The sequence below is a fragment of the Carica papaya genome, chromosome 8 (genome assembly GCF_054855325.1).
Source record: "Carica papaya isolate Zhongbai chromosome 8, ASM5485532v1, whole genome shotgun sequence".
Taxonomy (NCBI): domain Eukaryota; kingdom Viridiplantae; phylum Streptophyta; class Magnoliopsida; order Brassicales; family Caricaceae; genus Carica; species Carica papaya.
The window spans coordinates 1,316,384-1,373,352 of record NC_142316.1 but is presented as its reverse complement, the minus strand read 5'-3'; the positions used below and the strand labels follow the sequence as shown (position 1 = coordinate 1,373,352).

The following is a 56,969-nucleotide window of genomic DNA, read 5'->3' as shown; positions in this document are numbered from 1 at the left end:
AATATTAACTCGATTTCAGATTTTGAAACAAGTAAAGATCCTTCAGCCTATTTTCTATTACGACATTAAAGCTTAATAAATGATAAAACGGTATTTTATGAATTAATAGATATGTATAATTAAATAAGACTGCTAATGGAGCCCGAATATGATGTATTTTTCGGTCAAGTGTTGTTTGATTTATTTTATAGTTTTGAATGCAGTATGGTGTCTGATGTGTTCATTCTATGGTTTCGTATGCATGAATCACGGTTTCATTTATTATGGTTTGAATTATTGTGAACCCGATGTTGTGTTGTCTTATTTGGTGTCCATTACTGGTTTACGTGTTTATATTTGATTGGATAATTGAGATAAGAAAAAAATTAAAAAATGTATATGAATTGATAAGTGGATAATGTTGACAGCCTGACTAGATATCCTGGGAGATGGTGGACGGACCGGGTCCATAGGGAACCCTACCAGGAATGTGGTCTCTCATATCAGATGGGGTATGAAGACTTTATGTGTTTTGGCACCCATACCGGACGGAGTATGGGGACGGCCCGTTTCACTCTCATACCAGATAGGGTATTGAGGTTTATGGTTTTAGCGTCCATACCGGATGGAGTATGGGGACGGCCCTGGAATTAAGTTTCACGTGTAGCGGGGACCCCCTATGGATCCCCATGGATACTAGTAGGCTGATAAAAGAGGAAATTTGTTGCCTGATGATTGAAATACAAAAGCATGATATATGTTATGTTACAGAGTGTGCGTGATCTTATGATATTTATGATGTAATTATTTTCATAAATTGTTTTCATGAATCTCACCGAGGTAGGTGGACAGTAAATGATTTTATTATTGATAAATGAGTTTGTTATAAATTATGCTCCATTGGTCGTTTTTGTTTTCTACTAATCTTTACTTCTGTGACAGTGAGATAGTGTGATGTCTTTACTAGGCTAGTGTAGCTCATTCTTTACTTAACCATTTCAGATCAGGAGGACTTGGTTCCCGAGCTCATTCTGCAGGAAGACGGCAAGTAGAAGCAAAAGAATTTATTAGTTTTTCTTATAGCATTCATTCATAGTTTTCCTTATACGTTTAATTCGTTTTGGTTATTGTGTAAGGGATGTTAATCATAATCTATTTTATTTCGCTTCCGCACTTAGAATAAATATATACATTTCTTTTTAATTTCCGGGGCCGTTACAATAATACACTAGAATTGGTATAATAACTCGATTGTGCTTCCTTAATACATGTATTGCTTGTTTTATGCGATTTACATGTATTACATGTATTCCTTAATACATGTATTCCTTGCAAAAGTAACCCCGGCACCCCAAGGGGAAACGCTGTGTCTAATGAAACCACTGTCTTGTAACTCAGTGATCTGTTTCCTTAGTTCTTCCATCTCAATGCGGCTCATTCGGTAAGGAGCAACCGAGATGGGCTGGGTACCTGGCTGTAAGTCTATGGTGAACTCGACCTCTCTGTCCACTGGTAGAACGGGCAGTTCATCCGAATATACGTCTGGAAAGTCTCGGACTACTGGAATCTCTTGGATACAAACTTCTTTCTTGGGCTTACCTAGTTAGAGAAAATATAAGATTAAGGCACTAGGAATTAAGAAAACTTGCCATCAGGAAAAAATCAGTACTGAATGATTTTATTAACTTGTAAATGGCTCCTCGTTGGGAGGATTAAATACAACTTTTTTGTTAAAGCAGTCTATGGTGGCGTGATACGCCGTTAGCCAATCCATTCCTAGGATTACATCAAAATCCCCCGTGTCTAACCCTATCAGGTCTACCATCAGTTTTCTATCTGCTATCTCCACGGCACATGCCTTGTAGATAACCTCTCCTAGCAATGTCTCCCCCCCAGCGGTAGATAAAAGCAACAATAAATCAAGTCTATCAGGTGATACACAAATTTTGGAAGTAAGAACATGTGAAACAAAAGAATGTGATGCACCAGTGTCAAACAAAACATGAGTAATGTGGCCAGAGATAGTATACATACCATGTACCACGTCCGGGTCTGCGTCGGCATCCTTCTGAGTAAGGTTGTAAACTCTGCCCTAGATTGGAGGCCTTCTTTGATTCTGGTTTCTCGGGCATTCCCTTGCATAGTGCTGGGCACTGCCGCATATGCGACAGGTGTTGCTGAGGCGGTAGCAGGGTCGGTCCCCGTGATCCCTGCCACAGTACTGGCAGATCTTCCCACGTGCTGCCCCCATAGCCTGAGGAGGGGCCTGGATGGCGGGTCTGGGCCTCTTACTGGGTTGGACAGGCGCGGTAGGTGCTGGCCTGCGGAGCGGGGCTGAGGGTCGGGAACTCCCCGCTAGCTGAGGGTGGGTGTCGAAGCTCCTTTCTATGATCTGCGCCTTTGCTAGGACTGCTGAATATGTCTCGAGCTCCATTACCAGTAAGTGCTGTCTGATCTCCGGGCGGAGACCCCACTAAAATTTCCTGGCCTTTCGGCCCTCATCCATCAATGTCTCTGGGGCATATCGGCCCAGCTCCAAGAACTTACGGGCATACTCCGACACTGTCATGTTTCCCTAGACCAATTGAGTAAACTCCATTTCCTTCAGGTGTTGGATGTGTTTAGGGAGATACTCTGCGTAGAAGGCCGCTAAGAACTGCTCCCAAGTAGCTGGTGTAGGCAGGGTGGTCCGCTTGAGCTCCCACCAGCGTACTGCTTCCCCTACCAGCATGTAGGAGGCAATGGCAGCCCTCTGCTCAGGAACTACTCCCAAGGTCTCGAAAGCTCTCTCGGTCTCTGCCAGCCAGTATTGGGCCTCTTCAAAAGAGGATCCCCCTGCAAAAGTAGAAGGGTTCAGTCTTCTGTACCTCTCTATGAAGCCGGGGTCGATCAAGGAAGGAGCGGGATCCCGGGGTAGAGGGACTGGGGCCGGCTGAGGGTGAACTGGGGGGCCTTGTGGTGGCACCTGCTGATGTGGTGCGGGTACTGGAATGTGCTGTGGCGGTGCCTTGTGGTACCGTGGCTGTGGTACCGGGTCGTACTGCGGCTGTAGTGCCGGGTGGTACTGTGGAGGAGCAGGCTCTTGCCGGGGTGGCTCAGGATCAGCCTACTGTAGCGGGGGCTCAACCTGCGATAGCGGAGGAGGTCCGGGTAACTCCCTTCTCTCCTCTCGCCTTTGCTGGGCAGCTACAAGAGCTTCCACCATCTCAAATAGTCTGTCTAAATCCTCCCGAAGCGAATTATCTTGGGCCGCTCGGTTTAGTGGGGGCCTTCCTCTCCTCATTTCCGTGTACCTGCATTCACAAGGAATGGTTGAATAACGATCTATCGATGAGTATTTCTCTAAGGCACTATTGTGTAAGGGATGGGTCCGAGGAAATGCGGCTCTGATATCAACTGTAACGGCCCCGGAATTTTAAAATGAAATGTGTGTATTAAAAAGGTCAAATGCGGAAGCGTAATAAAAATTTTGATTAAACATCCCTTACACTAAAACCAAAAACGTGCTCAAAGTATAAAAGAACAAACTAACTAAAAGAGAAATTTGAAAATAAAAGCTATAAATATGACTACGGAGTCTTCAGGCATCCCCTTCGCCGTCTTCCTGCGGAACGGGCTCAGGAACAATGTCTTTCTGATATGAAATGATTAAATAAGGAATGAGCTACACCAGCCCAGTAAGGACATCACATTATCTCACCGTCACGGAGGTAAAGGTGGGTAGAAAATACAAAAAGACCAACGGAGCATAGTTTACAACAAATTCTTTTATCAATAATAAAATCCTTTACTATCCACTTACCTCGGTGAAATTCATAAAATAATATACGAAATCAATAACATTGTCATCATCACGAAATCAAAGGAACTGTATAACATAATACTTATCACGTCTTTTGCATCTCAATCATTACACAACATGTTTTTCCTTATTTACCAGCCTACTAGTATCCATGGGGATCCATAGGGGTCCTGCTACCCGTGAACCTTTAACATTTGTAATCAGATTCTAGGGTCGTCCCCATACCCCGTCCGGTATGGGCGCCAAAACTATAAACCTCAATACCCCGTCCGGTATGAGGGTGAAACGGGCTGTTCCCATACCCCGTCCGGTATGGACGCCAAAACACATAAGGTCTCCATACCCCGTCCGGTATGAGAGACCACAATCCCGGTAGGGTTCCCTACGGACCCGGTCCGTCCACCATCTCCCAGGATATCTAGTCAGGCTGACCACATTATACAATTATCAATTTACATAACCTTTCATTCCCCTTTTCCTCAGTCAGCATCATCAAATCACACACAAACAAGCAACCAGTAATTCATGCCAAACAAGACAACATACAACATCGGGTTCTCAGTCATTCAACCCATAATCAATAAAACAGTGATATATGCACACGAAACTATGAAATGAAAACATCAGACCTCATACTGCATTTAAAACTGTAAAATAGGCCAAACAACAGCTAACCGACAAACACACCAGACTCGGGCTCCATTAGCGACCTTAAACAATTTCACACATCTGTTGATTCATGAAATACCGTTTTTATTATTTATTGAACTTTAATACCGTGATAGGAAATAGGGTGAGGGGTCCTTACTTGTTTCGGGGTCCGAATATGGCTCTACAGTGCGCCTACAGGCTGTCCCTAATTTTCTCTGAAATTTTTCTGGGGAACTGAAACGCACTACTGGTACTTGCACGTGTCCCAAAAAATCCCAGATTAGACCCAGAGCCCCTTTCGGCCAATATCGCAATTCCGGCACGGCGGCTCCGCCGTGCTCCGGCGACGGCGCCGCCGCAAGCGGCGGCGATTCACCTCGGGTTGGCCGTTTTCGGACGAATTCGGCCACACTTGCATCGGTCCCTACGATAAAACAACCCTAGGGCCCTCGGGGGGCCAAAAAATTACGAAAAACCGAAGCTTATCGGCGGCGGTGCTCTCGGGTGCGGCGGCTCTCCGGCGAAGTTCGTGTTTTGGTGATTCGGCTTTGATCAACCTATAGAGAAAAGAATGGTGATCACGGTGATATAAAAATTGTATCAAACGGAGGCCGGGAAGGGCCTCATCGGAGGCAAAAACCGAGGAGGGACGCGGCGGCGCCGCTGGGTTTCGACCGTGTTTTCTGGCCGTTTGGCCGGGATTTTGGCTCCGATTTGGCCACAGGGGAACTCAGCATGGAAAAACGAGCCGGGGTATGAAATTTACCTCGATCAGCGGTCAGAAAACTCCCCGGTGCGGCAGCGGGTGGCGGCGGCCGGCTCCTCCGGCATCTGGTTCGTCTTCTCCGGCGAGGGCAGGCAGCTAGGGTTTTGTGGTCAGGTGTGGGGGTTTTATTTATACCCTTTTGCCTTTTGATCACAGCCGTCTATTTTGATTAAATCTGGGCCGTTCGTTCTTGATTGAATCTGGGCCGTCCGTGCGCGTGCATCTGGGCCGTCCGATCGCGCGCACGCGGATCACGCACGTGGCCCGTTCCCGGGTCGACGTCGTCTCGCCACGTGGCAGGTCCTGGTTGGCCAGGGCTGCTGACTGGGCCGCTGACATGGCTGCTGAGGTGGCGCTGACGTGGCGCAATTTTTCTAAATTGCGTTTTGACCCCCAATTTCTGATTTTCTTTTCAAAAATACCCCCAGAATCCTAATTTTCACCCCTTTTTCCCAAAATCAATTTCAATTAAATCCAAATAATATTTTTACCCAATTTTACAATTATTATTATTATTATTTTTTTTTTAATTATAAATTAAACTAAATAAATAAAATAAATAAAAATAAAAATTAATAAAAAATAATAATAAAAATGCAAAAATTATTGGACGTTACAAACTATGCGGTAAATAATTTTATTTATGATAAATGAATTTTACTTAAATTAATAGTTTCATTAGTTATTTTTATTATTTCTACCAACCTTCATTTATGTGTCGGTGAGTAGTGTGATATTCTTACTGAGTTAGTGTAGCTCACTCCTTCATTAACCATTTCAGATCAAGATAACTAAGATCTAGAGCCCGATCCATAAGAGGGTTGCGAGTAGGACGTTCAGTTTATTTACTTTTTATTTATTTCTTTAATTATTAGTTGTTCTTTTAGAATGGTCATTCCCGTAACTTTATTGGGTATCCTGAATTATTGTGTAAGGAATGTAAACCCTAATTTATTATTTCGCTTCTGCATTCAATTCATAGTTTATTTCCTTTCAAGTTCACAGGCCATTACAATATAGGCCAATCAATATCCATAATGTAAGGTTAGGCAAATTGATTATAATGCCTTGGGAAGAAATCAAAAAATTTGATGAAATTTAGAAATAAAGTTTATTTAGTATATAAACTTTACACTTTGTACATACAAATTTGATTGAACTATATACTCTGTTAATTAATTTAAAATAAATTACTAAATTAGTTTATAAAGTTTGCGCTTAGTACAATTTGGGTCTTAATATATGCAAATCATTATCAACCAAGTGATAATAGAAAAAAAAAAAATCAAACTTTATGGACTTATTAATCATTAAATTAAATTCTATTTGATTTCCTTCTATATTATAAATACAATTAAGATAATTTGATCTTTATATTTTATGAAAGAATCACTCAAATTAAATGTTATATCTTTAGATTTTTAGAAATGAAATCTTTACAATTAAATATTTAAAGATAATACTTTATATGCCAAAAGAGAAAATCATGGAGAATAAAGAAAGTAAATGATGGACAAAGGAATTCAAGAGGTATAAATAGTGTCGTTTTGATAAGTTGTAAACCACCACATAAGTTCAAGGAGAAAAGAGTTGGAATGGAACGGATCGAAATAACTCGAGTAGTAGTTTTTTTTATGTTATTGGTAATCATAGCGCAAGTACAAGGCACTCCCGATTCTAAAATATCGCCCTCTCTTGGAACACAAATTTCAGAAGAATCGAAGAGTTGTCTTAGAAAGTGCATCTTCAAGTGTGTCAAATCTTCGGCCTGGATCAAGACATGTGATTCCATTTGTAAGCGCAAATGTAATGTTAGTCTCCTCGGAGATATTCTTTGATTGCATTCGTTCAAAGCATATACTTTTCGTGCTGGTAATCATCTCTTTCTCTTCTTTAATTTAATCTATTTTTATTTGAATTTGGTGAGATTGTTAGGAGACATATCCTTTGTTGTTTTTATTGTTGCAGAAAACACATGGAGGAAAAAGCGGTTTTTGCACTATGTCGACAAAAGCTACATCGAGAATAAGTAATTTTTTAGAATGTCATTTCGTTCTAAATAAATGTGTGTCATGTAAAATACAAATCATCCATAATGTAAAAATGCTTATATTAAAAAAATTACTTAATAATAAAGATTTAGTTTCTATTCTCTGATTCATTTTGAGAATAAATTATTTCAAATTGAACAGCGTATTATCAAGGAGATTGGACAGGTTTCGAATGACGATTATCCCGATCCAGTCCGAAAACAATCTTCTTATTGTTTGAACCGGTTTAGACCCGTGTTATTATTAGTATTACGGCTTATAACTCCGGATAATTATGAAGAGACAATCAGTTTGAGCTGAAAACCAAACATTTCAAGCTCCTAGATCTGAATATTTTCATGTTAATTGTTTTTATTTCCTATAGACACCAATACAAACAATAACAAAGATCACTAATAAACCCAGAAGAAAACAGAAACACACTGATTACTGAATCAAATTCTGGCTCCCAGCAAAGTCATTAGGAAGTCTCTGTAGTCTCCGGATGTATCATCGATAACTGCACCATCGAGGTTCGTTTTATACAGGTTGAAATACTCCCCTCTGATTTTCATCATGTCAATTTCAGCTCGCGATACAATGGCTCTGGTTAATGAATCTTCATCTGTCCCGAACCCAATAACAGAAGTGCCAATAACCTGTTCATGAATATTCAAGCAAAATACACAGTTAATTAGAAAACTCTACATTTAAAATGCCCAAGTAAATATAAGCTGGGTCACCTTCAAAACATAAATATATGGTGAAATTAACAAAAATGTAATAGGAAATGACTCAATTAATTACCTCCGCAAAGTGTTTTTCCGGGCAATCTATGCACGAAACGACCATTCTCAATAGAGATTCTAAATCACCATTACCACAATTCTTGATGTCCTGTCAAATTACTTACTCAATTGTCTAAATAAAAACAATTCAAAAGGGAAGAAACAGAAGCAAAAATGGAGATGGGAAATGACAATTTGCAGACTAAGCTGCATAAACCGAACCTTCTCGACGGGATTTTTGAACTTTTCCTTGTAGCTTTTGAAAGTTTCTCTAAGCTGATAGAAGTTCCTAGTTCCAAGAATATAGAGAACATGATCAAGATCTAACTTTTTCTTTTGTATTGCTTCATGTAGTAGAACTGCCTCAGAGTTGGCTACATTCGGATCCACCAGTTCTTTATCATACCTGTAGGACCTCACTAAAGCCACCAAAACCTGTGCAGTCATATTATATCTCTGGTGCATACATCTCTAAAGATCTTATATTAACTTTTTCAATCACAAACCTCATAAATATGCGGCCTATGTCCATCTCACATGAGACATTATAAGATATTATTAGGTCAGTCGAGTTTGGACTCTGAATCTTATATTTAAAAAGAACACCATTTGAATATACAGAGAGTAGATTCAAGATTTTTCTTAGTGATTCAAGACTATAAATCAAACAAGAATAAGCAGCTCAAATATCAAGAAACAACATAAAAAACCTATGTCCATCTCAAATGGTATAGAAATACAACCGATGAAACTTCAAATTAAAACACTAAAATTTCAATATAAGAAAGTGTTGGGTCAGTGGTGTTCGGACTTGGGAGTTCTTATGCTTAAATGGGAACAAAGAGAGGTTGTTTTTACCTTTGCAATCAGCGGAGGGACAGCGGAAACGATATCTTCTTCAAGAGAACAATCAAAAAGAGAAGAATAGGCCTGCCTGACTGCCATAAGATGGTGAGGAGATGATGCACAGGCAATCTCAACTATAACTTTGAGGTTCTTAATGCCTATTTTTTTCTTCTGTAATGCCTCATTTGCAAGTTTTGCATCCCTTTCCGGAGGGTCGATTGTCCATAAAATCACAGCTTTCTGTTAAAAATTACTGATTTTAAATTTTTATCACAAGTTATCGACGAATTTGAGAACATATTTTACAATACATATATATATATATATATATATAACTTTACAAACAACTCTTCATTCTTTGACACCATATAAAACTAATAATTATATCAAATTATCTCAAAGATTACTTTTTTAGCCAAAAGTCCATTAATCCAGAAAATTTTAGACAGTACTTTTGGCCAAAAGCAATTCTTTTTCGTTTGGGAAGCAAGAAAATAACTTTATAGAAACCCAATTTCAGAAACTAATATCTAGAGGATGGAACGAAATGATATGATATATAATGCTGATGAGTAGAAGATGAACATACTCTAAAATCACCGGATAATTCAGAAAAGAGAGCATCAATGAGATTTTCATTGTAAAGCTGCTGATAAGTATCTCTGATTTCTCTTCTTTGCCTCGCTGTTCTTGCTCCAAGTACCTTTATAATCGCCTTCTCGTCAGTCCCAAATCCTGTTCAATCAAAATTCAGATTCATTTCCGTTTTTTTCCAACAAATTTCCACGAGAGAGAGAGAGAGAGAGAGAGAGAGAGAGAGAGAGAGAGAGAATTCCCATGAGAGAGAACCAGTTATTTGCTTCCATGAACATCTATATAGAAAAACCCAGAAAAAATGAAGAAGAAAAGTGTACATACATATATAAATAAATATCTATATATATTGGGGAGAAACACAGAGACCCAGAAAATAAAACATTGGAAATACTGCAAAAACCCATAATGAAAAAACAAAGAGAAAACCAGTCATTTTGCTTCCATGAACAGTTATTTAGAAAAACCCAGAAAGAATGAAGAAGAAAAGTCTATATACATATATATATATATATATGATATTGGGAGAGAAACGCAGAGACCAAAAAAAAAAAAAACCATCACTAACCTTGAAAAGCTTCTTTGAGGGTGTGAGAATCTTCTGTTGGGGAAGGAACAGTGTCTGATACTCTAATCGTGCTCATTTCTCAAAGATTTTAATGAGGAAATTTAAATTGGGATTTGAAGTTTTGAATTCAGTTCTAAAACGGGAATTAGATTAAACTGAAGAATCCCCATTAAATTTGTTCTCCTCTCCAACAGATCAGAAGAAGATGACAAGTCTCTTGTTATTATTTTTTTAAAATCTCAACATGGCCTTTTATTTTCTAATATTTATAAAAACTTCCAACAGTTTTCTTCTTTTTGCATTTCAGACCAAAGAATGTTATTATTTGCATTTCAGACCAAAACATTGTCATATTTATTCAAGACACAAGAATTAATTTGCAATTGTATTTAAGTATAATTACACTCAGAATTTTAAGAACTCTTCTCTAGTTTACCATAAATTATTATTTATGATATATCTTTTCTTTTTGTTTCCTTTTTTCTGGTACAAGGAGAGGTAAAAGTTAAAAGAAAATTAAGAAATCGTCATGCACATTCAGAGATCAAGAGACACTCATGATATCGTCAGTGAGAAACTGTTGGAAGACACTCATGATATCGTTAGCAAGAAACTGTTGGAAATCATTTGACACTTCTTTATATATTGAATTCAAATGGAAGTACTTAATAATATTCTATTCCATTCAAACAAGTATTTACCCGTATCAATTAACATAATATTTAATCAACCCATTATACATATATATATATTCTACTATATAGATAAGATGCAACAAATTCTAGTATTACATATTAAGTTTGAAATCAAATTCAATTTAATCAGTTTAATTCTACTAACACACTAATGATTAAATTTTTATATTCTTGGTAATTAAATAATATGAGTTAAGTACCACAAATAAACATAATATAATTACAAAGATGAGAGTTATACATTTTCAATGAAATGTAAGCATATTATCATTGAGGTTCGAAATCATAATTGTTAAGTAAAATATATATAGTTTAGCCATTAGACACTATCTTTAGTTTGAATACGTTATAAATTGATGAGATGAAACTCAACTCAGTTCTATCGAATGCTGATGACCAAAATTTTGAATCATGTTGAATCAAGTATTTCTGAGCCGATCATCACCAACAATCATAATATATCCTCAAAACTGGAGAATTCTATATTTTTATGTATCGTTTAATAAAATATTATGAGTTTATTATGTCATGATTCATCGAAATGAAATTCAACTAAGTCATCTCAATTCTATAAAAACATTAATAATCAAATTCTTGTATTATACTGAATCAAGTATTTGTGAGATAATCATTACTATCAATCATCTTACATTGACAAAGTGGGTAATTTTATATATTTTAAATGAATTTTGAACTTATAACTTTTATATAAAACACAAAAATATTAACCATTAGATACAACGTTAATGGTAAAATTAATATTCATTTATTTTCTAATTCTCTATAAAATTGATAAAACATCATGCAATAAAATATCCAAAACACTTATCACAAGCTTATCTAGTGACGATCTCGAAGCTTCTTCAATTTTTGTGAAAGAGAAAAAATAAGATTAAAAAATAGTAATAATAATATATGGATGACATGAGAAGCTTGTGCACCGACAGTCTTCCCAACTACTTTTCATAATTACAACATAATTTATTTATATTTTAAAAAATTATAATTTAAATTTATGTATATATATATATATATTATATATATATATATATATTATATTTCATATGATGAATCACATGTTTTGAATTAAATATATAAGCTTGTTTATACATCTTTCATGTAATGGGTAAGAAATCTAAACTAAGAAACATAGGCTTATGATATGTTAAGATCACATATATAATTAATTAATCATGGGAAGTCAATGAAATTATTATTATAAGCATCATGCTAATCACAAGTTATATATTTAATACTAATGTGATTAATGATAAGATATCGCATAATCATCATCTTAATTTTTTTAAATCACACTCGAAATAAATTATTTTATAACTTAAAAATAACGTAATTAAATAAAAATTTATTTATGTGTGTTACACGTTTTGATTGACTTTTTTTTAAGAAAAAAAAAAAAGCAAATGGGACCGTCGAATTATACGTCAACACCTTCTCCATCAAGAATTAAAAAATATTTTAGAATTTTTTTTTTTATAATATATGAAATAAAATATCTGTTATTTTATTGATTCTTAACATCAGATAAATCTCTATTTATTATTAAACTTTTTTTATTTAAAATTAAAAAAATAATTATTCAATAACCTTAATAATTTTTAATTAAAATTTATATATTTTATTAATTAAATAATAAATATATATCAATAATAATATAAATTTTTAACGAAAATACATATAATATAACTTCATTACTAAAAATATAAATATCTGACTCAGACTTAAATATAATAGAAAAAGACGAGAGTCTGGTTAGGTAGCATTTATGAAATACGGGGCCGATGACATTTATGTAAAACTACAAGGACAATATCGCAAAAAAACAAATCTTGTTTTTAATTTGTTTGGAAGTTTTCTTTTGTAAATTAAATAATCTATTTAATAATTTATTTAATCTTATAAAAGCGTTATGATTTCAATGTGAACATTCAATAATGTGACGAGAAAAAAAAAGCGAGCCAAACGCGGTCTTAGGTGTTGTGAAATGACTAAAATACCCTTGTGGGTCGATATAAATGTTGGATTACACGTAGTGTTTTTTTTCCCATTCATTTTCTGAATCAACAAAGAGAAATGGAGTTGGAAGCCTTGAGCAAAGCATTTTCAGGTTTCTTATGTTAATTACCCTCTTCACCTTTAATTTTAATTTTAATTTTAATTTTAACCCTCAATTGATTGATTAAGTAATTAATCAAGTAATTAAGAAGTTAATTAATCTTTTTCTTGTAGGGCTTGGAGTTGAAGAGAAATCATTAATCTCAGTATTGGGAAATTCACATGTTGAGCAAAGAAAAGGTTTTAGAAAGGAAAACCCTAATTTGTTTGTGGAAGATGAAAGATTATTTGAGAGATGGGATGAGGATTTTGTCAAACTTCTCAAGCATGAGTTTATGCGCTTTAAGGTCAATAATTCTCTACCTATTTCACTCCATATATATATATATATATGTATATGTATATATATATAACTAGATTTACTTCAATATACATACATATAGATATATATATATATGTGTTCTAATTTCTTTTTTCTTTTTAATCTTTTTATGTTGATAATAATTTTTTTTAAAGAAATAAATGCACACAGATAAACAGACATTAATCATAACATTATATAACTAATCTGTAAATAAGAATATATATAAAAATATAACCGGGATTTGAATTAGTAAGTTCTTAAAAATAAAATGAACATATCAACTATTAACTTTTTATAAACATAGTAGGATTTAATTTCTTAGTTAAATACTTTTAATATTTAAATTTTGAAAGTTTGAAAATTTTGTTTTAATATTAAATTTCTACCCTTTTATTAATTCGAAAGGTCATGTCAAAATGTGTATGTATATGTACAATTACATATATAGTTTTATGTATTGAATAATATTTTATATGTTAATAATATATAGAATAGGTTAATACAAATACTTGTCCTACATGTTATATCTAGTTCTATTGTAATGCAAATGGGTTATATATATTATATTGCATTAAAAAAATATAAATATTATTAAATAAATTAATATTTTAAAAGTATAATTATATATACACGGAGAAAAAGAAAAATAAAAAATAAAAAATAAAAAATAAAGAGGGAAAAATGATGATACTTGTGGGAATTTTGATAGAATGCGGTCGTGCTATGGACCATGCACCCGTGGGAGAGAGATGCACGGTTGATTAAGGAAGCACTAAAGAAGGGCCCACAATCGTACGGTGTGATTGTAGAGATTGCATGTACTCGCACCGCAGAGGAACTCTTGGGTGCAAGAAAGGCTTACCATTCACTCTTTGACCACTCCGTTGAAGAAGACGTTGCCTCCAATGTTCACGGCCCTCCACGCAAGGTATAATTAATTAATTATTTATTTATTATAATTTAGTTATTTATATATATATATATTTAATTATTTTAAATACATAATTTTATTCTATCTCTTAACAGAAAATATAAAATAATTATACTATATTTTAATACTTTAAAAAATATATTAAAAAATTATTTTAATTAATTAATTAAATTATTAATAATTTACATACTTAATTATTTAGTTTAAATTATTTTTTTTACTATTTTTTAAAGCGTTCAACTATAATTTTATTTTCTTAATATGAAATTAAAAAAAAATTTAGTGTTTAAAACAAATCGAAAATATTAATAATCAAATTATAATGAATGTGCGAAACACATGATTTTGGAGTGCAGTTGTTGGTGGCATTGGTGAGCGCTTACAGATACGAAGGTCCAAAAGTAAAAGACGATGCTGTCAAATCCGATGCTAAAATTTTGTCTCGTGTCCATAAAAACAATCCCCTCGAGGATGATGAAGTAATAAGAATACTAGCAACAAGAAGCAAACTTCATCTCAACAAACTCTATTCTCATTATTCCCAAATTCTTGAGGTAAAAATAATATACTTTTGCATCTTATAATACTATTCAATTTCGGTTTGATTCACTAACTAATCTTACTCTTTGTAAATTAGGATTTCAGTAACGTTTCGGTATTAAGTGAAACTATTCTTTGTTTGTTAGCTCCTCATATATACTTCGCCAAGGTACTGAAATACTTTTCTAAACATATAGTTATTTGATTTTAACAAGATTGAATTAGTAAATACATTTTATGTATGTTTATTTAATTTTTAGGTTTTGAATGCATCACTTGATGATCAAGCGGACAAAACTACTAAAAAGGCATTGACCAGAGTTTTGGTAACCCGAGCTGATATCGACATAAACGAGATCAACCAAGAGTTTTATAAACAACATGGAGTTTCTCTCTCCACCAAAATTGAAGAGAGAGCTAAAGGCAACTATAAGGACTTATTGCTTACTTTGGTAGCAAAAGGGCATTAATCCCTTTTAATCCTTTGCCATTTCTTTGTACTTTCTTAAAATAATGCTTCTCCCATATGCTTGTACTTTGTCACCATTAAGACATAGTTTGTTTTGTGCTTATTTTCAAGTTGTCCTTTAAACATTAAGCCAATTTTTTTTGTTGTAATTTGAGAGAAATATTAATAAAATTTTCATCTAAAAAATTTATTTTTTCTATAAAAATATAAATTAATGCTATTTTATATTAAATAAATTAGAAATAGATGACTTTAACTTAATAATTATCTCTACTGTTATTGTCGATGTTGGAGACTTTAACTTCAGCTTTTGTATTGTACAAATTTTTTAGATATTACGTTGCACTAAAAAATATAAAATAAATTAAGGCGATATATCCTCGCGGACTAGCTAGTAACGAATGAAGGGATGAGTGTGTAAAACCTATTGGGCTTTATTTTGTGGGCTTAGTATTCTTGGTGGGCTTAGAATGAGGCTTCATGTGGTTGGGCCTTTGGGCTCATAGAAGAAGATTTAGTGGAACGTTATGGGTTGGGCTTGGGCTTGGGCTAGGGCTAGATTGGCTTTTAATGGAAAAAGAGCTTTTGAAATGAGCTTTGTTTTTTGTTTTTAATTATCATGTTTATATTTATTTATATTTTTATTTGAGGCAAAAGTAAAAATAATTTTAGTGGTGTTAAGATTTAAAAGTTGTATCTCTTTATTTATATATTTACAAGAAGATCAAGTAAGGATTAAAATAGATAATTTATTCGAATATAAATGAGAAATACTTTATTTTTTCTTCTTTAAAATAAAAGGTGAAATTGAGAAGTGCAAGATATATTACACATTTCCTGATAAAATTTTAAGGCTCTAAATTACTATGACACGCTATCTTAATGAGAGTATTGTAAAAATTAATTCTAATTGCGAATATAATCATACCAAAGTAACGAATAGAAGAAGAAAAGACATAAGAATTACGTAGTTCGATAGAGGCATGTCCACAAGTAAGATCGAAATTTTTTTTTTCTACTATGATGAATAATGAGAGTACATTGAACCAGTTGAATAGTAAACCCATGTATGTAAAAAATATTAGAATTTTTTCAGAGAGTATTCCTAAAATATACTGAGAATATTCTTATATATATCATAAAATCAAGTTACATCAACAGAGAGTTTAAAATTGCTAACCTTCAGCCTGTTCCTCTTATTAGAAGACCAATTATTCTCCTAACGAGATTACTTGATCTTGAGTATTCTCTTAGTATAATTCCAAAACTAATTATTCTTGTGATAAGATCCAAAATCAAGCCACATCAACAGAGAGTTTAAAGTTGCTTGACCTTCAATATGCTTTTACTCTGATTCAAAGACCAATTATTCTCTCGATGAGGTTGCTTGATCTTGAACTACTATGATTACAAAACTAATTATTCTTGTGATAAGATTGTAAAGTCTTTTAATCTTGAGCTTTCTCTTAATTTACAAGATTCGATGACATTATTATTGCACCTTTTCCTAAAGGTATTTTATGATTATTTAATAATATTTTTTTCTTTTAAAGAAATTTTAACGTTGAGTATTTTTATATTTTCTCTTTAAAAAATATTTTAAAGTTATTTGGTCGTATATATTAAGACTTGATTGTCATATGCCTTTTCTTAACGTGATTACAAGGTTAAAGACAAAATTGTGGTATCTTTTTATCATAGAACTTAAAAGAAAAAAGTGAAATTATAATTTTTTTTTCCATAAAAAGATTTAAGACAAATGGTAAAAAATATAATATCTTTCCATTACAAGATTCAAGATCAATTTAAAGTAATTATAACTTTCTCTATATAATCTTTTTTATATGAGATAGATGGCTTTAGAATATTTGGCCTATCTCTAATATGTATTATGAAATTAAATTTAGTTAATTATTTATAAATTTAAAAATACAATTAAATCGAGATTATGAGAATTGTTTATAGGTTTTTTAATGAATTTTGGATGCTGGTAATTGCATATATTAGAGCAATCTATTGTTTAATTACATGATTTATAATTTATCTATGTTTTATTACTGCATTGTCAATATTCTTAAATGTTTCGAACTATAACTCAAACTATTCTAAATTAACGTACGGAGATAAAAAACTTTTCTCTTCCTATGTAGATAAAGAAGCTTAGAGCAAGAAGCTCTCTTCCTATTACAGAAAGAAACATCCACGCTGTTGCATTCTAGAAATTGGCATTATACATATGATCTATATCATTTTTGAATTGTTATATTAGTTTCGAAGAGTGTAAATAACATTTCAATCTCTAATTTTTTGAATTGTTATAGAATAACAAAGAGGCTTTCAAATTTGGATTGTAGCAAAATAATAGAAACTAATCAAAATAACGATTAAAAAATAGAATAAAGAAGACCCCAATTAGTTAGGCAAACCTTGAATAAGCCACTAACAATTGTTAATAGAAACATAAACACCCATCCAATAAAGATAACGGCACATGAATAGAAAAAAGCAAAGAAATAGAAATCTAAGGACCAGATAATAAGAAACAAAAAACCATAGAAAAGAAATTCAAACTAAATCACTAACACTTAGAACTCAAAATCAAAAACAGATTTCACTTCTCGTCTCCCAACAGAGTGAGCAAAAAATGCTTGTAGTGTCGTGAAGTGTCCCCAGCCACATCATGAGCAAGTAACTTGCCATTTTTCTTGTGATAAAGCTCCTTGATATATAGCAAGTCTTTTTCTGCTCTTGTAATGATCACACGAGTCAATGCATCCTCATCGGTTCCAATCCCTTGCATCGACTTATGTAACACCTGATTCACATAAACCAATAGTATCTTAGTACTTAATAATTTGTTTTTTTTTTGTGTGAATAAATTCGATAGCTACAACTCTTACCCACTCAAAGTATTCTTTCGGGTCAATAAGGCATAAAATTGCTCCATACAACATTACTGCAAGATCGTTATGTAAATCACCTAGTAATTCCTGGAAAATAAAAAAGAATGAGTTAATCTTCTCAGTAGATGTTGCTTATAAACAACTTGGTGTAACTCACACATGCTTTTATTTTATATACCTCAGAGATAAATGCACCTTGCTTTTCCTTGTGGCAATTGAAAGTTGCCGAAAGTTGCGCCTTGCTCCTAGTACTAATGATTCTAACAACTTCGTCATGATTATACACCTTATCTTTAATAGCATCACGAAGAATATCAGCTTCAGAACTTGCCAGTTTATCATTTATCTCATTACCGTTGTATCTAAATGTAGTTAATAGCGCAATCAGCAACTACAAAAAAAAAAAAAAAATCATGAATATTCACCATTATTATTTAACACAACTACTCTCTTAAAAAATAAAATAACTAATAATCAAACATGTGCATGACCATTCTTAATTATGTCTTGAGCAAAATCAAAGTGCAAAGAAGGAATTAATATCCTAAAGTAACTTGCCTTGCGAATATCTCCAGAGGTATGACATGCCACATCTTCTTCCAAGGAAAGTTTATAACGAACCTGATATGCACGTCTTATGGCAAAAAGCTCTTCCGGGGATCGGGTGCAAGAAATTTCTATGAGCACTTGGTACTCAATTTTATGTTTCTTTATAGCCTCATGAACAAACACTGCATCTCTATCTGCTGGTTCCAGCATCCAAAGATAAACAGCTCTCTATATTCACATAATTAATCAAATTCTGTCAAGCATCATCAAGGCTTTTGTTTCATATAAATGAGCTCAAACTATAATGAGAGATGTCTTAAAACAAATCAAGAAATCACACAGACAGCAAATAGTAAACTGTTTATATTGATGGGTAATATAAAGTTCAAAGGTTAAACAAACATATAAATATAAAGAAAGGAAAAATCAAGATTACCTTAAAATCCCTAGTAAGCTCAGATTCAAGGCGGCTTAGAAAATCTTCTTTGTAAAGTAGCTCATATTCCACCCTGATTTGTTTCCTCTGAGCTGCATTTCTATGCCCAAGAATTGAAATTATAGCCTTCTCATTAGTCCCCAATCCTACCAGAAAAAGAAAAAAAAAATTCAATATGTGAATTTCTGGGAGATGTTAATAGAAGGTTGGTAATAAGTAAATGTTGTGTATATATATTGGGTCTAAGATAAATAATTCAAAAATAAGAAACAGATGATCATTAAGGACATATCTATTTTTTTAAAAAGAAATATATATTTGATCTATAAATTCATGGGTATAGTTCTAATATTGTGTTTGTTTAAATAACTTCAGTTGTATTTAAGAACTTCATTTTTGTTAATACTTAAACCATGAATTCATCCAAGAACATGAGGCCAAAGCTTCTTTCCATAATTAGAAGAAGCAACATATATGTATATATATATATATATATATATGAAATTAAAATGAAGAGAATAACCTGCAAAAGCTTTTCTAAGAGCTTCTGCATCTTCAACAGCTGAAGCCTGAGCATGAACAATGAGGGAAGCCATTACTGAATACTTTCTCTCTTGAATGTTTAACTTAACTTTATACTCACTCTTATTTATAATACAAAAAAAAAAATCAACTATGCTAATCATATATAATATTATATTATAATTACCATTTAAAATACATATATGTTTGAGAAAATAAATTTAAGAGAAAATTAATTGCTTCTAATGGAAGCTACCCTCTTCCAGTTTCTGTACTTAATCATGATTTACGTTCATGATAACTTGCCATTATAAGTTTGGTTCTTGACAAATTTCATAAGTAAATCCAATGTATATATGAAAGGAAGAAAAACATACATAAATTTTTACTCATGCTTCTTATTATAATTTTCAACCATGTTCTATGCAACACATTTATTTATTTATTCATATTTTTTATTTACTAAAATATAATATTCATACTATATATTTATCATTTAGCCAAAATATATAAGCATGCACCTTATGTTGAATTTTGCAGATTTACCTAAAATGCTTATATTTCTAATATATTCAATTATTTATTCTTTTTTTATATATATTTATTACTTCATCAAAATTTCTTATTTTCTTTGATAAATTCAAAAATAAATTATTTTACAAAAATATATATATATATACTGTCTGTGCAGTTCAAATGTTACTTGAATCATCTATTGGTTATCATAAAATTTTTAAGTTTATTTTGTTTCTATTACTTTTTGGTTCTTTCTTTGATAAATTCAAATTCAAATTTTATCATTGTTCAATGTCATGATCTAAAGCTTATTTGGTTAATGAATATATCTCGAAAAAATTACAGTTTGATACTTTGTTATTAGAGATTTTTCAAATTTAATGCGTATAATTTTTTAACAGTTTCAATATTTATGATTCAATCGTTAGTTAATTTAAGCATGTATACGATTTGTATTTTATAAAAGAATTTGATAGATAGATGATTCGTATTAAACTTTTTACAATTGAAAATTTAAATTTCAAATATTAAAACTAACATAAAACTTAAAATATGAAAGTTACCACTTTACTTTCTTAGGAGCTAAATTTGGATATCTCGTAAGGGTATTTTTTATGAGAATGTGATAGACTCTCTCCCATAGTTCAAATTGCATAAATTCTTGCATTATGTATGTTATGATTTAGATGTAGTTGTATCAAGGAGTGTCCACATTATTATGTTGGAGGAAGACTCCTAAAAAGTTCTTTTACTCTCTTTTCTAAAGCTTAATGCAGAGTGGAAGTTATGATGTTGATAGATTATGATTGCCAATAAATGATAGTTTAATAGTTAGTGATTTTTGTTTTTTATTTAAAGATTATGAGTTCTAAACTCACAGATGATATAAAATTTGTCAATTTATAAGTATATTATAAGCTAAAAATTGTCAGTCTATAATGCTTAATTTAGTAGAACTGATGATTTAACTCATTAGTGTGTTAGTGAAATTATAGTGATTAAATTACGCTTAATTCCAGTGAGTCTATTATATTTCTGAGTGAAATGAACATTCTGAAGCAGATAAATTTTCTTAATTAGGGTGATTACAATATATTAAAAAATTTGATATAATATTTATTTGATATCTTTAAAAATATAATGTGTTAGATTTGACTTTTTTTTTATCTTTTATTTTTTAAAAAATTCTTAAAAATTTTAATCATGTCATTCATATCTTATATATAAAAACTTTATATATTAAAAGTTGTTATATCTAAAAATGGACATTTAGAAAATTACTCAGTGATCTACCCCAATCTATTCTGAATAGAGCTCAAAAAAACTCGTAGTTAATAGGGTACGAGGCAAATATAAGTAGAACGTTATATATATATAATGCTATGAGGCAGATTTGAACTAATGATATATATGTATCATGCACCTACCTTTCTATATATATCATGAACTAATGATTTGTATAAGAGGTAGCTTTAAAGTGATATTAGTTTCTTTCATTATTAAACGGTTCCTACTCAGTATTATCCTTGTATTGTTATGCCACTTATATTGCAATGAATGGATGTGGAAGGATGTTGAATCCTTCATTCATTCTCTTTCTCACAACCTCTTTTGTCAAAAACCCTAAATTTGATTTTCTAAATACCCTCTCTGTGTTTGATTCTTGCTTTCTCCACATAATTTCAGCCTCTCAAACCCTAGAAATCTTTCATGTTTTTATTCCCAAAACTCTTTTATATCTCAACCCTCTCTTCTTCTTGAGTCTTCTTCTCTATTTAAAGTATATTAATTATGCAGAATGTTATGAAGTAGAAAAAGAAGAAGAAGAAAAAAAATTTGTATGCTTTTAGCTAAATCAAATACTTAAAGAACAAGCCATTAAACACCCATGTAATGGAGGTGTCATAGACATTGTTCCAGCATATAAAGAAAATTAGGCCACAGCTCAGAGAAACTCATAATAGCAGTCTCCAAATAAAACCAACTCAAAATATTAAGCACCCATGAAGTAGATAGAGATATTTAATCCTCTTTCCCCAGTATGGTGAGCAAAAAGTGTTTGTAGTCCCCTGAAGTGTCCTTGGCCACAGCATGTTCAAGCAATGCACTATTTTTCTTATGATAAAGCTCTTTGATGTCCTGTAAATCCACCTCTGCTCTCGTTATGATTACCCGGGTCAATGCATCCTCATCAGTCCCAAGCTTTTTGATTGAATTGCGCAATAACTATTTTCACATAGATCCGAGGTACACATTTTAGTAAGTAACATGCTTTTTAGTGAATAAACTCAATACATATGAAGATCTTACCTTTTCAAAGTACTTTATTGGGTTAATAAGGCACTGAATGGTTGTATACAACACCATTGCAAACTCATTATGTGAATCACCCAACAAATCCTGGACAAAGAATAAAGAACCAAGAGCTTGTCATTCAAAAGTTTAGCATTTTATACTCCTTGTATAAGTAGAGACTAGTATAATTTTGGTGAAAGTTATTGACGCCTACCTTAGTGATAGAAATACCATGTTCTTCTTTGTAGCGATTAAAAGTTGCTAATAGTTGTAGCTTGCTCCTTGTACTCACAATTCTAATAACTTCCTCGTGATTATATTTCTTATCTTTGATAGCATCACGAAGGATTTCAGCTTCTGAATTCGCCAATCTTCCATGTGTCTCCACACCATAAATGTAACGGAATGTAGTCAATAGAGCAATCAACAGCTGCAAAGTAATCATTCATGATTATTACATACAAACTTTGGATATCTTTCTATAGTTGTGTGCTCCGCAAAATTGAACTCTTACGGATTGATATAAAAAACATGTTGCGAAACAAGTCAACAATTGGTTAAAGCATATATATTGGTTGCAACAAAGGAACTTGCCTTACGAATATCTCCGGAGGTATGAGCTGCCACATCTTCTTCCAACGAACACTTATAGCGAATCTGGTAGGCACGCCTTATGGCAATTAGCTCTTCCGGTGATCGGATGCAAGAAATTTCTACAAGTATAGGGTAGTCAGGTTTATGTTCCTTGATGGCTACATGACACAAAACTGCATCCCTATCTGCTGGTTCCAAGAGCCACCGATAAATTGCTCTCTACACAATTCACATAATGAATCAAGAACTCTACAATAATCATCAACCATTTTCAAGGCTTTAGACTATGATATGTATACATGTATGTGTAATATTAGTTGTAAATAAATAATATAATATTTTCGGAAGAATTAAGACATAATTAATTCAAAAAACCTACTTCAAAATCCCCAGAAAGCTCAGATTCAAGGCGCTTGACAAGATCTTCTTGGTAAATTTCCTCATAAGCAAACCTGATTTGTTTCCTCTGAACTGCATTTCTATGCCCAAGGATTGAAATTATAGCCTTCTCATCAGTCCCCCATCCTACCAGATTCACAAGAAAATTAAAAGAAAAACATAAATCAATTTGAAGTAGAAGAGAATATTGAAGGTGAAAGAAGGGTTTTTAAAAAATTAAAAGTAATGGATTAATTAACCTTCAACAGATTTTCTAAGAGCTTCTGCATCTTCAACAACAGAAACCTGAGAAGGAACGATGAGGGAAGCCATTGCTGAACTCTTTCTCTCTGCGCAAATGCTTATGAACTTAGTTTCTTATTTATAATAATGGATTAATATTCATACATTTTGTTGGCTTCAATATTTAATATGTTTGGTAGTTGACAAAATCCTTAGATTAACTCATTTCATACCTGATATCATATCTATAAATGGATGACAAAATCCTTAGATTAACCCAATTAATATCTGATAGCATATATATATATAGAAGGATGGCAAAATCCTTAGATTAACCCAGTTCATATCTGATATCATATATATATATATATAGAAGGATGGCAAAATCCTTAGATTAACCCAATTCATATCTGATATCATATATATATATATAGAAGGATGGCAAAATCCTTAGATTAACCCAATTCATATCTGATATCATACATATATATATATATAAGGATGGCAAAATCCTTAGATTAACCCAATTCATATCTGATATCATATATATATATATATATAAAAAGAAAAAAAAGGATTCACCAAATCCTTTTTAACCCACCCATTGTTTTGTTAATTTTGTTCTTAATTCTACCCTTATTGGGTTTTTTCTTAATGGGTAATCTTGATGTAAGTTTTATGATCATAAATTTCAGTTTTCTTCCTTTTCAATTAAATTTTCCTGTAATTTTCGTATAATACTTCGCTCTTTATAATTTTGTAATTGATTATTTTACATAAGATTGTAAATTTTTTATATAACAGTACTTGAACTAAGATTATTTAAATATGTTTGGATTAACTATGGAAAGATTATCTGAGAAAAATCTTCTTAGTAGAATTACAGAAAATTCACATTCTAAACTTTAGCTTACATGTTTAATTCTAATGAGTCTGTTATATTTTTGAATAAAATGAATATTCTGAAGTGGGTAGATTCTCTTAATTGGATTAGACACACTAGATTAAAAAATTCAACATAATCTGTAACACTCTATATTAATTTTTTTTGTAATTTAGGATTTTATTATAAATATAATTTCTTAATTTTTCAATTTTTTAAAATTTTAATTTAAAGTAAAAATGAAAATAAAATTGATGGATGATTAAATTGAAAATAATTTTGGAGAAAATGTGTGAAAATTTGGATTTTATGGATAATTTTGAAAGAAAAATCAGAAACTAGTGCTCAAAATATAATTTAGAAAAGTTTCACCACGTCAGACGCCCGGTCAGCAGACCTGATGAATCAAGACACGTCGTGTGGCAGCAGACACTGACCCGGTGCCATATGCGAGGCCACGTGGTAGATTCGCGTGCCCATGATCGAACGGTTCAGATCCGTTTCCGCACACACAGACGGCTCAGATGCGTTCCCTCTCCAAACGTGATCGACTATCATATTTAAACGCGATTGGATGGTTCAGATTAGATCGCAATAGACGGTACAGATTGGATCGCGATGAACGGTCCAAATTCACTCCCTATTTAATTGCGATCGGACGGTCCAGATCAAACACGATGGACGACCCAGATCAAAAGCGAACAGATATAAATAACTCACATCCACACCAAAATCTAACCTTAGCTGCCAGACCCCCTCGCCGGAGAAGAAAACCCAGCTGCCGGGAAGGAGACCAGTAGGCCGATAAAAAGAAAGATTGTTGTTTGATTTATTGAATATGGATTTATAATGTGTGCCTATTACCAATTGCATATGAAATCATGATAAGTGCTATGTTATTGTCTCTATAGGTTACTTTTGTAAATCTCACTGCGGTAAGTGGATGGTAAATGGTTTTATTTTTAATAAATATATTGGTTTAAATTAAGTGCTCCATTAGTTTTTTTGATTTTCTACCAACCTTCATTTCTGTGTTGGTGATATAGTATGATATTCTTACTAGGTTAGTGTAGCTCATTCCTTATTTAACCATTTCAGATCAAGAAAACCAGAATCTAGAGTCCGATCTGTAAGAGGATCGCGAGTAGAATGCTAGTTTTCTTTAATTTTCATTAATTTCCTTGTTTCTTTGTATTTCTTTCAAAATGGTGAATTCCGAAACACAAATTGGTACTTTAAGTTATTGTATAAGGAATGTAAACCTTGAACATTTATTTCGCTTCTGCACTTTAATTATCATTTATTTTCTTTGAATATTTCTGGGGTCGTTACAGTTGGTATGAGAGTCGCGTTCCTTGGACACATTCCTTACACAAAATCCTTAGGAAACATCGAAAATAATGAATTGTCACTCAACCTTTCCTTGTGAAATGTAGGTACAGATAGATAAGGAGATGAAGACCTCCACTAAATCGAGCAGCCCGGGAGGGTTCGCTTATAGAGGATGTCGACCGGTTATTTGAGATGGTGAAAAGACTTATTGTTGCCCAGCAGGTCTAGGAGGAAAGGAGGGAGCTATCTGACCCTCCCCTGTTGCCACAAGTTGAGTCACTCTTACAGTGGAAAGATCCCAAGCCACCCTGATATGACCCTGCTCTTCCACATTACCACCCGGTACCACCCCTGTATGATCCGGTGCCCCAAACTGCATCACCTGGCACCATTACAATACAATCTAGTGCCTCCATCGTATAATCAAGTACAACTGCAGGGTCATCCAGTCCATCCTCAGCCCAGCCCAGTCTCTCATCCACAGGACCTATCTCCTCTCATGATGGACACATGCTATATAAAAAGGTATAAAAGACTAAATCCTTCTACTTTGTATAGGGATCTTCCTTTGAAGAGGTCGAGTTCTCGTTATCTGAGACATAGAAGGCCTTCAAGACCCTCGGGGTAATCCCCGAACAGAAGGTCATCCTTGCTACTTATATGCTAGTGGGAGAAGTAGACCACTGGTGACAACTCAAGCAGGCCATCCTGCCCTTTCTAGTCACTTGGGAACAGTTCCTGACGGCCTTTCATATAAAGTACCTCTCAGAGAATCTCTGACATATGAAGGAGATGGAGTTTGCACACTTGGTCTAGAGAGACATGACTGTATCAGAATATGCTCGCAAGTTCCTGGAGTTGGGTCGATATTCTCCTGAGAGCATGATGGATAAAAACAGGAAGGCTAGAAGGTTCGAGTGGGGTCTCCATCCTGAGATCAGACAGCAGTTATTTGTGCTTGAGCTCAACACTTATTCGACTGTTCTGGCCAAGGCATAGTTAGCGGAGAGGAGCCTTTGCACGTTCCCTCAAGTAGCAGGGAACCTCAGGCCTTCAGCTCCACACCATAGATTAACACCTACTGCACTTGTTTAACAGAACAAGAGACCCAGACCGATGACTCAGGCTCCCCCTCAGGTTCCAGCAGCAGGATGTGGCAAGATCTGTCAGCATTGTAGTAAGGATCATGGGGACTGACCCTACTATCGCCTCAACAACACCTGCCGCATATGTGGTAGTGCCCAATATTATGCGAGGGAGTGCCCGAGGAACTAGAACCAGGTCAGACCTCCTGTTCAGGGCCAAGCTTACAATCTCACACAACAGGATGCAGAAGCCAACCTAGACGTGGTACAGGGTATGTATACTATCTGTAACCATCTTGCTCATATTTTGATTGATACTGGTGTATCACATTCATTCGTTTAACATATTTTTGTATCAAAATTAAATGTACTGCCTGAAAAACTTGATTGTGCGTTGTTCGTGTCTACTCTTGGGAGTAAGACACTACTTGGAGAGGTTGTATACAGGGTCTGTGTCATAGATATAGCAGATAGAAAATTGAGTGTAGACTTAATAAAAATTGACACAGGTGATTTTGATGTAATCTTAGATATAAACTGGCTAGCGGCGTATCACACTACTATAGATTATTTTAGTAAGAAGGTTGTATTCAACCCTCCTAATGAGAAGTCATTTACAAATTAATAAAATCATTTAACATTTGTTTTCTTCATGGTAAATTTTCTTATTATCGAGTGCTTTAACGCAGTTGTTTTCTCTAATTAGGTAAACTCAATAAAGAAATTTATATTCAAGAGATTCTAATAGTCCGAAACTTTTCAGATGTGTTTTCGGATGAACTGCTGCCAATGGATAGGGAAACCAAATTCACTATAGACCTTTAGCCAAAACACCCAGCCTATTTCAGTTGCTCCTTACCTCATGAGCCGTATTGAGATGGAGGAACTGAGAAAGTAGATCACTGAACTGCAGAACAGTGGATTCATCTGACATAGTGTGTCCCCTTGGGGTGCTAGAGTCACATTTTCAAGAAAAATTGATGGGACGTTGAGGTTATGTACTGATTACAGAGGTCTGAATAGGGTCACAATCAAGAACAAGTATCTCATCCCCAAGATTGACGACTTCTTTGATTAGTCGCAGGGTGCCGAGGTCTTCTCTAAAATCGACTTACGTTTAGGTTACCATCAGGTAAAAATCAGGGCAGAAGACATCCCTAAGACAGCCTTTCGAATCAGGTACGGACACTATGAGTACCTGGTCATGCCATTTGGACTAACTAACACTCTAGCCATCTTTATGGACTTGATGAACAGAGTCTTCAGACAATTCCTAGATTAGTTTGTTATTGTGTTCATCGATAACATCTTGATTTATTCAAAAGCAAAGAGGAACACGCTCACCATCTGACTCAAGTTTTGTAGGTTCTTAGAGAAAAGAAGCTGTATGCAAAGTTGAGTAAGTGTGGGTCCTGACTTGAGTAGACTACCTTCTTAGGACACATCATATCAAAGGATGGAGTGTCAGTGAACTCCGAAAAGGTAGAAGCAATGCTCAGCTGGAAAAAATTGACATAAGTTAAAGAGATCCGTAGCTTTCTAGGGATGACAGGTTATTGCCATAAGTTCGTGAAAGAGTTTTCTAGTCTAGCTACTTCTTTGACTCGGCTCACAAAGAAGAATATCAAGTTTGAGTGGAAAGAAAACTGTGAAAAAAGTTTTCAGAACTAAAAAAATGGCTGACTACTGCACCTGTGTTGGCCTTGCCGAGTGGATCAGGTAGATATACAGTTTACAGTGATGCCTTCTACCTAGGTTTGGGTTGTGTTTTAATGCAGCATGGGAAAGTCATAACCTACGGGTCCAGACAGTTGAAAAGTCATGAGAAAAACTATCCCACCCATAACTTAGAGCTTGCTGCAATCATATATGCCTTGAACACTTGGTGCCATTAATTATATGGGGAGACCTTTCAGATCTATACCGATCATAAGAGTTTGAAATACATATTCACTCAAGAGAATCTCAACATACGTCAGAGAAGGTGGATAGAACTTCTCAAGTACTATGATTGCGATATCTTGTATCACCCGGGTAAGGGAAACGTGGTAGTCGACGCGCTCAGCAAGAAAAGTGCAGACACATTAGTCCATTTGATAGTTTCAGAATGCATGTAGATAGGGGCCGCACAACAGGTACGACTTCAGGACCTGAAGAGAGTCACATGTTTGGGCCACCTGACTGTTCAGCATGAGTTAATAAAGAGAATAAAGGAAGCTCAGTCTGCCGACTCCACCCTAGCAGCCCTTAAGAAAGATGAAGAACAGAGAGTTAACCCAAAATTTTGAGTCTCCACCAATGGGTTGCTCATATTCCATAACAGAGTGTGTGTTTCAGGTTACAGTTAGTTAAAAAGAGACATTATGATAGAGGTCCATAGCTCAAAGTTTGCTATGCATCCCGAAAGTATTAAGATGTACTAGAGTATGCGACCACGATTTTAGTAAAATGGGATGAAAAGAGATATAACTGAATTTGTTTCAAAGTGTTTGGTATGTCAGCAGGTCAAGGAAGAGCATCAACGCCTAAGTGGGTTACTTCAGCCATTACCAATCCCGGCGTAGAAGTGGGAACATATCACCATGGACTTCGTAACAGAATTACCTAAGACACGCTCAGGACATGATGTCATCTGGGTAATTGTTGACCGGCTTACCTCTTCCAACTTCTTGGCCATCTGGATGACCGATTCCTTGGACAAGTTGGCAAGAATGTATATCCGAAAAGTAGTCAAATTACATGGACTGCTAGTGACAGTAGTGTCCGACAGGGACTCCAGGTTCACTTCTTGATTTTGGTATAGTCTTCAACATGCTATGAGAACGAAATTGTCCCTTAGTACTGCATTCCACCCTCAGACCTATGGGCAGTAAGAAAGGACAATTCGCATACTAGAGGATATGCTTCGAGCTTGTGTTCTTGACTTCGGGGGCCATTGGGATGACTATTTACCCATGATAGAGTTTGCCTATAACAATAGTTACCAAGCAAGTTTTGGCATGGCTTCGTATAAGGCGTTATATGGGCGCCCATGCAGATCGTTAATTTGTTGGGAGGAAGTGGGTGATAGAAAACTGTTCGGCCCAGATCTGGTAGAGGAGACTACATCCAAAATAGTTAAGATAAAAAAAAATATTTAAACGACTCAAAACAGGCAGAAGAGTTATGCGGACACCTGAAAGAGAGACTTGAAATTTGAGAAAAGTAATCGGGTGTTCCTTAAGGTCACTCCTTTCAAAGGAATCAGTAAGTTCAGCAAGAGGAAGAAACTAAATCTCCAATTTATTGGACCATTCGAAATTTTAGATAAAATTGGTACTGCCGCCTACAGACTGGCACTGCCTCCAGAACTTTTCAGGGTACATAATGTATTTCATATGTCCATGCTGTGCAAGTACAATCCTGATCCCTCTCACATCTTGACCCATGAGTCTCTTTTACTCTAGGAGGATCTGTCCTACGAAGAAGTACCGGTCAGCATTATGGATCGAAAAAGCAGATTACTCTGTAATTAAAAAATTCCTTTTGTTAAGGTCCTATGACAGAATCATACACCAAAAGAGGCCACATGAGAGCTAAAATCAGATTTCAGAGCTAAATATCCCTAGCTATTTGATTGAGAATGAGAGAGACAAATTTGAAGAACCAAATTTCTTTTAAGAGGGGGGGAGTTGTAACACCCTAAATTATTTTTTTTGTAATTTAGGATATTATTATAAATATAATTTCTTAATTTTTTAATTTTTTAAATTTTAATTCAAAGTAAAAATAAAATAAAATTGATAGATGATTAAATTAAAAATAATTTTGAGGAAAAGGGGTGAAAATTTAGATTTTGGGGTATTTTTGAAAGAAAAATTAGAAACTAATGTCAAAATATAATTTAAAAAAGTTTCGCCATGTCGGACGCCCGGTCAGCAGGACCGATGAATCAGGACGCGCTGCATGGCAGCAAATGCTGACGTAGTGCCATGCGGGTGATCCGCGTGCCCGCGATCAAACGACCTAGATCTATTCTCGCGCGCACGGACGGCTCAGATATGTTTCCTCTCCAAACGCGATCGGACGTTCCAGATTAGATCGCAATGGACGACCCAAATTGGATGGCGATGAACGGTTCAGATTCACTCCCTATTTAATCGCGATCGAACGGTCCAGATCAAACGTGATGGACGATCCATATCTCTTTGGCTTTAAGGAGTTAAGAAAGGTGAGCCCGGTAGATAACCCCCATCCACACCAAACTCTAACCCTATTTGCCAGACCCCCTCACCGGAGAAGAAGACCCAGCCACTAGGAAGGATACCGCTGCCACCCGCCGCCGCACCGGAGCCTTTTCCGACCACCAAAAAAGGTAAAATTTTCTCTTTTTGCTCGAAATTCAATTTTAAATACACATGGCCAAATCAGATAAAAAGAACAGGCCAATTGACCGAAAAACGTGGGCAAAGCCCGACGATGCCGCCGCGGAGAATTCTACAAAACACCTCCGATGAGACCCTTTCCGATTCTCGTTCTGTGTGATTATTTCACCATTGTGATCATTATTTCCTTCTCTACAGGTTTGACAAGAACAAAACATCTAACTGCAATGTGAGCCAGAAGAGCCACCGCATCGGAGAACCCCACTGCCGGTGAATTTTAATTTTTTATATTTTTTCGGTCAACCGAAACCCCTTAACATATTTTTTTACAGGAATTGATGCAAAATCAGCCGAATTCGACCAAAAATGGTCGAAAATAGCCGACCCGATGTGGATCGCCGCCGGCTGGAGCACAACGGAGCTACCGTACCAGAATTCTGAAATTGGCCAAAATGGGCCCTAAGACTAATTTTGGGTTTGTTTGGGACATTTGTAGGTACTTATAGCGCGTTTTGATTTTCAAAAGAAAATTCAGGAAACTTGGGAAATGCCTGTAGTTGCAATGAATAACTTAGCTTTTCAGGCATCAAATTGAGTAAGAATCCCTCACCCTATCATCTGTTATGGAATTGAAGTCAAATTAACAATAATACGGTATTTTGTACCCTATAGAAAATATCTATAATTAATTACGGGTTACTAATGGAGACAGAACCGGAAATTATTCTCTATTGATTTCTGTCGATTTATTATACAGTTTGAATGCATAATAATATCTGATTTATCGATTTTATAGTTTAAATGCATGTATTACTGCCTTACGTGACTACTGTTAAATTGAGAAATCGAGATATGATTGCATTTCCTGATGCATGTTTGTTTGTTTATGTTATTATTGTTGAATTAGAAAATGGAGACTAAAGAAAAACGAGAAATTGTGTGACTAAGTGAATGGATGAAAAAGCAGCCTTACTTGATATCTTGGGAGATGGTGGACGAACTGGGTATAATAAGGAACCCTACTGTGAATGTTGTCTCATATCGGACGGAGTATCAAGACTTAGTAATTTGGCGCTCATACCGAACGGGGTATAGGGGACGACCCGTTTCACCCTCATACCAGACGGGGTATTGAGATTTAGTGGTTTGGTGCTCATACCGGATAGGGTATAGGGACGATCCTTTAATTGGGAATGTTGAAGGAAAAAGTTCACGCATAGCGGGGCATCCCTATGAACCCTCATAGATACCAGTAGGCCGATAAAAGGAAAGATTGTTGTTTAATTTATTGAATATGCATTTATAATGTGTGCCTGTTACCAATTGCATATGAAATCATGATAAATGCTATGTTATTGTCTCTATAGATTGCTTTTGTAAATCTCGCTGCGGTAAGTGGATGGTAAATAGTTTTATTTTTAATAAATATATTAGTTTAAATTAAGTGCTCCATTAGTTGTTTTGATTTTCTACCAACCTTCATTTCTGTGTCGGTAATATAGTGTGATATTCTTACTAGGCTGGTGTATCTCATTCCTTATTTAACCATTTCAGATCAAGAGAACCAAGATCTAGAGCCCGATCCGCAAGAGAGTTGCGAGTAGAATGATAGTTTTCTTTAATTTCTGTTCATTTCTTTGTTTCTTTGTATTTCTTTCAAAATGGTGAATTCTAAAACACAAATTGGTACTTTAAGTTATTGTGTAAGGAATGTAAACCTTGAACATTTATTTCACTTCTGCACTTTAATTATCATTTATTTTCTTTGAATATTTCCGGGGTCGTTACATAATCTTTTTCAATTATCTTAAAAAAGATGATGTGTTGGATTTGGTTTTTTTGTTTTTTAATCTTTTAATTTTTTAGATTTTTGACAATTTTAATTATGTCAGTCATCTCTTAAATAAAAAAACTTTATGTACTTAATGTTGTTATATTTAAATATAAACATTAAGCAGGTTACTCAGTTACCTACCCCAACCTATCTTGGATAAGGCCTAAAAAAATCTATAGTTAATAGGGTATGAGATAACTTTAGGTAGAAAAATATTAATTTAAAATGATACAAAGTAGGTATGAAGTAATGATATATACATATCTTGTACCTGTCTTTCTATATGTCACTAACTAATGAGTTGTATAAGAGGTAACTTTAAAATGATCAAATAGTTCTTAATTAATGTTAACCTTGTAGTTTTATGCCACTTATATTGCCATGAATGAATGTGGAATGAATATGTGCAAGTTAGAGTAGTTAATTTAATGTTCTAATGTTTACCACGTCTTAGTGATCTTAAGGCTATCCATTCCTTAGTGTAGGTAATGCTTCCATTCGGTTCATTAAACCTAATGTCTATTTCTTTGCTCTACTCTACTCTAATTCACCTGTGTAGGTTTTCTTTCTCATAATCTTTTTTACTACTTCTAAAAATCCTAAATTTTATTTTCTAAATACCCTTTCTACATTTAATTCTTGCTTTCTTAAAATAGTTTAGCCTCCTAAACGCTAAAAATCTTTAACCTTTTTATATTCCCGAACTCTTTTATATCTCAACCTCTTTCTTCATCTTTTTCTTCTTGAATCTTCTTCTCTTTTCCAAGTATATTAGTTAGTCTTCTTAATCGTTTGTAATAGCATCATAACACGACCCAACTTTTCGATATTACTTATGCAAAATATTTTTAAGTAGGAAAACAAAAAGAAAGAAAAGATTTATATATTTTTAGCTAAATCAAATACTTAAATAACAAGCCATTAAACACCGATGTAAGAGAGATGGCATGGTGTCCACAAAAGAAAGTGCATAGACATTATTTCAACATAAAGAAAATTAAGTCAAAGCAAAGAAGAACTTATAGTAGCAATCTCCAAACAAAACCAACTCAAAATATAAAACGCCCATGAAGTAAATGGAGATATTTAATCCTCTTTCCCCAATAAGGTGAGCAAAAAGTGTTTGTAGTCCCCTGAAGTGTCCTTGGCCACAGCATGTTCAAGCAATTCACTATTCTTCTTATAGTAAAGCTCTTTAATATCTTGCAAATCCACCTCTGCTCTCGTAACGATTACCCGGGTCAATGCATCCTCATCAGTCCCAAGCTTTTTGATTGAATTACGCAATACCTATTTTCATATAAATCCGAGGTGCATGTTTTAGTACATAAGAATATGTTTTTGGTGAATAAATTAGTACACATGAAGGTATTACCTTCTCAAAATACTTCTTTGGGTCAACAAGACATCGAATAGTTATATACAGCACCATTGCAAACTCATTATCTGAATCATCCAACAATTCCTAGATAAATAATAAATAACGAAGAGGTTGTCAATTCGAGAAGTTTAGCATTTTATACTATTTATATAAATACGAACTAGCATAATTTTGGTGAAAGCTCTTAACACCTACCTTGGTGATAGAAGTACCATGTTCTTCTCTGTAGCGATTAAAAGTTGCCAATAGTTGTAGCTTGCTCCTTGTACTCACAATTCTAATAACTTCTTCATGATTATATTCCTTATCTATGATAGCATCACGAAGGATTTCAGCTTCTGAATTCGCCAATCTTCCATGTGTCTCCGCGCCATAAATATAACGGAATGCAGTCAATAGAGCAACCAATAGCTGCAAAGTAAGAATTCATGATCATTACATACAAACTTTGTGTGCTCCACAAAATTGAACTCCCGTGGATTGATATACAAAACAAGATGCCAAACAAGTCAAGAATTGGATAAGCATATGTAAACAAAGGAACTTGCCTTTCGAATATCTCCCGAGGTATGAGCTGCAACGTCTTCTTCCAAGGAACACTTGTAGCGGATCTGGTAGGCACGCCTTATGGCAATTAGCTCTTCCGGTGATCGGATGCAAGAAATTTCTACGAGCACATGGTAGTCTGGTTCATGTTTCCTGATAGCTACATGACACAAAACCGCATCCCTATCTGCTGGTTCCAATACCCACCGATAAATTGCTCTCTACACATTTTGTAAAATGAATCAGTAAGTCTGTTATAATCATCAAGCATTCTCAAGGCTTTAGACTACAATATTTATATATATCTATATGTTTATATTAGTTTTATATAAATAATATAATACTTTTGGAAAAACCAAGACATAACTAATTCAAAAACCTACTTCAAAATCCCCAGAAAGCTCAGATTCAAGGCGCTTGACAAGATCTTCCTGGTAAATTTCCTCATAAGCAATCCTGATTTGCTTCCTCTGAGCTGAATTTCTATGCCCAAGAAGTAAAATTATAGCCTTCTCATCAGTCCCCCATCCTACCAGATTCACAAGAGATTAAGAAAAAAAAAACAAACATGAACAAACTACTCTCTGGTAGAAAGTTAAATAAAATAAAAACATAAATCAGTTTAAGAAATTCAAAAATAATGGATTAATGAACCTTGAACAGCTTTTCTGAGAGCTTCTGCGTCTTCAACAACAGAAACATGAGAAGGAACGATGATGGAAGCCATTGCTGAACTCTTTTCTTCTCTCTGTGTAGAGGCTAATGAAATTAAGTCCTTATTTATTATAATGTCATACAACTATTAATGGCATTGACCAGGAAATTTCTTTTGCATTCAGACAAAAGCATGATATAATGCTAAATTAATCAACATCATAATTGCCATGTGTTACCTGTTTAATGGATTGATATACATGCATTTGGTTGGCTTCAGTATTTAAAATGTTTGGTAGTTGACAAAATCCTTAGATTAATCCAATGCATATCTGATATTATATATATATATATATATGTATATGTAAAAGGGCAAAAAAAGATGCACCAAATCCATCTAATCCACCCATTGTTTTGTTGATTTTGTTTTTAATTCTACCCATATTGGGATTTTCTTAATGGGTAATTCTCTTGTATATTCTATGATCATAAATTTCAGATTTCTTTCTTTTTAAGTAAATTTTACTGTAATTTATTTCTAGAATTATTGAATTTATTTTTGACCTAAGTAATTAATTTTTAATCTATGTTTTAATTAAGTAATTGCCATGTGTTGTATATAAATAATTATATATATATATGGTAAGTTATTTTTTGAATGATTGAATTTATTGTTGAGCCAATTAATTAATTTTTAATCTACGTTTTAATTAATTAATTGGCATGTGTTGTATATGAATAATTATATATATATATATAGTTAAGATATTTCTTGAATTATTGAATTTATTATTGACCTACCTAATTAATTTTTTATCTATGTTTCAATTAATAAATTGGCATATGTTGTATATGGACAATTATTTATATATAGTTAAGATATCTCTTGAATTATTGAACTTATTGTTGACCTAACAAAATTAATTTTTAACCTATTAATTAATTCTCATATATTGAATCAGTCTGATTCTGAGTTTTTTTTTTGAAAAATCCAGCCAGGTTAACATCATGTTCAAATTAATGAAGCAATTCCCTAAGTTTGAAATCCTCATATAATAGTGTAGCTTGAATTTTAGAATATAGATTTATGTATATTTTATAAAATTTTGTGAGACGGTCTTATCTTATCCATAAATATAAACACAGTATCGAACCATCTTATTCAGCTTTTACTTCGTTATGATCGTGTGCGATTTAAGAATTAACTTCCCCAACAAGTGCATATCGGATTCGGATTTTACAAAATGAACTCCAAACTTAAAACTCTTTAGATTTTAGGAAATCAGTTCGAAACTCAACACCCATCCAACAGATATATCATACAACATAGATATTATTTCAGCATACAGAAAACCAGGCCATATGGAACAGAAACTCATAAAAGCAATCTCCAAAACAAACCACCATCGTTAAATAACTCAAAATCTTACACTGAGAACACAACATTTTAATCCTCTTTTCCCAAGAGGGTGAGCAGGAAGTGCTTGTAGTCCCCTGTGGTGTCCTTGGCTACAGCATGCTCGAGCAACTCACTGTTTTTCTTGTAATAAAGATCTTTGATGTCCTGCAAGTCCTTCTCAGCTCTCGTAACGATTACACGGGTCAATGCATCCTCATCAGTACCAATCTTTTTGATCGAATTGCGCAGCACCTGTTTCACATGAATCCATGGTGCGTGTTTTAGTATATCACAACTTGTCTTTGGTGGATATGCTTAGTATATGCATAAAGGTATTACCTTCTCAAAGTACTTTATCGGGTCAACAAGGCATCGAATGGCTGTATAAAGCAGCACTGCAAGCTCATTATCTGATTCGCCCAACAATTCCTGGATAAAGAATAAAGAGTTAGGAGTTTATATTCAATTCAAGGAGCTGAGCATTTTCAGCTACTGATATGAGTCATGACTCATAAACAACTTGAAATAGTTTTTACAAATTTCTGCATTGTTGGTACCTTTGTGATGGAAGTACCAGGTTCTTCTCTATAGCGGTTGAAAGTTGCCAAGAGCTGTGGCTTGCTCCTTGTACTCACAATTCTAACAACTTCTTCGTGATTATATTCCTTGTCCTTTATAACATCACGAAGAATATCAGCTTCCGAGTTTGCCAATCTTCCATCAACCTCTGTCCCATCATACCTAAATGCAGTCACCAAGGCGACCAATAGCTGCAATTCGAAGTAACCATAAACATTAATGGCATTATCCAATTCACTTCAACTACTCTAATCAAAACCGCAATTAACCCCTGATGAAGCAAATGTTGTGAGTGTTTGTGTTCATGTGCTCTTCAAAATGCTCCAATAGATCCCATATGCAAAATGAACAGATTAAAATAACTTGCCTTGCGAATATCTCCGGAGGTATGAGCAGCGATATCTTCTTCCAGTGAGCGCTTATAGCGAAACTGGTAGGCACGCCTTATGGCAAAGAGCTCTTCTGGGGATCGGATGCAAGAAATTTCTACGAGCACATGGTAATCAGGTTTATGTTTCTTTATAGCCACATGACACAGAACAGCATCCCTGTCTGCTGGTTCCAGCATCCAACGATAAACAGCTCTCTACACATTTCACATAAATCAAATTTTGTTTCAACAGTTCGAATTTCGTAACATACAATTAATGATGGAGTAAGATAAGAATCGAAAATTAAGTCATCAATTCAAGCTAAATCTTCACATTTGTCGAAATTAAAAATCTATGTTCAAGGAATTCAAAGTAGAATTAGTTCAATCATGAATCGAAACTAATCTCATACAAGCCATTGAGATACACATCAAGAGCTGAATCTGATGATAACCAAAACAGCTATATATCGTGAAAACGGAGATAGTGTAAGAAAATGAAGATGAGAGGTTTAGTTACCTCAAAGTCCCCAGAAATCTCAGATTCAAGGCGCTTAATAAGATCTTCCTGGTAAATTTCTTCATAAGCCATCCTGATTTGCTTCCTCTGTGCTGCATTTCTGTGTCCGAGTATCACGATTACAGTCTTCTCATCAGTCCCCCATCCTACCAAAGTTACAAGCAGAAACAGATTGCATGCGTGAATCACAGTAACAAACTCAAGAATCGAACAACTATCTACAAATCTAAACAGTTAATTTCAGTCTAATAACCACAATCAATACATAAATCAAATCAATATTTACTGATCTCGGAAGAAAACACTTCAACGCCATATGAACTAAAGTTAAAGTTTACGAAATTAACCTTTAAAAGCTTTGTTAAGAGCTTCTGCATCCTCAACGACAGAGACCTGACTAGGAACAACGAGGGAAGCCATTGATGAATTCTTTCTTCAGCTCTTCTTGTATAAATGTTGAAGGAGACTTCGCTACTGATTCTTATTTATAGCTGATTTTAACACGGTGTTTTTCTTTTATTTTTATTTTATTTTTTCGTTAAAAAAATTAAAATTTACTTCAAATAATAAAAAAAATTTAAAATAAATTATTTCATTTAAAATAAAATAATTTAATTTAATTTAATTTTAATTTAAAATTTCTAGTTTTTTCTATGATTATTTAGTATAAAATATTGTAATTTGATTTAATTTTCTTATTATTAAATAAAATTATTATTTAATTTGACTTAATTTAATTCATAAATATGATTAGCTGTAATACAGCCTGTCTTAATCTAATTATTTTATACTCAAATTTTTCTTTTATCTTTTTTTGTTTACAAGTGAATTAAAATTATTATTATTTATAGAAATAAAATAATAAAAAAAAATTAAACTGAATTTAAATAATTTTTTTTAATAAAATTATTGCTTTTAAATATAATAAAAATAAATAAATATTATAAAAAATAAATAATTACTAACCCATTAAAAAAATTACTAACCTACTAATTTATAATTATTAAAATTAAAAAATTATTATTTCATAATAACTACTTTATGTTTAAGATATTATTACTTTATAATTAAGACATCATTATTTTATTACTTTATAATTATTAATTTATTATTAATAATTCTTTAATACATGACAAAATTTTAACAATATTTTTCGAGTGCAAATTATTCTAAAGTACTTAATATTGACAATAATTATATTATAATTAAATAAATTTAAAGTATTATAAAATATAATCCTCTTAATTAAAATTTTTCTTTTGAAATGGTAAGAACATGGTTTCAATCGGTCATCTATATTAATTAATAAATTTATTAATTAATAACATTTTTTTTTCTCATGGTAGGTAGGTGTAATTAAAGTCTTTAGAAATTTCAAATATCATTTTGAAATTTTGTTCTTTAAAAAAAATTAAGTTATAAGTCTTTATATATATACATATATTATTACTATGTGAAAATATATAGAAAATTGTAAATGGTGATTTAAGTAATTAACGTAGAAGACAATCATTAATTATATATATATATATATAAACCCACTTATTTTTTTTGGGAAATAAGTGGAAGTCCAGCGTGTGTATGTATATGTATATATATATACATATATATGACAAGCCTTAATTATATATATAAGTACAGGCAGGAGGAGATGGGTCCTTCAGCTCAGAGGACACGTGTTAAATTAAAAACTACCACGTGTCACATTATATAATTATTAACGGTGTTACAAATTATTTAAAAAAGCTAAAAAAAAATTAATTTATTCTAAAATTAAAGGAAATTAAATTAAAAAATATATTTAACCATATAATATTATTTAACAAATATAATAAATTTTTTAGAGTGAAAATTTTATTAAAATATATAAATTTAATTTATTATCATAATAAAAAAACTAAAATAAGTAAAAAAAAAATTTGAACTTTATGGGGTGAATACCAGCTGGAAGTCATTACTTTTTTTAGTGTTATATATATTTTCAAGAAAAGTAATAATGACGTAATAATAATCACAACCTTTATTAATAATAATAATAATAATAATGATAAATTAATAATTTAAATTAAGGAAAAAAGGGTGGTGAGATCATGTTTACCACGTTAATCCCAAAGTTTAGATACATAATTTATTAATTATTATTTTGTAATTTGATATTATCGAAACATATTTAAATATTATAAAAATAAATTTTAAATATTATTTTAAATACTTGTTTCAGAAAATCAGTGTGTTAGGTGCTGTCGTTTTGTGTGCTCGAATGGTGTGCTTGTCAATGTCCACGTCAGCTCTTTATCCTTTTCGAACACGTTGTCAAATTTGTACTAATTTAATCACATCCGTTGGATTAAAAGGAAGAGATCACAACCGTTGGAAAGCAAGATATTGCTGTAAGTTGAACCGGTTACGGAAGAAGACAAAAGGGAACTTGTTGAACCGGTCGCCCATAATATCTATAGACCTAAAGTTATACGACTTCATATGATAATAAATACTTCTGTTATATATACTAATGATAATATGTTGTCGAAATGTTTGAAATATTCAAAAATATAATAGAAAATTATAAAATAATTTTAATAATTCATTGTTGATATATATTTTTATGATTTACTAATCACGTACAGTATCATAATTATAAATTCGTTTTCTATACATAAATTATTTAAGTCAATTACGTATTGTAATTATATATAGTTAATATTATATTTTTTTTTCTTCAACGAACAACGATGTACTAAAGAATGTAAGTATAACTTTTATAATATATTAAACTTTAGCAACAAGTAAAAAGTTTGGATAAAATGCTTTACTTGCATGTGTAAACTAAAGTATGGTATATCTTTTTCTTTTTAACTCAAGAAAAGTATGGTATTTTTTTTTGATAAATAGTGGATTATATAAGTAGAACTTTCTTCTCGAACTAAAATCATTGAATAGAAAAAAAAGTTCAAGTAAGAATTCCATAATATATTAATTTTTTAAACATTTGTACCAATCTAACGTAATTGTTTTTTTCTATACAGGTTTTGCGTGGAGGATATATATACAAATACATATATATATATATATATACACACTCAAACGTTTCAACTTGAACGAGAAACTAAGGAAATGGAAGAAGAATATTTTGATCATTCAGATGAAGAGAATTATGTGTATGAAGCTCCACCTTATCAAGATACTTATACTCGTAGAGACAAAATTGGCTCCCAAACGACAACTTATGGAGATAATAATTTCTCAGATTCAAGAATTACTGATAGTTATAATAAGATACTGACACAAAAGTATAGTTACAAGTACATTCATCAAACAGAAAATGCACATGGTAATTTCCTTTTCTTACCTCTTTCATTACAAATATTTTATCTATATATATATATAACATATATAGATGTTTTTGTGCATTAATTAAATTATCTTTTACAGGACTCTTGCAACACATAAGAGATCAACCACCACGTCACTATGTATTTAGAATAACCAATTTTTCGTCACTCCTGGAATCACATGTGAAAAAAGTTGAATCAGGCATTTTCCATGCAGGAGGTTATAAATGGTGTGTTATATTGTACATATCATTTTTTATGATTAGTAAGTTATTATACACACACGTATAAACATTGATTTTTAAATTAGGTTAAACATCTTACAATTGTAGATTAAACTCTTATATACAAGCTATTCTTAAACACTAATACCATAAACTATTAGTTATATTTAATATATACATATACATATATATATCTACGTGATGATATAATAATTAATTGATTAGGAAGTTGATTCTGTACCCAAATGGAAATGAGAAGGCAGGAGGGCAAAACCACATTTCCGTCTACTTGGCTATGGAAGACACAATTTCCTTACCTCCTAGGTTTGAGGTTAATGTTGACCTAAGAGTTTTTGTCTTGGAACACTTACAAGGAAAGTTTCTTGCAGTCCAAGGTAACTTTATTAATTAATGTTTTCTCATATATATTTATATACTTTTTTGATGAATGTCTTTAATGCTTTTTCTAAGTAGTTGCATACTAATAACTATCTTTAATAATTTTTTCATGCATAATTTAATTTATATGCAGATGCTAAACGACCGATGAGGGTTTTTAACGAAAGTCGAACAGTATTGGGATTTGCAAAATTTCTTTCTCTTGAAAATTTTAGAGATGAAAATAATGGATATCTTTTTGAGGACTCGTGTGTATTTGGCATGGAGGTTTTTGTTGCTAAATTTACTAGAAAATTCGATAATCTCTTAGTTAAAGACAATACGATTGAACTAGTTTGTTCGGAATCCCAACAATACTATTCTGATGGCTCCATGATTCTTACGGCCAAAACGAAACAAGAGTAAGTAATCCCCAATATACGCTTCCACTTCATATATAATAATCCCTTCAAATTATATAATTAATTACTTTTTCCTAATTATAAATAGTCTTATTTTTCATTATAGGAAATTGGTAGCTCCTATTTCACGAGAATCCTCTTTCCAATTAGACCAAAGCCAAGGTATATATACTTGATAAATAAAGCTCTTAAACAATAAATCAAAATACACTTTAATACAAGTTGGAGTAGTTTATACTAGATTTAACTATATGTGCACCAAATACTTTATATTGAAAAATAGTTATTTTTCTTTTAGATTGAAAGTTGAATTTACATTTATACTTTCAGGAATTTTAAGAACCACAAGAGATTTTCCTCCAGCTAACATATTTGAAATAAAAGCATTTTCATCGCTTCGCAAAAACAAGATCCAAAGACACGAATTTGACACTTTTGAAGCTGGGGGTCTAAACTGGTATTTTAAATATATATATATATATATGTGTATATATGTATACATTATGTATATAGCTATAAACAACCTTATAATTTTTTCTGTATTGTAGGAGGCTATGTCTTTACCCTGATGGATGTAAGGAAAGAAATGGAAGTGGTTATATCTCTTTTTACTTGGAAATCTTAAAAGAAGAAACTTTTCCTTCTGAGTGGGAGGTGAATGTCAACTTTAAAATGTTTGTTTTTGACCAAATAAGAAATAAGTACCATATTGTCCAAGGTAGTTTTTCTCATTTAATTCAATTTTTATATACATATATATATATTATAGATATGTATTGAAATATTTATATTGATGTACATATAGATGCTGATGGGATTCCGAAGTGCTTTAATGGGATCACGAAAGAATTGGGTTTTGCTCATTTTGTCTCCCAAAAAACATTCAATGATCCCCATAGTGGATTTCTTATTAACGATCGCTGCATATTTGGTGTAGAGGTATTTGTAATTAGGCATATGCGCAACAAAGATATTATGATAAAAGATCCTGCTAATTGCAACACATACACTTGGCCGATTTATAACTTTGACAAATTGAACTCGAAAGTATACATGTCTGACACCTTCACGATATGTGGAAGAAAATGGTACGTATGTTATAAATATTTATACATGTTTGTATGAGTATATATTATTCTTATGATTGATGAATTTATTAATACTAAGAACACACTAGTTTAGTGATTAAAACTTTTATATTTTACTTAAAAGTCATGAGTTCAAATATAATTGAAAATATAGAATTTACTACTTTGTGTGTGTATTATAGATTGACGGTGACTGACTTATAATGCATAATTCATTAAAACTAAAAACTTAACTTACTGGTATACTGAGAGAATCGTAGTGACTAAGATTGGATTTTGTCTCGGTAAGTTTATTAATTTTTAAATAAAAATAACATTATGAGCAATGAAACTCCTTTAATTGAGATTGTCATAACAGTTTAAAAACTAAAAATTTAATTCATTAATATGCTGGCGAGATTGTAGTGATATAATTGGACTTCACCTCAATAAGCTTATTAATTTTTGTGTGAACTTCCGGCAATTAATTTATTTCCTTAATTGAGATAGTTATAACGTTTTAACATGAATTTGTTAACATTTGATGTTATTAATTAATTTATATCATATTTTATTTCAGGGGGTTAATGGTTTATCCAAAAGAAGATACACACGTAGAAGATTACAAATGGCTCCCACTCTACTTATGCTTAGTTAACGGAAAATCCTTACCTTTGAAGCAGGAATGTCATGTAAAATGTAACTTAAGAATAAGAGATCAAGTCCATCGTAACCATTTTCAATTATCACGTAAGTTTAAACTAACACATTTACGTTTAATCTCATAGTTTTTTTTTTTAATATAAAAATAATAATAATTACAAGTTTATTTTTTTTTTAATTTTGCAGTTCTTTTAAAAGAAAATTCTGACATTATTTTTTAAATATATTTTTTTTCCAGTGACACAAATGTTTAGTTACCCTTCCTCGCAGATTTGGGGTTATCCAAAATTTATTTCATTATTAAATCTATACGATGAATCAAAAGGTTATATTCGCGAAGATTCCTTAATAATTGAGGTGATATTTACTTCCATTGTTGTGCACGACATTTTATTGGAAACTTAAACTTTATATTATATATATATATATATATTCTATAGATAATGTACCACTAAAATATTATATATTCTAAAGTGCATAAACATGTAAAATGTATACATATGTACTTTTAATTATGTTTATTAGAATTTTATTTTAATTGTATTGTAAACTAAGTTGAATGAATGTAAAATTATTCGTTCATATAGAAAATAAAAATTTACAGATGACTAAAAGATATTGATGTATCAATAAATGCAGTCTCCTTTCATGCAACTCCACCATATGAATGAAAAGATTTTTTGATCGGGTGTTCATTCAACCATATGTATAGCAAACTTGAGTAAATTATAATTGAAAAATACAAGCAAAGAACATTTTGAAATCGGAACGAAGATGATACGAGTATCTCACAAGTTCGAGTGATTGAATGACAAAAACTCATTTAAAATTTAATTTCATAAAATTTTAACAGAGTTATCACTAATTCATTTGAAGTAGAATTAGATATCCAAAACATATATCGGTTAATCTTAAAGAAAAAAAAGTTAAAACTAGTCTCACATAAAAATGTATGAAACACCCGTTACGAACATTAATAATATACAAAAGTTTCACTTAATTTATTTGAGAATTTTTTAGGTATGAAATTAGATGTTCAAAACACGTATTGATCGATCTTAAAAAAAAAAAAATCAAGATCGAAAATGTCTCGGGTGGAAAAGTATGAGACATCCGTAACTTACGAACACGATAATATACATCAATTATCTAAAAGTGTAAAAGTTTTATTAATCAAAACATCATATTTATCATCATTTTCCTTTGAAAATAGTATGAATAAAACAGAAATTTGAGTAAGGAAGATGATACCAAAACAATGAATGAACTTCCTTCTCTTTCAATTTCTTTAAACTCCGACACTCCCTCCCAGAAGAACTCCCCAGTTTCTCCCTTCAAACTCGCCTCTCTCTTCTCTTTCTCTGTTGCCGTCAATCTCTCTCTGCGTCCTGATCATCATCATCTCATCATCACAAGAAACAATTTGGAATCTGTGATAAGATAACCCTATTCGCAAAATAATTTAGAGTTACTAGTCATTATTTTTACCTCTTATGTATATATATATATGACTTATTCAGTTGAAAACAGTCAGACAACTCAAATAATTCATAATCGACATGTGTTCTTACGATGTATTGGTCACTACAATGTCTCAATTGTATATTCATTTACTATATATAAATTATTCAAGTCAATTATTTGTTGTAAATCAAATAATATATTAAACTTTAACAAAAGGTAAAAAGCTTGCATAAAATGCTTTGCTTGAACGTGTAAATTAAAGTACGGTATATTTATGTCATTTTAACTCAAGAAAAGTATGGTTCTCTTTCCATTATTCTGTGGATTATATAAGTAGAACTTTCTCCTCAGAACAAACTCATAGAATATAAGAAAAAGGGGAAAAAGTTCAAGTAAGGATTGTACGATATATATATATATATATATGTTTTTGTATCGCTTGTCCCAATCCAACCTAGTATTTTTTCTTTCTCTATATAGGTTTTGCGAGAAGGGTATTGATAAGCCCCGAAGATCTGCAAGAGTGCCACGAAGAACCCAAGATTTTGTGGATTAAAAGATCCCCAACTGCAGGTTGAAGAAGGAGTCAAAACAGAAGGAAGAAGAAGCGGTCTATCAATCAGGAGGGGAATCTGCTACCAGTAGGATTTCTTAGTTGTTTGTAGTAGTTACTGGATTTTTACTTTTCCTTGATTTTCTGATATTCAATTTAATCATGTCTTCATAGAGTTAGGATGTTCTGTTGTTTCTTCTCGTAGTTAAAGACCTCAAGAATGAATGAGAAGGCAGATTGCATTTTTCAGAAAACCCTTCATCCGTGACTGTTTCTCACTGCAAACAGAAACACCAAACTTTTTTCTCTCACACTCTCCACTCTGATCGAGACCTATCAGGTATATATAAATATGTACAATCAAATGTTTCAACTGAAACAAGTAACCGAGGAAATGGAAGAAGAATATTTTGATCATTCAGATGAAGGGGATTATGAAGCTCCTCTTGTTCATGGTTGTAGTAAAAGTAGTTCTACAAGATATACTCCTGAGCAACAAATTGGCTCCCAAATGATAACTTGTGGAGATCATAGTTTCTCTGATTCAAGTATTACTGATAGTTATAATAAAATACCGACACAAAAATATAGTTACAAGTGCATTTATCAAATAGAAAATTCACCTGGTAATTTTCGTTTCTTACATCTTTCATTATAAATATTATATATACATGTATAATATAAAGATTTTATTCTCCAAGACACATAAGACGCCATTACATATTCAAAATAGATAATTTTTCGTCATTGTTAGAATCACAAGTGAAAAAAGTTGAATCGGGCGTTTTTCAAACATGAAGTTATAAACGGTGTGTTATATTTTGCATATTATCTTTTATGATCATTAAGTTATTATACACACATATATAAACATTGATTTTTATCCTTTAATCATAGATTACACTCTTGTGTAGAAGCTAATCCTAAACATTAATACCATAAATTGTTAGTTATATTTAATATCTTTAATTTTATATCATCTATTATTTCAAATGATTAATAGTTTATCCAAAAGAAGATACGGAAGTAAAAGCCAAAAGAAGATACGGAAGTAAAAGCTGGCAAATCGCTCTCACTTTTCCTATACTTAATAGAAAATTTTTACCTTTGAAGCAGGAATGACACGTAAAGTATAACTTACGAATAAGAAATCAAGTCAATCGTAACTCTCTTCAATTACCATGTAAGTCCAAGTTAACACATTTACTTTTAATCTCATAGCTTTTTTTCTTTAAAAAATAACTTATGAGTTAATTATATTTTAAATTCGTAGTTTTTTTTTATAAAAAAGTTCCTGACATTATTTTTTAATATATTTTCTTTTTCAGTAACTCAAAAATTTAACTATCATTCTTCAGAAATTTAGGGTTATCCAAAATTTATTTTATTATTAAATTTATAAGATAAATCAAAATGTTACATTCGCAAAAATACTTTAATAATTGAGGTGATTTTTACTTCCATAGTTGTGCAAGATGTTTTGCTGGAAACTTAAATTCCAGATTATATATATATATATATATATATATATTCAATGGGCAATGTCCTACTAAAATTTCAATATTCTAAAGGTTATGAACATGCATACATATAAATATGTACCTTCAATTATGTCTATTAGAATTTTATTTGAATTGTATTGTAAACTAAGTTAAATGAATGTAAAATTATTTATTCATAAAGAAAATAAAAATTTACAAGTAACAAAAGATATTGTAAACTAAGTTGAATGAATGCAACTTGCTTTTGTGCAACTCCAGCATGTGACTAATAAGATTTTTGATTGGGTGTTTATTAAACTATTTATATAACAAAATTAAGTAAGTTATAATTGAAAAGTATGAGCAAAGAACATCCTAAAATCGGAACCAAAATATTACGAGAAGGGCGTCTCACAACTTCGGGTGATTGGATAACAAAAAAATCCTTAAAAATTTATATCTTTATGAATTTTACGAGAATTCTCATTTTGATGTGAATAAGATACCAAAATATGTATTGTCAATCTTAAAGAAATCAAGGTTGAAAATGATATCAGGTAGAAAAATATAAGGTACCCGTTAAGAACATGATAATATGCATCAACGATTTACGAGGGTTATCAATTTTTTGAGATAAAATTAGATATCCAAAGTATGTACTAATCAATATTAAAGAAATTAAAATTAAAAATATTTTAGGTGAAAAGGTATGAATGATTCATTATTAACGAACATGATAATATATATTAATAATATACGAGAGTTGTTATTGATTTTTTTTGAAGAATTTTTTAAGGTGGAATTAGATATCTAAAATACGTATAGGTCAATCTTAAAAAAATCGATGTCGAAAATGTCCCAGTTGAAAATGTGTGAGGCACCCGTTAAGAATATAATAATATACATTAATAATTTACGAGAGTTATTAATGATTTTTTTGATGTGAAATTAAATATGTATCGGTCAATCTTAAAAAATATCAAGATTCGAAAATATTTCAGGTAGAAAAGTATGAGACACCGATTACTTACAAACATGATAATATACATCAATAATCTAAAAAAAAAAAGTGTTATTCCATACTTATCATAATTTTCCTTAATAAATAGTATGAATGAAACAGAAACTTGAGCAAGGATTGTTATACCAAAATAATGAATGAACTTTCTGTTCTTTCAAATTTATTTAAACTCCTTTCTCTTTCTCTTTCCTCTCAGTCCTTCCCCTGTTTCTTCCAAGACTGAACCTTAGCTTTAATATTCCCCAGGTTTACTGGTCTTGTCTCCCTCTTTTAAGGTTCGATTTCTCCTGTCTTTTTCTCGACCACCATGAATTGTAAATCCTATACGAGGTTCTCCTTTTCCTTTGCTGTTTATTTGGACAAATGAAGAATATATTAAGAAACACCTATAAAACGGTGCCGTTTTTGGGGGGGAGGAGTTTCTAGTGGGCTGGGTTTGGTTCTTTTGGGTTGAAATGAATGGAGGCTGGGATTTCTTTTTACTGGTTCTTTTGGGATCTCTTTTTCAAAAGATTTGAGTTAGATTTTAAATATATTTGAGTTACACAAAGAATAATAATAATAATAATAATAATAATAATAATAACAAAATTAATCGGAACAAAAGGAGAGTATTACAACGGAAATGTGTTGGACACAAATCTCGTAGTGTAGACTAATTAATTAAGATTATTATCGATATGTATATTTGAATGACTTAGTTAATATGCAAGTGTGTGATCGTGATATTTATTCGTAAGTAAAATTTATTAGTTAATCTTTTCATTCCATATTGATTTGAATCCTGAAAATTAAGTTCGGTTTAATAAGAAGACCAAAATTAAAGGATAGGAGATGAGTTTTTGTCATAAGAATTTCAAGGAGAAAAGCATTGGATACATCTTGTCATATCTTTTAATTTTTTGAGATTAAAATTGCAAGTTCAAACTTTATTGTCGTGAAAATTTCTCATATGCAACTTGTTAATAAGGCGTCGATCTTCTATGAAAACCTTATTTGATGGATTATTGAACATAAAAAGAATTCTGAAATACTTCCAGTTGTTTTCTGGTTTGAGATTCTCCTTTGGGTATATAAGGGACTTTTCTTTGTTCCTTTTAATAGTTAGATTGTTGATTCTTCACAATCAGATCTACTCGTTGGTGTATAAGAGGGTGTTTTTTTCCTTTTAATTATGTTGGTATTCTCCTTAAACTTGAAAGTAAATCAATTTTAGCTTGAACTCCTACAATAACGAGATTGGAGGACGAGCTAACATCATGAAGAAATATATGTATTTAATTGATCATACGAGCTGTGTTGATTATAACAGCTTTTCAAATTTTATTGAGAACAAAGTTATTTATAGTAAAATGCTTAAAGATGAAATCATCATAAGACAATGTTATCTTTAGTAAACTTCCTAATAAAAAGAAAACATTTAGTAATTTGAGAGAATTAAAAAGTGTTAGGACTAATATAGAGGTTTACGAAGAGAAGAACAACACATTCTCTTTAATTTTTATATTTTTTTGTATTGTCTTAGTTTTTAAAATTTGCGTTCAACGTATTGTTTATTTCAGTTCTCTTTATCATAAATAAGCTTATATCTTTCGAACTTTAATTTCAGTGCATGTTTTGATCTTTAGATATTTTTGAGTTTTGAATTATATATCTTTAAAAAGAAGTAGCAAATGCTTTTCTTTGGGTGATATCTAAGTAAAAAGCTTGTACCAAATGCTTTACTTGCATGAGTAAATCAAAGAAAAGTGTGATTCTTTTTAACTCAAGAAAAGTGTGATTCTTTTTCCACAAGTAATGGATTATATGAGTAGAACTTTCTCCACAAAATAAAATCATATATTATAAGAAAATAAGGATTGGGTAATATGTTGTATAATATATCAGTTAATCTAATCAGATTCGTCGGATTAAAAAGAAGAGATCATAATCTTTGGGAAGCAAAATATTTGTATAATATTTAACTCATTGAACAGGTTACAACAAAAAAGACAAGAAAAGAACTTGTTGAGCGAGTCGATAATAATACCTAAAGACCTCATAATACAACTTCATATGACAATGAATTGAGGACTCTATATGCAAAATAATTTAGAGTCAATTATCATCATTTTAATTCTTTTATATATAATTTGTTCCGTTGAGAAATCTCATGCTAATTCCAGTAATTCATAGACATGTATTTTTATGATTTACTGGTTATTACAATGTTTCAATTATATACTCGTTTTTTATATATAAATTATTTAAAATCAATTATATGTTCCAATTTTATATGGTTAATCCTATATTACATTCTTTTCTCCTATGAACAATGATGTACCAAAGAATATAATATAAATTAAATAATATATGAAACTTCAGCAACAAGTAAAAGGCTTATATCAAATGCTTTACTTGCATGTATAAATTAAAGGATGGTATATTTTTTGTTTAAACTCAAGAAAAGTATAGTTAGTGGATTATATAAATATAACTATCTCATTAAAATAAAATCATAGAATATAAGAAAAAGGTCGAATAAGGATAACATAATATATATGTTTTTCAATTGTTTATTCCCGATCTAACCTAGTTATTTTTTCTCTATATAGGTACTCTGTGGAGGATATATATATATATATATTTATTATGGATACTCAACTGTTTGAAGTTAAAGCGGTAGCAAGCGAAAAAGAAGAAGAAGAAGAATATTTTGATCATTCAGATGAAGAGGATTATGTGTACGATGATGATTCTGGTCATAGTCTTTCTGGTAGGGATACTATTGGCTCCCAAACTACGACTCATGGAGATCATAATCTCTCAGATTCAAGAATTACTGATAGTTATAATAATCAAGTCACACAAAAATATAGTTATAAGTACATTCATCAAATGAAAAGCTCAAATGGTAATTCTCTTTCCTTACTTGTTTTATTACAAATATATATGTATATAGATTTTGTTAAATTAATTAAGTGATTTTTTCCAGGACTTTTAGGACACATAAGAGATAAACCACCACGACACTACCTACTCATAATAAACAATTTTTCGTCACTGTTGGATTTACATGTGAAAAAAATTGAATCAGGTGTCTTTACTGCAGGAGGTTATAAATGGTGTGTTATACTTTATATATCAACTTTTATAATTAGTGAGTTACAACACATGCATATATATGCAGATTAAACACTTACATACAAGCTATTTCTAAACATTAATACCATAAACTATTTATTATATTTAATATATATATATACATGTCAATGTGATGATGAAATAGTAAATTGATTAGGAAGTTGATTCTGTACCCAAATGGAAATGAAAAGGCTAGAGTGGAAAACTGCATCTCATTCTACTTGGCTATGGAAGATACAACTTCCTTACCTCCTAGGTTTGAGGTCAATGTTGATCTGAGAGTTTTTGTCTTGGAGCAGTTACAAAAGAAGTTTATTGCAGTCCAAGGTAGCTTTATCAGTTAATGTTTTCTCTTTTTAGTATTATATATATATATATATACAAGTTTTTCAATGAATGTTTTTAATAGTATTTCAAATTACTTGCACGTTAATAAAGATTTTTAATAACTTTTCATTCATATTGTAATTTGTATGCAGATTCTAAACGACCGATAAGAGTTTTTAATGGAAGTCGCCTGGTATTAGGGTTTGCAAAATTTATTTCTCTTGAAAATTTTAAAGATGAAAATAATGGATTTCTTCTTGAAGATTCTTGTACATTTGGTGTGGAGGTTTTTGTTGCAAAATCTACTCGAGAATACGATAATCTTTTTGTTAAAGATAATTTAGTTCAGATATCTCGTTTGAAGTCCAAAGAATACTATACTAATGGCTCCATGGTTCTTACAACTAAAACAGAACAAGAGTAAGTAATTACACAAATAACCGATATACACTTTCACTTCATATATAATCCCTTTAAATTATGAAATTAATTATTTTTTAATGTTAAATAATCTTTGTTTTTTTTTTTATTATAGGAATTTAGTAGCTCTTACTTCACGAGATTCCTCTTTCCAACTAGACCAAAACCAAGGTATATATAATTGATGAATGAAGCTCTTAAACAATAAATCAAAATACACTTTAATTTAAGTAGGAGTACTTTAGAAGCACAAAGTATTTAATTTTGAAAAATAGTGTGCAATGTTTTTTTATTTTGTTAAGATTGAAAGCTGATTTTACGTTTATGCTTTTAGGAATTTTAAGAACTATAAGAGATTTTCCACCAGATCACATATTTGAAATAAAATCATTCTCGTCGCTTCGCAAAGACAAGATTCAGAGACATGAATTTAACACTTTTCAAACTGGGGGTCTGAACTGGTATTCTAGATATACGTGTATGTATGTATATATATTATTATATATTTAGTTGTAAGTGAGCTAATAATTTTTCTTTGGATTGTAGGAGGCTATGTTTTTATCCTGAAGGATGCAAGGAAAGAAATGGAAGTGGTCATATTTCTCTTTACTTGGAAATTTTAAAAGAAGGAACTTTTCCTTCTCAATGGGAGGTGACTGTGAACTTTAAAATGTTTGTTTTTGACCAAATAAGAAACAAGTACCACATTATCCAAGGTATCTTTTCTCACTTAAAATCAATACATATATATATATATATAGATATACACTATGAGTATTTATTAAAATATTTAAATTAATATATATATATATATAGATGCTGATGGGGTTCCGAAGTGTTTTAATGGAATCACGAAAGAATGGGGCTTTGCACATTTAGTCTCCCAAAAAACATTCAATGATCCTCAAAGTGGATTTCTTGTCAATGATCATTGTAAATTTGGTGTAGAGATATTTGTTATTAAGCATATGTGCAACAAAAACGTTATGATAAAAGATCCTGCTAATTGCAACACATACACTTGGCTGATTGACAACTTTAGTACATTAAACTCGAGAAGACACGAGTCTATGACCTTCACCATATGTGGAAGAAAATGGTATGTATGTTATATAATATCTATTTATGTATGTATGAGTATGTATTGTCCTTACAACTAATGAATTTTTTGAAAGTAATAATATGTTGGTTTAATGGATAAAATATTTGTATTTTACTTAAAATCACAAGTTTGAATATCATTTAGAATGTAAAATTTATTATTTTGTGGGTATGTTATAAATCGACAGTAACCGACTTATAATATTTGATTTAATAAGAGTAAATATTTAACTCATTGATATATTGATGGGATTGTATTGACATTGTTCGACATAGTCTCAATGAGAGTATAAATTTTTGAGTGAAAAGAACATTACGAACAATCAGGTTCTCTTAGTTAAGATATCTATAAAAATTTTAAAAACGATTGAATTTTTTAATACAAAAAATATAAACTTTCCAACATTGAATGTTATTAGTTAATTTATACCATCTACTATTTCAGGCAATTAATAGTTTATCCAAAAGGAGATACCGGTGTAGAAGCTGATAAATGGCTCTCACTCTTCCTGTCCTTAGTTGACGCAAAATCCTTACCTTTGAAGCAGGAGCATCACATAAAGTATAACTTACGGATTAGAGATCAAGTCACTAATAACCATTGTGAGAAATCATGTAAGTCTAAACTTTCACATTTACTTTTGATCTCATAGTTTATTTTTTTTTAAAAAAATAATAATTAGTTATAAGTTCATTATTTCCAACGTCATTTTTTTTAAAGAAATTTCTAACATTATTTTTATTTTTTTTTTTCAGTGACTAGTATATTTAAATATCCTTCTTCGACAATTTGGGGCTATAAAAGATTTATTTCATTATTAGATTTGCACGATAAATCAAAAGGTTATATTTGCAAAGATACCTTAATAATTGAGGTGATATTTACTTCCATAGTTGTCCATAATGTTTTGTTGGAAATTTAGGTTCTAGATTATGTGTAGTTATATTCAATGGGCAGTTGTATCACCAAAATATCATATATTCTAAAGGTTGTGAACATGTACATATAAAAATATGTAGCTTCAATTATGTTTATTAGAATTTTATTTGAATTGTGTTGTAAGCTAAGTAGAATGAATGTGAAATTATGTATTCATATAGAAAATAAAAATTTACAAATGACAAAAATATATTATTGTATCGATAGATGCAGCCTTCTTTCGTGCAACTCCACCATGTGAATGATAAGATTTTTGATTTCGTGTTCATTAAACTATATATATATATATATATAGCAAACTTGCATAAATTATAATTGAAAAGTATGAATAAAAAATATGTTAAAATCGGGACCAAAATGGTACGAAAAGGGTGTCTCACAACTTCGGGTAATTAGATAGCAAAGCCTCCTAGAAAACCTAATTATTATCATGAAATTTTAAGAGAGTTTCTACTAATTTATTTGAGGTGGAATTAGATATCTAAAGTAGGTACGATTCAAGGTGGTCAAGGTGAAAAAATGTGAGGCACTTATTACCACCATGATAATATAAAGTTTTATTCATCGTCTCTCTCTCTGTCTCTCTCTCTCTCTCTCTCTGTGCCTAGCTCTGTCTCATCGTCTCTCTGGCTGATACCCTTTCTGCCTCTGTCGCCCTGTCGCCTTCCTTGTGAGCTTCCCTCTTCCTGATGCATGCCTCTCTACCATGGTCCTATATGAGCTTCTCTCTCTCTCTCTGTGCCTAGCTCTGTCTCATCGTCTCTCTGGCTGATACCCTTTCTGCCTCTGTCGCCCTGTCGCCTTCCTTGTGAGCTTCCCTATTCCTGATGCATGCCTCTCTACCATGGTCCTATATGAGCTTCTCTCTCTCTCTCTGTGACTAGCTCTGTCTCATCGTCTCTCTGGCTGATACCCTTTCTGCCTCTGTCGCCCTGTCGCCTTCCTTGTGAGCTTCCCTCTTCCCGATGCATGCCTCTCTACCATGGTCCTATATGAGCTTCTCTCCTTTATTCGCCATTTATTTGGACAATGAAGAACATATCAAACGGCGCCGTTTTTTGGTATTTCTGGTGAGCTGGGTTTGGTTTGTTTGGGGTGAAATTAAAGGAGGCTTCTGATTCTTCTTTTTTTTTAAAAAAAAAAAAAATTGAGTTGGATTTAATAAGAAAAAGATTTTTTTCCCTTTTCGGTGTCCTAAAATTAAAATTTTGAATTTAAATTAACAACAAAAAGATTTTGAAATATATTTGAGTTAAACAAAGGATAATAATAATAATAATAACAAAATTAATCTGAACAAAATGAGAGTATTATAACGGGAATGTGTTAGACACACATCTGGTAGTGTAGACTAATTAATTAAAATTATTACCGATATGTATATTTGAACTAGTTAGTCACTATGCAAGTGTGTAATCGTGATATTTATTCATAAGTAAAATTTATTTACGTAACATATTAGGAGATATAGATTAAAAAATACTTTAAAATAAAGACAAAGAACTCAAACGAATTCTTCGCAAAGTCCTCTTCATAAACGTTTTCTCAAAAGCTTGACCAAATCTTACATTGAGATATTGTCATTATGGAAAAATACACAAATTGGGAAAGAACAAAATTATTTTTCTCAAGTGCGAAACTCGATCTACTTCAAATCAACTTCCTCGCAAAAACATATTTACGACGTCGTAAGAAAGAATTAAATGGTGGAACTATAAACGAAAATCTAGACCATACCAAAAAAGGAAAGATCATATTCTCTCTTATACTTTTTCAAGATTATATTTTCTGAACTTAAAAGGAGATTTTGCTTGTCATGGTTGAGAAACATACTGTAAATAGAGTATTTAAAATGATAATATTCGAAATAAAAATATTTTTAAAGAAGAATTTGAGACAACTTTTAGTTTGTGTTGTTAGCTTTAAAAATGTTATTAGAGTAACTTTTCGGTAAAATTTTTTTTATAAAAATAG

General features: G+C 31.9%; 8 protein-coding genes across 11 annotated transcripts; 3 read left to right on the top strand and 5 right to left on the bottom strand.

Annotated features, from left to right (window-relative positions):
• Positions 1-7,570: 7,570 nt before the first annotated feature.
• On the bottom strand, positions 7,571-10,251 carry ANNAT3 (annexin 3). The gene is made up of 6 exons (XM_022031718.2): positions 10,025-10,251; positions 9,452-9,597; positions 8,875-9,102; positions 8,239-8,451; positions 8,036-8,125; positions 7,571-7,887 (listed from the first exon to the last, which is right to left on the bottom strand). The coding sequence occupies exons 1-6, from the start codon at positions 10,098-10,100 to the stop codon at positions 7,684-7,686; spliced, it is 957 nt and encodes a 318-aa protein (XP_021887410.1). The 5' UTR covers positions 10,101-10,251; the 3' UTR covers positions 7,571-7,683.
• Positions 10,252-12,685: 2,434 nt separating this feature from the next.
• Positions 12,686-15,199, top strand: ANNAT4 (annexin 4). Its single transcript, XM_088208812.1, has 6 exons — positions 12,686-12,844; positions 12,967-13,139; positions 13,866-14,084; positions 14,444-14,641; positions 14,725-14,796; positions 14,888-15,199. The coding sequence occupies exons 1-6, from the start codon at positions 12,811-12,813 to the stop codon at positions 15,095-15,097; spliced, it is 906 nt and encodes a 301-aa protein (XP_088064938.1). The 5' UTR covers positions 12,686-12,810; the 3' UTR covers positions 15,098-15,199.
• Positions 15,200-17,508: 2,309 nt separating this feature from the next.
• Positions 17,509-19,657, bottom strand: LOC110806797 (annexin-like protein RJ4). Of its 2 annotated transcripts, XM_022031739.2 has the most exons (6): positions 19,508-19,656; positions 18,985-19,130; positions 18,558-18,776; positions 18,178-18,390; positions 17,997-18,086; positions 17,509-17,911 (listed from the first exon to the last, which is right to left on the bottom strand). In XM_022031739.2, the coding sequence occupies exons 1-6, from the start codon at positions 19,578-19,580 to the stop codon at positions 17,708-17,710; spliced, it is 945 nt and encodes a 314-aa protein (XP_021887431.1). In that variant the 5' UTR covers positions 19,581-19,656; the 3' UTR covers positions 17,509-17,707. The 2 variants fall into 2 exon arrangements, with proteins under 2 accessions (XP_021887431.1, XP_088065981.1); XM_088209855.1 differs by lacking the exon at positions 18,558-18,776 and having other exon boundaries at positions 19,508-19,657.
• Positions 19,658-21,911: 2,254 nt separating this feature from the next.
• LOC148240336 (annexin-like protein RJ4) lies at positions 21,912-23,643 on the bottom strand. The gene is made up of 6 exons (XM_088209333.1): positions 23,550-23,643; positions 23,291-23,436; positions 22,912-23,130; positions 22,532-22,747; positions 22,333-22,422; positions 21,912-22,248 (listed from the first exon to the last, which is right to left on the bottom strand). Exons 1-6 carry the CDS (start codon positions 23,620-23,622, stop codon positions 22,045-22,047), a joined length of 948 nt encoding a protein of 315 aa, XP_088065459.1. The 5' UTR covers positions 23,623-23,643; the 3' UTR covers positions 21,912-22,044.
• Positions 23,644-33,893: 10,250 nt separating this feature from the next.
• LOC110824999 (annexin-like protein RJ4) lies at positions 33,894-35,771 on the bottom strand. Its single transcript, XM_022055473.2, has 6 exons — positions 35,612-35,771; positions 35,341-35,486; positions 34,960-35,178; positions 34,607-34,822; positions 34,406-34,495; positions 33,894-34,320 (listed from the first exon to the last, which is right to left on the bottom strand). Exons 1-6 carry the CDS (start codon positions 35,682-35,684, stop codon positions 34,117-34,119), a joined length of 948 nt encoding a protein of 315 aa, XP_021911165.1. The 5' UTR covers positions 35,685-35,771; the 3' UTR covers positions 33,894-34,116.
• A 1,155-nt stretch (positions 35,772-36,926) lies between these two features.
• LOC110818059 (annexin-like protein RJ4) lies at positions 36,927-38,976 on the bottom strand. Its single transcript, XM_088209698.1, has 6 exons — positions 38,827-38,976; positions 38,480-38,625; positions 37,957-38,175; positions 37,568-37,780; positions 37,350-37,439; positions 36,927-37,262 (listed from the first exon to the last, which is right to left on the bottom strand). The coding sequence occupies exons 1-6, from the start codon at positions 38,897-38,899 to the stop codon at positions 37,059-37,061; spliced, it is 945 nt and encodes a 314-aa protein (XP_088065824.1). The 5' UTR covers positions 38,900-38,976; the 3' UTR covers positions 36,927-37,058.
• A 2,415-nt stretch (positions 38,977-41,391) lies between these two features.
• On the top strand, positions 41,392-45,178 carry LOC148240335 (uncharacterized). The gene is made up of 11 exons (XM_088209985.1): positions 41,392-41,433; positions 41,506-41,810; positions 41,912-42,041; positions 42,261-42,430; positions 42,568-42,835; positions 42,942-42,997; positions 43,166-43,292; positions 43,384-43,553; positions 43,641-43,923; positions 44,483-44,652; positions 44,804-45,178. Exons 2-11 carry the CDS (start codon positions 41,594-41,596, stop codon positions 44,968-44,970), a joined length of 1,758 nt encoding a protein of 585 aa, XP_088066111.1. The 5' UTR covers positions 41,392-41,433; positions 41,506-41,593; the 3' UTR covers positions 44,971-45,178.
• A 6,403-nt stretch (positions 45,179-51,581) lies between these two features.
• LOC110806374 (uncharacterized) lies at positions 51,582-55,197 on the top strand. Of its 3 annotated transcripts, none has more exons than XM_088209680.1 (10): positions 51,582-51,977; positions 52,059-52,188; positions 52,365-52,534; positions 52,687-52,954; positions 53,070-53,125; positions 53,289-53,415; positions 53,501-53,670; positions 53,903-54,053; positions 54,501-54,670; positions 54,812-55,197. In XM_088209680.1, the coding sequence occupies exons 1-10, from the start codon at positions 51,716-51,718 to the stop codon at positions 54,976-54,978; spliced, it is 1,671 nt and encodes a 556-aa protein (XP_088065806.1). In that variant the 5' UTR covers positions 51,582-51,715; the 3' UTR covers positions 54,979-55,197. The 3 variants fall into 3 exon arrangements, with proteins under 3 accessions (XP_088065806.1, XP_021886895.1, XP_088065807.1); XM_022031203.2 differs by having other exon boundaries at positions 53,771-54,053; XM_088209681.1 differs by lacking the exon at positions 52,059-52,188 and having other exon boundaries at positions 51,844-51,977; positions 53,771-54,053.
• Positions 55,198-56,969: the final 1,772 nt, after the last annotated feature.

Excerpts from the sequence above, each read along its gene's own strand:
- ANNAT3 (XM_022031718.2), bottom strand. The coding sequence starts at position 10,100 with ATGAGCACGATTAGAGTATCAGACACTGTTCCTTCCCCAACAGAAGAT. Across the intron at positions 8,126-8,238 it reads TCAAAAATCCCGTCGAGAAG|GACATCAAGAATTGTGGTAA; the intron begins GTTCGGTTTATG and ends GTAATTTGACAG. Across the intron at positions 7,888-8,035 it reads CGGAAAAACACTTTGCGGAG|GTTATTGGCACTTCTGTTAT; the intron begins GTAATTAATTGA and ends ATTCATGAACAG.
- ANNAT4 (XM_088208812.1), top strand. The coding sequence starts at position 12,811 with ATGGAGTTGGAAGCCTTGAGCAAAGCATTTTCAG. Across the intron at positions 12,845-12,966 it reads CTTGAGCAAAGCATTTTCAG|GGCTTGGAGTTGAAGAGAAA; the intron begins GTTTCTTATGTT and ends TTTTTCTTGTAG. Across the intron at positions 14,797-14,887 it reads CTCATATATACTTCGCCAAG|GTTTTGAATGCATCACTTGA; the intron begins GTACTGAAATAC and ends TTTAATTTTTAG.
- LOC110806797 (XM_022031739.2), bottom strand. The coding sequence starts at position 19,580 with ATGGCTTCCCTCATTGTTCATGCTCAGGCTTCAGCTGTTGAAGATGCA. Across the intron at positions 18,777-18,984 it reads AGCTTACTAGGGATTTTAAG|AGAGCTGTTTATCTTTGGAT; the intron begins GTAATCTTGATT and ends ATGTGAATATAG. Across the intron at positions 17,912-17,996 it reads CGAAAGAATACTTTGAGTGG|GTGTTACATAAGTCGATGCA; the intron begins GTAAGAGTTGTA and ends TATGTGAATCAG.
- LOC148240336 (XM_088209333.1), bottom strand. The coding sequence starts at position 23,622 with ATGGCTTCCCTCATCGTTCCTTCTCAGGTTTCTGTTGTTGAAGATGCA. Across the intron at positions 23,131-23,290 it reads AGCTTTCTGGGGATTTTGAA|AGAGCAATTTATCGGTGGCT; the intron begins GTAGGTTTTTTG and ends TGAATTGTGTAG. Across the intron at positions 22,249-22,332 it reads CAATAAAGTACTTTGAAAAG|TTATTGCGCAATTCAATCAA; the intron begins GTAAGATCTTCA and ends ATGTGAAAATAG.
- LOC110824999 (XM_022055473.2), bottom strand. The coding sequence starts at position 35,684 with ATGGCTTCCATCATCGTTCCTTCTCATGTTTCTGTTGTTGAAGACGCA. Across the intron at positions 35,487-35,611 it reads TCTCAGAAAAGCTGTTCAAG|GATGGGGGACTGATGAGAAG; the intron begins GTTCATTAATCC and ends TGAATCTGGTAG. Across the intron at positions 34,321-34,405 it reads CAAAGAAGTATTTTGAGAAG|GTATTGCGTAATTCAATCAA; the intron begins GTAATACCTTCA and ends ATATGAAAATAG.
- LOC110818059 (XM_088209698.1), bottom strand. The coding sequence starts at position 38,899 with ATGGCTTCCCTCGTTGTTCCTAGTCAGGTCTCTGTCGTTGAGGATGCA. Across the intron at positions 37,781-37,956 it reads CCTCCGGAGATATTCGCAAG|CTATTGGTCGCCTTGGTGAC; the intron begins GCAAGTTATTTT and ends TTCGAATTGCAG. Across the intron at positions 37,440-37,567 it reads CTGGTACTTCCATCACAAAG|GAATTGTTGGGCGAATCAGA; the intron begins GTACCAACAATG and ends TTCTTTATCCAG.
- LOC148240335 (XM_088209985.1), top strand. The coding sequence starts at position 41,594 with ATGGAAGAAGAATATTTTGATCATTCAGATGAAGAGAATTATGTGTAT. Across the intron at positions 41,811-41,911 it reads TCAAACAGAAAATGCACATG|GACTCTTGCAACACATAAGA; the intron begins GTAATTTCCTTT and ends TATCTTTTACAG. Across the intron at positions 43,924-44,482 it reads ACGATATGTGGAAGAAAATG|GGGGTTAATGGTTTATCCAA; the intron begins GTACGTATGTTA and ends ATTTTATTTCAG.
- LOC110806374 (XM_022031203.2), top strand. The coding sequence starts at position 51,716 with ATGGATACTCAACTGTTTGAAGTTAAAGCGGTAGCAAGCGAAAAAGAA. Across the intron at positions 53,126-53,288 it reads CCAACTAGACCAAAACCAAG|GAATTTTAAGAACTATAAGA; the intron begins GTATATATAATT and ends TTATGCTTTTAG. Across the intron at positions 53,671-53,770 it reads CAAGTACCACATTATCCAAG|ATGCTGATGGGGTTCCGAAG; the intron begins GTATCTTTTCTC and ends ATATATATATAG.